This window comes from Dermacentor andersoni, chromosome 3 (assembly GCF_023375885.2).
Source record: "Dermacentor andersoni chromosome 3, qqDerAnde1_hic_scaffold, whole genome shotgun sequence".
Classification (NCBI taxonomy): domain Eukaryota; kingdom Metazoa; phylum Arthropoda; class Arachnida; order Ixodida; family Ixodidae; genus Dermacentor; species Dermacentor andersoni.
Window position 1 is genome coordinate 73,388,146 of NC_092816.1, and position 72,089 is coordinate 73,460,234.

Consider the following 72,089-nt stretch of genomic DNA (forward strand, 5'->3'; position numbering starts at 1 on the left):
TGCGCGGTTTGCGATTGTGTTCGTAGTTGTTCTTAAAGTGCGGGTGCGGTGGAATGCTTACGCTGCAGTCGGAACCGACCCGTTCCCCAGAAGAGCGTCAGCAGCTGGGCTATAGGTCTGTGGCCATCGCTCGTCACATGCAGTAAAGAAAAAAAAAAAATGTGCGCAACGGTGTAGATCTATTCGGCCCGTGTTTGTTGATGGGATGTTGGCTCTGCGTACCACTCGACATCTTACAAGGCTGTCCCTCTTCGCTGCTCAAATCGAACTCGCGCGCTGTACTGCAGTACTCACCGCGTCGTCATGTTAGTCGTCTCCAGTGCATTACATCGAGTAATCCGTGCGTGCAACCGTAACTTCCTTCCGCGCGAACGGAAGCGGAACTTTCGCTCTGATTCAATCGTACCGAGCGTGACGCACCGTGCGAACGCTCCATGTCGCGCGGCGGTGGCGACTCGCACGCCGACCGGCCTCCGCTGTCGACACTTGGCGATTTGCACGCTGTCAACAACGCGAAACAAAATAACGTGATGCGATTGTTTCGGCTACGTAGCCCTCGCTACAAAAAAATAATAATAATATAACAATGATGAAGCACGTGCCGCACGCACGCAGGTACGACCGATGTCGCGGCAAGGCGCTCGGTCACAAAGCAAACTGCGTGCAGGCGAATTACATCCGGCGTCCGCACCGGCTGCGCGCGTGCTGGAGCGATGCGGCCCTTGATCTACTTCGTGAGGTGAAAGTGGCACGCCTGAATGCATCCGTCTATTGCTCTTTGGCACTCGTTATTCCCCGCTCGTGCCCCCTCTATTACCCTCCCCCTCCCCTTCACTTTCGGTGCATTCGTTTTCTAAAACGTCTGTGTTTAGTTCTGTTATTCGCTATTCGTTCCGTTCCTCGTAAGATCAACTAGGCATCGCGCTTGAGCAGGTCGTCTTCGTTGTTTCACGTCGCCTACCAAACAGCGAACTGCGTTCGAGTCCGCATAGTTTAGTGGCGTCTATAACACGTCACCGTAGATGTCGAGTTTACGCGGTAAAAAAAACCTTCCTCTCGGGACGTGGATTCTCTGCGAGTTGCACTGAGGATGCGGATGTGGTTAGGTCAGGGCGAACGCCGCTGCGAATCGAACCTCTGCATGAGAAATATCGAATCGTGCACAGCCTCTCTCGAGGGCAGGAGCACCAGCGTTTGGAGGACGCGCTTTTCCGAAGTCACGCGTGCAAAAGGCGATGACGTTGGACGGGCAATACTGTGAGTTCTGTTGAATGATGTCCCAGATCTAGGTCACGTAATGTGCTGGCTGACTTAAAGCTGTTATGACCGTATAAATGAACAGAAAAGTGATAAAAGACGGCGTCATTCAGAGAAAAGAAATGGATTATTCATTAAAGTGTAATCGCGTTTATTGATTATTGAAGATTCTGACACGAAGCTCTGATTTGGAAAGCTATGAAAAGATTGTAAAAAAAATCATGTCATCTCTTTTTTTTTTTTTCACGATACTGTCTTCCTGTCGAAATGCGCTCAATTTTCGTTAATTCGCGGGCTGAATTTTTCTTCTTGCTAAGTGCAAACCAGAAGAGCGAAATATCAGATCGCACACAGAGAACGCTTTCGTATAGTAATGGCGAAGGAAACAATAGTGAGGCGATAAAAAAAAAAGAAAAAGAAAAAGGAATTAAGCCGAAGCGTTGGACGCGCTGAAATGTGCAACGTTGTTAGGTGGTTCCGCGAACAACAAAATAAACATTTTCATAAATTTATTTACTCTGTACCAATCATGTGACAATCGTTAATTGTTGATTACGGGCACATTAGTTGCTCCAGCGCATTCTAGTAGCTCTGCGCTGGCATTTAAAACAAAGAGTGAACGAAAGAAGAGCGGTTGTAAAGTCACACAGGCTTCTGTATTGCTACCTTGCAAGGGAGTATAGGAAAAAGGGGTATGAAGAGGAAAATGGGAGGAAAGCGAGCACTGTAATCTCGTTGGAGGATGTACAGCAGGACTTCATGCAGACGGCCGCTCAGGCCGGCGAACTCCAAAAAGTGCCGTGTAGCATGGCGAATGCCTGTTTACGCCAGCGACGGATGTCTGACACGGTCAGACAATCTTCGCCTCCGAAAACATTCGCGAGCTATAGCATAACGCGATCTGAAGAGACGAGCGATGGTTGTCATATCGGTGTCAATAGAGGCATTCTACGATTCCCGGCGCCCGCAACAGCAGTAGGCACGCACGTTGGTCTATCGGCCATTCTAATACAGACAGAATAGGCGTTTGTAAACACAGCCGTAAGGCGGCATACAGCAATGTTGCGCCGTACGTGGATGGTCTATAGTCGGTACTTGTAATCGCGCCCATCTGTTCAGGCTATACAGCCGACAATTGGACGCCCGGGGAGAACTCCAGAAAGCTGGCATCGCTGCGCGAGCAAGCAAATGAAGCCCACTTGCAGCATCCGTCCTCGTCAAATGACTCGGGAGTGTCTGGTTACTTTTATGTCGTGCACAATAACTTCACAATGCGTTGCAAAGTATGGTGCTGAATAAGACACGTACAGGGGGGAGGAGTACAGGGGGTAGGAGAATAAGACACGTTTTAGGGGGGAGGAGTCTTGCCGCGTTCAAGCTTCGTTGTCGCTTCTTTTTGTGCTTGTGCAATAAGCCGGTATCTCGCGCCATCTTCTATTAAAAACAAACAAACAAACAAACACGCAAACAAACAAACGAACAAACAAACAGGCAAACAAAGAAACAAACAAACATATTGTTACGTTGCAGAAGTCACACATAAAGAGTATTTACAATATTTACAAGAAAGACAACGAATCATAAACAAGATGATTCCACCTCTACACGTCAAGTCGTCGTCTTCTGACTGGCGTCACTCTAGGTTGCACCGTAACATAACCCCCGCCTCTAAAGGCGCCGTCTTGGCGCCAGCTATAAAGGAGGTGAAACCGCGGCAAAGTAACGCTTCAGCAGGGACACATGCACGACGTCCGTGGGGACACGCGAGTCCAGCGGAGCGATCATCGCCAAGCTAACGCAATATCGCGTAGGGTCCTGTGTAGCGCGGCAGCAGCTTTTCAGACAAGCCGACGTGGTGCCATGGTGTCCATAGGAGGACAATGGAACCAATATAGGAAATCGAACGCCCAGGTGTCCAAGAACGGTAATTTGACGACGTCCAAAGTGGACCTTGGATCAGTTCAATTGTAGGCCGGCGCGTCAGAAAACAGCAAGAATAGCCGATAGACCCGTTAGATGACTCGTGAATGTTGTTGAAAAGACTATGACATCTTCTAGGTAACAGAGACATTATAGCTTCGAAGTAAGGAGTCCATCATTCCTTTGAAGGTTGCCGGGACATTAAAAAAGCCGAACGGCATAACCTTGAATTGGTAGAGGCCGTCAGGTGTTACGAAAGCATTTTTCTCCCGGTTCATGTCATCCACCGAGATTTGCCAATAGCCTGATCGGAGGTCTATCGATGAAGAGTACTAGGCTCCGTGCAAGCAGTCCAAGGCGTCATCAATACACGGCAAGGGGTAGACATCCTTGCGTGTGATCTTGTTGAGGTGTCTGTAATACACACAAAAGCGCCAACTGCCGTCCTTTTTCTTGAAAAAGACAAGGGACGTCCACGGACTGCATGATGGCTCGATAACGCCTTTAGTCAACATTTTATCAACTTCTCGTTGTATCACTTGTCCTTCAGCCTGTGAAACACGGTACGGCCGGCGGCGTATCGGGTTCGCGTCTCCGCTATATATACGATGGGTGACCACCGATGTCTGTGCTAAAGGGGCTCCATCAAGGTAAAAAATGTCGCAGTAAGTTTCCAAGAGACGGTGCAGGTCAGCAGTTTGTGCTGTAAAAAGGTCAGGTGCAATCATCTTGCTAAGTTTGTCTGTGAGAGTAGGTGAATCGGAGGCTCTTGTAGAGGGCGACGGAATTTTCGCGCCAGGAGCCGATACCTCGCAATCGTTCACAGGCGAAATGTCGCCCAAATACATGCCTCTGGGAAGAACTTGAGTCGAGCAGTTAAAATTAAGGAGTGGTACTGAAGTCTGATTGCCTGTAGCAGTGAGCAAGGTATGAGGAACGGCCAAATTTTTTTCAAGCAGTATGTCCGCGGTGGGGCATAGTACATAGACGACGACAGGAACAGATGGAAACGAAGTAGATTGATGTACGTAGTGGCTTGAGGCGGCAGACGGATGTCTTCGGGAGAGCATAATCGTGGTTGTGTGACCGGTGGACTATAGCAGCCATGGGAAATTCAAGCTGAATGACACTAGACGCGCAATCAAAGAGGGCTGAATGGGACGATAAAAAGTCTAAGCCAAGTATAACGTCGCAAGGTCATTGTTCCAAAACGGCAAACGAAACAGTCCTTAGGCGCCCCGCGATGTCAATGCGTGCGGTGCACATACCAAGCGCGGTAGGCGTTCCTCCGTCGGCGACTCGGAGGGTGCGTGATGCAAAGGGTGTGAGAACTTTGTTCAGGCGTCGGCGCAACGGGCACTCATCACGGATACGTGCGCACCAGTGCCAATGAGCGCTGGGTCACTGACGCCATCGACAAAAACGCCCATCAAGTTCTGTTTCGTCGGCAAAGTGATCAGAGGGTTTTGCGGTGGAGTCGTCAACGTAGCGTCACCTCCGGGAGCTGCATCACTTAGACGGGCGTCGGGGCTGCATCGAGGACGTTAAGCGACGAGCCTGTGGTGACAGGGACGATGGTCGACAGCTGGTGGCGAACTGGACTGGCGACGTCGGAAGGACGACGAGGGGCTGTTCCGAGGAGCAAAAGCGTCATTGTTTGGCTTTTGTGGTACTAATGGAGGCTGGTAACAACGCTCGCTTTGTTCGGGGCGGTAATAACTGGTGAATGGTGGTCGCAGAGGGGAGGAGACAGTACGGTTGTTACAATGGCGAGCAACGTGGCCAATACGCCAGCAGGCAAAACAGATTGGCCGATCGCCTGCGGTTCGCCAATCGGCTAAATTTCGGTAGCGTGCAGGATACCGCGGACCAGTCGATGGACATGGAGTATGAGACAGCTATGAAGCTGCAACGGCACATACAGAATGAACTCAAAGATTAGCGAGTTCTTCGCGGTCTATTGCCTGCACAAATGGAGCTGTACGCAAGTTGTTCGGCTGGCTGGGGCGGGGAAAAAGAGCTGCAGGAGCCACGGCTTTAAGTTCTTGCCGAACTATCCGCGTCAGGCCATGTGATGATGATGGTTGCTGCACTCCTAGCCTGTCGTCACAAGAGGATGTCGCAGCTGTGTTCGGCAGACGTGCGAAAGGCATTGCAATGCGGCGACTGTTGGCCTGCTGAAAGCGTTGACACTCTTTTATGATGTCCTGTACTGTTTCGCAACTTTTGCACGTGAGTAGGTTGAAAGCATCGTCAGCGATTCCCTTCAGTACATGCCCAACCTTGCTTGACTCGGTCATATCGCTGTCGGCCTTACGGCAGAACCAGCACGTCCTGGATGTAAGAGATATGTGATACTGTGGACGTCTGGATGCGGGTCGCTAGTTCTTTCATAGCGGTGCTCTTGCGCCCGGTGGGACGGCCGAACAAGTCCCTGAACTTCTGTTTTCACGTGTCCCAGTCATTAAGCTCTTCCTCGTGGTTATCAAACCACACATTCGCCATGCCTTCTGGTAGGAGGCCAAGTTAGCCAACATAATCGTCGGATCGTATTTGTTGCTGGCACTTACACGCTCATACGTGGCGATCCCGTCTTCCATGTCGATGTGGCCGGTGCCACAGAACGTTCCTGGATCCTGCGGATGAGCCAGCACAACCTTCGGGGTTGTAGGCGTTGATGTGGGCCACGCCATCTCGGGTCCTGTTTCATCCATCATGTTGTCCAGTCCGAGGTGACGACCACTGCGGAACTCCGTTGTTCTTTCTCGTGGGTACCCCGCACCTGTCACCAATTTGTTACGTTGCAGAAGTCACATATAAAGATGTATTTACAATATTTACAAGAAAGACAACGATTCATGAACAAGATGACTGTCGAAACCGATTCCTCCTCTAACGTCAAATCGTCTTCTTATGACTTGCGCCACTCTTACTTGCCTCGTAACGATATTCTTGCAACGGAACCACACTTTATGACGTCACGAAGAGCATCTCGCGCGGCACACACTGGCATACCGCTTCGTACGTGTTAAGGAGTATCCTTTAAAGGAAGCATGCGATGATCGTCGATTTCCCGTTGATAACCCTCTCAGCTCTTTAGCGCAGGAAACCTTGGAATTGCGCACTAGAGCAGTATAAGTGTGATTCTGTGTTGCGCGTTTGCGGCTGACCCAAGCGAGAAGGTCGAGAATTAGAGCAGCGATAGCACTGTTAGCGTCAGGGCGAAGTGCGAGTATTTGAGTTCACTGCGAGCTCCTGCATGCTACCCTTATAAATTGCGTTAGCCTTGGTTAAGCTGCGCGTTCGCTTTCTCTCGTCTCATCTCAGCCTTGGCTAAGCTGCGCGTTCGCTTTCTCTCGTCTCATCTCATAAACAACAAAAGGTGACCAATTAAAGTCCTACTGCAATATTAGCGGTGCTTACGCGCTATATTTTGTCAGTGTGTTCCGGCGTCGCTTGTCGTAATACTTTCCTTCCCGTGTCCCTTTAATTATTACGTGGTGCACACGAAGCACGGAAGTTAAAACGTGAAATCTAGCGAGCGAGAGGACACAAAGGGGTAGGCCGCGACACCGCAACAATGATTACCGGGACAAAGTGACGGGAGGAAACGAACGCGTTTGCCGAGGTTGCACAGCGCGCCAGACAGATAGACAAGAGACACGCACACTCAGGAAGACAGGCGCGAGCACCACGTCCCAATTGTATTCCAATCGTCCCGAGGGGGTTCCCATATCCGACGGAGAGCGCTAACGCAGCCTTGCTCTGCGTGGGGCTAAACGTCGAGGGTTGCAAGGCCAGAGGTGCGGATTCCGGGCCGGCTGCGACGGCTCGCCGCGCTACGCGGTTGCCGCTGTGCATTTTCCCGTCGTCATCAGCCGCCTCGGTGCTGTCGAGACTGTTTTTGTTTCTCCTCGTGCAGCCAACAAAGGAGACGACCGCATTGGTTCAGCAGCTGCTAAAGCTGCTGCTGCTGCTGCTGCTGCTAGGGCTGGGAATCTACGAGCGAAAGCAATGACCGGCGATGGTGCGTGGGATGCCATTTTTCTCAGGCTCTTCGTCCTCTTCTCCGTGATTACTACAGGTGAGACCACGTGAAACAATAGAAAGGAAACATTGCAGTTGCACCTATGATGCGAAGCAGTAACGCGATAGCTGGCGCAATAGTATGCACAGTGGGCCTGCCTTGTGCTGTTCGCTCCGGCACCGAGTTGAGTAAACGTTCGCAGACTGCTTTCGGGAAGAAGAAAACTTTCTTCGATGTTGACTCTAGTCCGTTTCGTCTTCTTTTGTGGAGGTGGCGCTCCCACGTGGCTTTTTCTTCCTTCAATTTCGTATCCTGCTTTTCACTTCTTACCGTTGGCTTCGATTTGGTTCTTCGAGCCTTGGTGCTAGTTCATATGTCAATTGCAAAGCGTAATAGGTAGAAGCGCAATATTATGTGCAGTAAGTTCTGCACTGGTTCGTCTGGTGGCGGTTGGAGCGGCTAAGTAAACCTTCACAGGCGCGCGCGGAGATATCGCGGTGGGGTGGGAGGAAGGGGGGGGGGGGGCACGTTATATTTGATGCACACGCAAAATTTAGTCTACGGTTAATTTGGACCTTTACAGTGAAATAGCTATTGAAACGCTCGCGAGCGTTTACAAGCGTAATACGCGTATTAACGCGAAAGCGTTAAGGACCCCGTGCCGCAGAAAATCCGGCGTCGACCGTCTTGTTGGCAAAAAATAATTTCGAAGCACGCATGCGCAATCACTCTTTTATCACCTCAGTTGCTCATACCTTTCCTGTCGTTGTTCACAAAGTTATTACTTGGAATTTTGAGAATGAGAGCCCACAAACAAATGTAATCTAAAAAAAAAGAAAACACCGACAGCACATACCTTTTATGTTAGCTCTTCTAAGACTGAAATATTAAAGTGCGGAACAGTAACAGGAGATTGACCCAAGCAAGAAGCCGCGTTTCTACACTCTAAAAAAAGTTTGCACCCTTTGGGGTGTATATCTGCCATACAACAATAATCGTCATCTGCCTTGCTTGCGTTTCCTTTCTTGAAATCGCCGCGCCCGATACTTTCCTGTCGGGAATGCTATGTCATGCTGATAACGCGCATGCCGTTCGTTACTGAGAAGTACCGGGCTCGCAGCGTTAGAGAAAGGAAATGTGGACAAGACAGATGGCGTTTATTTTTTTGTGGCAAGATACGACTCAAAGTGTGTAAACTTTTCTTACACTCTAAAAAAAGTTTGCAGCCTTTGTGGTGTATATCTGCCACACAACGATAATTGTCATCTGCCTTGATGCGCTTCCTTTCTTTAACGCTGCGAGCCCGGTACTTTCCAGTAACGAACGGCATGCGCGTCATCAGTATGACATAGCATTCCCGACAGGAAAGTAGCGGGCGCGGCGTTTTCAAGAAAGGAAACGCAAGCAAGCTAGATGACCATTATCGTTGTGTGGCAGATATACACCCCAAAGGGTGCAAACTTTTTTTTTAGAGTGTCGAGTGTACCAGAAAGTTCGCCTTGCCTTCCTGCACAGCGGTCGGCGCAAGCGTTTCCCGGTAAACATTACGGTTACATTACGCTGCAGCTGCCGGGAAGCGTGAAAAGCAGTCAGGGATCTTTGATTGCTATCGCGTTCCACTCTTACAGGCGAAGCTTAAGCGTCATCCAACTTTTTTTTCCCCGATGTCCTGGGAGTACGAAATATACTACCGAGTTAAAATGTGCTGGAAGTGGGCGCCGCGTTGTGGATAATACAGGCAGGCAAAGTGTCTGGTCTTACTAAAGCCATTAGAACTTATTAGAACGGATAATAATAATAATAATAATAATAATAATAATAATAAGAATGACGATGATGATGACGGCGATGATGATGATGATGATGATGATGATGATGATGAAGGTAGCTTCTCTGGAAATTGGGCAATGACATTGCAAGGTCACATAATAAGTCTGCTGTGTATGTGTGTGTGTTTTCATGGTCGAGTAACAACGGTCGAGCTTAAGGAAAGAAAGCATTGAAAGAAAGCATGTGTGCGGACGTGCCGACAGAAGTAACCAACGGCTTTACTTTCTATAAAGCTGTCGTAAGTGTACCTACGGAAGAGAGTCAACACTCGGTGAACAACAGGATTTCTACGAGAGGTGATGACGAAATGCAAGCCACCGATAGCGGGAGAGTAGCCCTCACAGTTACAACCGATATCCTTACAGGAAATGCCGAAATATAGCAAGCGAGAGCTACCGAAAGCAGCCATTTGTGAAGGGTGCTTGTCAACAGCAAAAATCTAAACTTTCGTGAAAATAATAGTTGGCGCCAGAATATGCGAACTGATGTTTTCTTTCTTGTTGGACTATTGAGCAAGTTATTATTTGCGGGGAAGCGGGCGACAGAATAGTTTCGGACATTTCCCTTTACATGTTAATGCATCACTAATAAAAATCGACATGCCCTTTCTATTCCGCACGTGCCTGTGCGTCACAACAAAAAAAAAAAAAAAGCGGTTGGTGACTCCCGAGTTCGTTAACTTCCAAAAACGACACTGGAGCTACGGGAGACGCCGTATACAGTGGAGTGATCAGGATTAACTTGGACCGATTGGAAGTTATTTAAAATGCACATAAATCTAAGTCAGAAAAATTTTGAGCATTGACACATTCGTGCGTTGAGGTATTTTTTTTTTAAAACCTAGCATGTCTAATTTGGGTTACCTGCGGAGGTGACTGTTCCACATTTCTCAAAAGTGGTGATGCAACTTTTTGAGTTAAACTGCCCTATGGTTGAATATTTGTAAGGTCAGTTTGATTTATTTAACGAAATTACCACCTCCAGTACCACTGCTGTTCATGACACAAGTCGCCTCAATTCTTTTTTTCTCTCACCGACAGCTGCTAGCTAAGCTGCGTCGCCGCAAGTTAACACTCCGCCTATTGTTCATTCAGCCAAAATGACTATCAGTGTTAAATCGTAGATTTTGTAAAGCAAGGGACAGTCGGACTGATGGCCATTGAGACTCCGCACTTTGATAGTTAAGACCATGCGTGATACGATGGTAAAATGTAGGCGCCACATTGAGCCCTGTACAGTATAAACAGAAAAGAATAGAATAATAAAAAATGTGTATTTAATGCGCTCGACTATATCCGTTGGAATACAAAAAAAGCAGAAAAAATAAGAAGGAAGACATATTTAATGGCGTACATAAACGATACTGCTGAGTGCCTATGGTCTTCCTTCCACGATTAAGGCCACCTGCTCAACAGCCCCTGTACTTTTGCGCGGAGGTAAGCAGTACACGTGCACAGTTTCTTTCATTGCTCTTAGCCACTCACACCTCCACTTGTTGATGGCCAAAGCTGTGAGTCAAGTTTTTTCTTTCTTTTTTTTTGACAAATCACTACCGAAAGGACGTATGCGTAATGGTTGGGAAGGCCACACACACGCAACGGTAATTTCCTTTGTTAAATATACGCCACAAATACTCGGTACTTTCAGAGACATAAAAATAAGCACGCGACGTGCATTTTCACACATCGGCTACACGGAGGAGAGTGAGTGAGTGAGTGTCAACTTTATTATTAGAAGGGGTAAGGGATAAGGGTGGCTAAGCTACGTAGGCTTAGAATGACGTTTTAAACTGATGTCGTGTTATTTCTACAAGAAAATGGATTTAGCGAGTTTTCTTTCTTTCCGTGAACATATTTTAATGCGTGCATTATTTCCAGTTGTTTATGTTTTGCTCCGAATTTACCGCCAGCTGTAAGTCGTGCAAATGTCTTAAGCGAGGGGTTTTTAAGATTATTTAGTTTGCAAATAACGCTTGCCTTGAATTCCGTTAGGTAGAGGGGCTCCAAGCCCATATCTGGCGCAACCACATGTGGTCGTTCAAGCTACCGTGAACCCGGACGCCTCACTATACTTTGACCGTTCTTTAGATCTGCACAGTTAACCGATTAACACCTTTGCGAGTCCTGAAAAGTGTAAATTGGTCTATAACTCATGAGCTTACACGTTTACAAGTCTAAGAAAATGAGTTATAGGCGGAAAATACCCTTAATGATGTAAATCGGTTTACAGTGTATACGTAATTATATTATTTTTCGTTCTTTCTGCCTGCAACGAAGACGTTTTCAACCCGTTTCTACCCTCTGGGCTCTCATTTTTTGCTGGTACACATGTTTAAAACTAATTGAAGGCTGAGGGTGTTGTGTTAATTTTTGCCGGTAGTTCACAAGTCCGCGTGCTGTTTCTGTTGATCATCCGGAACACATTTGATCCTAAAGTGTGCTATAATTCCAACGGAAACTAATCCCCAGTCACACTTGCTAATATATAAGAAGGAAATCGCAATGAGCAATGAGAGCGCTATCTGCACTCTCAAATTAGTATGCTACTAAGCTGCGGGACAGCATAAGAGAGACCGCTATATCATTCGCAACAGTTCTTTACGCTTATACCTTTCAGCGTTACCGCTTTAGCCGAGTTCGGTGGCGGATATGTCGAACAACATAGAAACATCAGAGCTGATTGCGGCGGGTGAGCCTGTGTGGTAACCGGAACGCTCTAGTACGCTATTGTGCTTTGCGTTGTACTACTTGGCGAGCACGAGTGTATAGTTTGGACCTTCGAGCCGTGGCTAAATTATTTACGTCTCTTAACAATGAAACATAAAGTAGAGTCTAGCATCGGGTGCTCTGAGTTCCCCCTACGTCCTTCATATCTATTGCTACACTGGTAACCCCTCAATTATCGAAAATGCATAAACTTGTCGAAGTTCTTCAGACAATTAAACAAAAATGACAAACAGTTAGTTTAGACTCAGTGCTTGTAGTTCTAAAACGCGAGCAACTGTACGTAACTCTGCCGTGACTCTAAATGTAATGTCTCAAAGAATGCATTGCCGCAGAACAGGTGCATGATCTGGTGTAAGTAATTTCGCGTTTTCGCATTTTTTTCTCGAAAAATCCTTACATCAAAAGATAAGAGTACAAAACCGAGGGATGCAATAATTAAGAGTCTTAAGTGGTTTGATTGAGCCCACCACCGCAAGATATCACGACCAGCGCTGTTATACTTGGCTCCTTCCCCGGCATTTGACGAAACCTGGGGCGCTAAACTGTGTACTATGCAGCTAAAACTTTTTACTATTCCCTAACTTGCAAAGGTTTGAAGGTGTTCATTATTGTTACCGAAAAAGAGGGTTCACGAGGTGGTTAATTAAACTTAGCTGCGCATGACGCTTACAAATTTCACAAATAATTGACGCCGTATTGCTTTTGTGCCGAGCCGATGTATCTCCGGTGTCACTGTCTCAACTGTTCCAATCACCGTTCCATTCATTCTTGCTGCACGATCTGCCGTGTTACACACACAGGAATGCGTTTGGGACTAACTCGCAGCAAATTTACGCCGCACCACGCCACGTGACCTTTCACTGTTCAGAAGCAATACTACAAACAAATTATAGGCGCCCTCTCAAAGTAACCTTGCGAAAGCAGTGTTTTCTTTATGCTTCCGGCAGCGGCTTCCTGTCAACGCATTTGCGATGCATTCCACACACCACGCGTTCAAACGGCTTCCTGTTTTGGAAGCTTCACTAACTAAAACAAGATTGCCGCCGCTTTCTGTGCACTCCTCCGTGTGCGATAATCCCAAAGCCAAGCGCCGTTTGCACACCTCAATAGGGTCGCTCGCTAGTTGCGAGAGTAAGTGTAGGCGCTGCGAAAATGAAATTGGGAAGAGCGAATGAAAACGACACGAGGAAAACTAGTGACGACAAAGCTAGTGGCTTTTGTGTCATCCTTGTTTCTATGTCATGCGCCGTAGCGCCCGGTAAACATGAATTAAAATTAACCAGCTAGAACTCCCATATTTTCGCATTCAGATGCACGTGAAACGCAAAAGTGCCTAAATTTGCCAGACACTCGACTAATCTGAATGAAATTTGTTGCATTTGAAGCAAATAAAAGGTAATTTCTGGTCAGCGTTATAGAGCAAAACTCTTGTTTGCGGCCTCAAATAAAAAAAAGAATGTCGCAAATCAATAAATATATGTTTCAGTAAAGTAGTTACAAATACGTGATTCCACGTCAGAAGCATGTATCACATTTCCGAGACAGTCTCTATTAAAGCGTTATAAAAGAACAAATCCAAAATATTTACGCCATAATTCAAGCGCAATCATTACTTCTCCTACAGGAGTCCTAGAGAAAAGAAAATGTGTTGACAAATCATTATTATGCACTTCGAAGCAGTATGTATAGCGTATTAATTTTGGTGTTCGGCGGAAGCTTCTTTGGAGGAAGAGACGTGCCTGAAATAAAACATGTACTTGCCAAAAAAGAAAAAAGAAAAAAAGAAAAAGAAAGTCAGCAGACTTCAGCGATTCTTTCAGCTGTCAACTCACTGCCACAGAAACGTTCTTTCGCTATAAAAACCACCATTCATTATTTTCTTGCTTGCCGATTTTGTTTCAGGTAATGTGGGGGGAGTGGGCAGCCGGCGGTTATAAGGATCTTAGTTGAGTGGGGATGAATGCGGTAGTAGAATGACGTATTCAATTCAAACAACAATTAGCAAAAACTGAATATTTAAATATATCTTAAACGTTCGTTAAAGTTACGTGATATTAGAGAAGGAATATCGCTGTTCAGATAAGTAAAGTGTGTCTTTATTTTCTTTGTAACATACAAAACTGCCTTTCTGTATTTCATAGTAAAGCGTCTTGTGGAATTCGGAGTACATGGACAGACACTCTCAGACTCCCTATGTCTAAGTAGGTAAGATGCACTTAACGAAGATGTATGGCTTTATGAAACCTTAAATTTGTAGCTGTTTGGCAAATGGCTTATGCTTATTTTTTCTTGTTCAAGGCGGTCTAACATATTATATGAATATATTTCATGCAGTCAATTTCTTGGGCATCATGTTAATTTTCGTCTCTTTTGCGTGTTATCATGGCGAGGTTACCTTGTGGTACTTGTGGTCAGTGTAATGAGCTTCGAGGAGTTGCGTAAAACAGTTATATTTTCTGATTGCATCATTCAGTAGGACAACGTCCGGACACCTCTGCCAGTCCGACGTGTCGGTAGCGTGGCATTTCAGATTACTGTTGGATATGACGTTTCCTTACGCCATTTTTGAAATTCGATTGCTTGTGGAGGTAAATGTTTCAGCGGCAGGTGATGAAAAGAAAGGGGGGGGGGGGGAGGGTGCACTTACTGTGACAAAGGCTTCATGCTTTTCAGGCAAGATGGGTCATTTTGAAAGCTCGTGCTAAGGATAAGTCAGCCCAAAACTTCCACAACTGACGTCACGGGAGAAATGAGACAGTCATTTTTGACACAGTATTTCGACACTATATAACAGCATGAGCGCATTTAATAGAATTTCCAGATAATGCTGGCTGAATTCCTCCAAGTGGCGCCCTCACTAAACTTGCTGAAACACCTTGGTGCCGATTAGTTGTTTCAATTTCAACATAAGCTGAAACAGCGTGATTACAAGTGCGACACCATAGAAAAACTCGTTTCACAGGACGATCAAGCACTGACTGCCAATTGAATTTTCATTCAAAGAACGCCAGGCTATTATAGACTGCCAAAAACAAGCCTACGCACACTGATACAAGACAAGATCAGAATTTCTCTTGGAATAAAAATTCAGTTGGTAGTCACAGCTCGTTCTGCGGTACGTGTTTTCCGTTGGTGTCCTTGCTTCAGTAGCGATATTTCAGCTCATATTGTAGCTTAAGCAAGCACGCGCTCTTAAGACAGCTGGTTTAGTGTCCCTGGCGCCCTTCGGACGTATTAAACTGTTGTATCTATGTTCCTCCCCCGAATAAAGTCATTTGTAATAAAATGCAAATGAAAATAATATAGTGTAAAGCAAACTAGCACAATTGAATTGCCTATTTGCGAGTAGAAGAGCTAGCGATTTATAGAACTTCCTCCAAATACAAATAATCGGAAGTTTCCAAATTTCTTCATTCTCACGCTCGCATCATGTTTAGTGTAGGTAGTCGTTCATGAGGACGCAGACTCGGCCGCTCTCCCCTTTATCTCCCATTCACCAAATTTCTCAGGCGCCTGTCCAAGAATATATGCCTTTGTGTTTTCTATCTGGTTGGTGAATGTATCGATAACTTCACGGATACACATAATTCATCTCGCAATTATTTGCGATGATTTCATAAACGCTGTCTGCAATGTAATTATATTTAATCTTGCCCGAAGGCAAACCGGGCAGACCTCCTGTGACGGCACGTCTCAGAACCAACAGTGTTAGGAGGCTGCGCGGAGTGACGCTTGATGCTCGCTTAACTGAATGACACTCCACTTTGGTCAATGCCAAGAGAACGGGCTCCAGAATGTAGTAATAAAGATATTTTGAGAAAGCGACAGAAATAAAATGTCCGTAATCACACCGTGCTTCCCCTTCAAAGGTTTCCCACGTGATAGAATCGCGTTATTACCCCCCTCCCCCCGTCGCCTTTTTCTTTCTATTTCTCTTTTTTTTTAAATAGGGAGAACTGCCTCTGCATCGTATATCGAACAGGGGGCGTAAAACTAAACTAAACGAACCAGAAAATCTCTGCGTATAAATAGTACACAGTCCCGGAACAAAAGCATCGCGGGCCGCTGGTCAAAGAGATGCATTCGGTACAAAAGCGTGCCGCTTGCGACCAGGCGGCTATTGCGTTTTCCCTCACGACGCCCTCATCCTGCCGCTGCTAAACGCGAAAGCGCTTTACAATGCACGCCCGCACTACCGCCGCCACAACCACCAGCGGCGAGCCATCGGTCGCGAGCTGTGCTAGCCGGCAGTGAGCTAGGCTTTCGGTCGATTGTCTGAGTGCTTGCAGGGTGCGCTTAAAATAACTGCCGCGGGAGAAAAAGAGAGCGTGACCTCCGCGAAAGGCGTGCGCACACACGGGGCGCGTATTCCGGTATGCGAAGAAAGGCACGAAAAATTCGGACGGTGCTTAGATCGTTGCATCGTGTCTCAAGAAGGCCACTCGCTCTCTGTGCCACTGGGGCCCGTGCACGGTGTGCCGCTCCACCGAAGCTCGCGAAGGCGTTATATGGGAGGGCAGAGGAGTCAGGCGGAAGAAGCGAAAGCTCCCTCTGGGCGGTCGGTCGCAGGCGTCTGCTCGCTTCCTTGCTTCCTTCCGGCGAGCGACCTTCTTCCTTCCTTCCTGTAGGGCACTTATTGAGGCGATATACATGCACCTCGCAGAGTAAGCCCCACGTTTCGAGTTTACACAGCCTATGGGGTGGCCGGCGATTAAGTTGATCGCATATCCGGCGAAGAAGGCGCAGTTGGAACTACGGATTCTCCGTATCGACCACGATCACTCGTAGGCTGCTTGCTGTGCGTTACAATAGATCCGTTGCACGCATGCATACCCACACCTTGTAGACCGTACGCGCGCACGAGCATGTTCATCGACAGTGCGGCGTTTTACAACTACTCGAAGTATGGGCGTTGGGGAAGGAGCGCAGGGGTCAGAGGATCTGCACAGCGTGTGCTTTATTCAGCACGACCCTATATGGGACGCACGGAAAACGCTGCCGTCAGCTTCGTTGCCTTTCACGCGCACACAACACAAACACACGCACGCACGCACGCACGCACGCACGCACGCACGCACGCACACACACACACACACACACACACACACACACACACACACGCGCACACACACACACACACACACACACACACACACACACACACACACACACACACACACGCACGCACACGCACGCACGCACGCACGCACGCACGCATGCACATACGCACACGCGCACCTGCACACGCGCACCTGCACACGCACACACGCCCACACGCACACACACACGCACGCACAAAAGCGCCACGTGAATAATCTAGTCTTTTTCTGACCCGTTAAAAAGAAGAAAGTGTCGATGATATTCCAGAGGAAGCGTCGTTGTATATACGCATCGGTACGGGCGCACCTGCTGAACGACGCAATGCGCAGCAAAACAGCATATTTCGCGCGTGACCGGAATACACTGCGTCTTTCTGTTATTCTCGGCGACTGTTGCACCTGCTATACGTGTGTGTTTCATGCGCCGGAGAGAATGGACCGCGGCGCCTCTCACATGTCGTTGACGTTTAAATTAGTGGTAACGCCAGCAAGTGGGGTTTCTGGCTTAATGGAGGAGCGCGTGATTTCAGGCTTGTTAGTAAACGCAAACAAGAGAGCGTGGAGTGTGAGCGTTTGATACGTCTTCAAGAGTGCAGGGCTTGATTATACAACTGCCGGCGCTTTCCTCGAATCAATGTTGTCAGAGGTGGAACACATGCAGCTGCCCGATGCCACCGGCAGATGAAGTGTACTGTGCCTAAATTTAAATGACAACGAGCGAAGAGTGATATGTTAAGGTTTTCATCTCTATGAAGTCATTTGAGCGTACTTGCACAGCGCAAACAAGGCCAGAAGAACGGCAAACGTTGAAGCGGGGTTTTAAAAGTGCGTGGGTTACCGTGGACCGTATTAAATGCTTGGTGCCGTGCTGTTCATGAAAACAGACAGACGTATGGTGAGAAATACATTGCCGATATTCTTAGATGACCAAGAAGTACCAGCAAAGCTTTACAAAACAACTGTAGCACCGACGACAACAACGACTTTCGACTGATGGCTGCAAGGACAAGCGAATTTTTTTTCTTTTCGTACTACGAAGATCTTTGTCATGCAAGGAAGCTCTGCAAGAGCGTACAATATGCAATGTGAGCATAACCGTTGCGGGCTTCGGCAACCATGTTCATCCGAACACTGCTTTCGTCCTTCATCTTCATCGATTTTAGCCGCTGTGCATCAATGCGCCGTTGCATGTCTTTATCTATATCAGCTTCGTCAATACGGTAATTTATTGTTTCATTATAAAGGCAGGCCAAGATCTAATTTTTTTTTCACTTGTAGTTTTTGGGCGGCGGCGTGAGACGGAGAACATGTACGCCGGGCAACCCCACCAGACATCGTCTATCGTCAGACCAAGAAAGAATGATACAAAGCAAATACCAAAGCACTCTAGAACATTACAAAAAGAACAGAAGGGAATATATCCGCGCCTACACTGCAAGCTTAACACTAATGTACTTACCATGTCCAGAAATAAAGGGTGAACAATTGTGTTTTTGCTTCAAGTGTAATCGCGTTTATCATTCGTGTCTCACACCGCCACACTGGAGTTTGCACTGGCGCTGTTCAACTGCGACAGAGGAGGGCAGAACCGGTTCTTCGTAGCTGTTTGTGTAGAAGAAATATGCTCAAGTAAACCTCTTGCTTGGGCTAGTTGGTTCAGGCTTGAAGCAGTAAAGGCAAGGCGCAGAAGACCAGGACTCAAGAAGAAGAACACAAACGACAGGACCGGCGCCGACAGGACTGACAGGGGCGCCGGTCCTGTCGTTTGTGTTCTTCTTCTTGAGTCCTGGTCTTCTGTACCTTGCCTTCACTACTTCAAGCATGAACCAACTAGCCCAAGCAAGAGTTTTACTTGAGTGGCGCCGGTCCTGTCGTTTGTGTTCTTCTTCTTGAGTCCTGGTCTTCTGCGCCTTGCCTTTACTTCTTCGTAGCTGTTAAGTCACACGATGTATGTGCGGTGAAGACCACTACCGTGACGTCGTTGTGTAGGCACTGTCAAGCTCTGGATGGCATTGGACCATTATTTGTTGGAGTGTACCGAACTCCATACACAACTCAAATTGTTCACAGATAAACTCAAACGTAGAATGGCTCCGCACACAAGCGCAAGCGACATTTTGTTTCCGCAAGAACATATTTTACTAAGGAGGGAGGTGTTTCGGTGCTCCTCCTTAAGTTCCTCAGGTTGATACGCGCAACCGGAGAGTCAGTGGTGATGAGTGTGGACTGGCTATAGCAGGGCGAAGTGGGATGGCTGGCTCGCAGCGTGATGCGTCCTGGTTGAAACTCATCGTCGACGCTGTAGTCTTTTCGTGTATGCATCCTGACTGGCATCGAATCAATTGGCGGCGGCTTCTGCAGTACGAGCTGCGCCTGCAGCAAGCAATACTACGCCTCCTTTTACTCCTTCTTAATGCTTTGTGGAGTCAAACAAACAAACAAATAAATAAATAAATAAATAAATAAATAAATAAATAAATAAATAAATTAACAGAAACCTCATTTGCAGGGAGACTTCGGGAAGTGTGGGAATGGGAAACCTAGAACATCGCCTGCTTCTTAAAGGAACGAACAAGATAAATGCTAAGTTAAGCTGCGCTACTAACTCGCGCCACTCACCTACTAGAATGACCACTTATGCACTTAGCGCAGTCTTGGTGAGCCAGGATAGACGCGACAACGAGAGACTGGTGGCGGCGCCACACTCAAGGTTCCGCGCCAGTTCGTCGTGACGAAAGGCGCTGTAAATCTAAAATAGTTTTTCGAATTCGACGCCAGATCCTTAATGACTTCCGGAGGAGTGTTAGAAATGCATTATAAATATTATCTGTCGTTGACGTATGAGTTCTTCAGATTGGCATATACATCTGCGAAGATTCGTTTTTTTTTTCTCGTCTCGAGGGACAGCTTGGGTCACAGGCACTGTTCTAGAACGTCAGGCCAATTTGACGACGAATATTTTATGCGCGTCGTTTAATTTTATTGTTTCTCTCTCTCTCTTTCGTTTTGTTACATCAGGTATAACAACGTTGCAGTCAGTAACGTTAAATGCACCTGCGCGGTAAAGCCTTTGCACCTTAGAAGGGCCCATCACGCACAGCAGAATTTGCAGGGTCATTTGTAATTTTCTCGTAGGCGCAATGCTCACGCTGAGTCATAATCTACTAACTGGATGCTTAATATTTATTCAGTGTCTGTGCTACCGCTTTAGTGTTTGCCAAGGTAATCGCTAGTTGTTACAATTTCACCTGCCGTAGGGCCGGCTATGGGCGCGAGGCCCCGATGCCATCCCCGCTGCTGGTGGCCACATTGCGATTGGGTGGAAGGCAGAAGAGTCCTCGTGTGCCGACCAACGGGTGCACATAAAACAGCCTTCTTGGAACAAATTTCACTACAGACGCATCGCAAACAAAGAAACAAACAAACAAGCAAAGAACCGCGTAATCAAAACTAATCCGGTAGACTGCCCACATGCATAAGGATACATAATTTCGCCGCACATGGTGCTAGCGAAAAAAGTACTTTACTGAAAATGAAGAAACTACAAGAATTGCGAAGCCCTTTTTTTAAATAAGACACTTATACCCCTGTCACACGGACACGGCTAAAGTCCTTTTAACTCCCTTCAACCAAGAACTTCTTTATCTCCAGGGAGATGCGCGCCGTGTCATACGGCAGTCCTTTAGCAAAGGAAGTTTAAGGAAGTTCCTAGCGAAAGGAGATGGAAGATCTCCCTTGCTGGTTGAAGGGAGTACTCTTGTTCCCAGCGTGCTTGAATTTCGAGTCAAGAAATCACACTCATTTTTATCAATTTTACTTATACCAGCAATTATAGCTGTTTTATTGCATATAATATAGATTTTGAGCACTGGCAAAGATATTTGAGTTGAGCAGCTACATTCGACTCTTGAACCGGGCGTTCTCGGAATGGCTGCTGCGTTTGCCCTGACTGTGTATCAATGAATCGCTGTGTATGAATCGCTGTTGCACACTTCCTATACAAAAGCCTAAATTTACCCGCCATGTCACCTGTAAATATTAGTATCAGGTCCACTCGGACATTTCATATTTATTTTTATCCTCTTTTTCTCCCACTCTCTTCTGGAATCTTTTAATCCCATTCCCCATCCCTATACAGAGTAGAATGCCAGCGGTTATATACGCGCCGGCAAAATTCTCTGTTTTTCTAATAAGGAGCCCTCTCTCTCTCTCTCCCCCGCTGCGTATGAGGTACATGCTATGTTGAGCACATGCTCGTTTTTTTTTTGTCTTTAAGATAGATGACATTTTTAAAATGCAATTCATAAATAATTGTATTTTGTAAGAAAAGACAAGTAACCAAAACTTTTTAGCAATATAAAACGTGTTTCTTTCATGACTGAGTACGAGGACAGCAGCGCCTAATGGGCCCCCAGCGGCAGCTTTCAAAAGCTCGCTTATAGGCCGTGTGACACGGAGCTAACTCTTTTGAGGTGAAACTCCCCTGCGGTCCTTTAAGGGAAGGAAGTTTGAAAGAGATCCGAGTTGCCCGTGTGACACGGGTATTAATTACACTATTGGCGGTGCGCTGTGCTGCTATTTGAAGAATCTAATTGCATGAATGAAATGGGAACTGATATTTATTTGAAAACTACAGGAAAACTTGGCGCTAGACGTGGTGCCTTGCAGGGCAGTAAAGACAAGGACAGCTCCTCTCTCGCGTTAACATCATACATATCCAAATACCTACGTGCCCGCGATTTTTGAGTGGGTTTTCGGTTTTTCAAATCATAGGCACGCGGCCTCCAGGATTGACAATGTAGTGCCCGTCACGACATGCAACCAGTACGCATTACGTCATTTCTAAGATACCTCTAAAACAAGCCGACCACTTAGTGGACTAGCCCATAATATTCAATGGCTTCTTTGATTTGCATAGTTTTCTTATACTCGCACTTTCACTTCTTGAGCCACTGCATGCATGCAGTGGCATCTATCTATCTATCTATCTATCTATCTATCTATCTATCTATCTATCTATCTATCTATCTATCTATCTATCTATCTATCTATCTATCTATCTATCTATCTATCTATCTATCTATCTATCTATCTATCTATCTATCTATCTATCTATCTATCTATCTATCTATCTATCTATCTATCTATCTATCTATCTATCTATCTATCTATCTATCTATCTATCTATCTATCTGTCCGTCCGTCCGTCCGTCCGTCCGACCAACCGTCCGTCCGTCTGAAGCCCTTAGATAATTGGTTGTCCTCGTACAAAGAAAAGTACGTTTAAAATAATGTATGCAAAAATAAGTTAATACTAAATTTCTTTAATTTCTTTATGCACTATACAGTAACTAGATGCGTTTTGTATAAGTGCGCGCTCCCACCTCCTGTTCTTCTTTTTTTTTCTTTCATTGGGCTTCTACTAAGATATCAAGGCCATAGTTCTCAAGCATAAACAGGATTACGAAGGAAGAAACGAGCGTACAAATAAGTTATCTTGTTAGGTGTGATGAACATCCTCATTCTTCCCTTCAAGGATACGGCTTTCTCGAAGCAGACGCTGTCAGAAGAAAACAGATCGGCCTGTACCAAACTGCGTGTCCGTTGCATGATCATTTGTTCGCGACGTCAAGCAGCCGGTCTTCCTACGAGGGCTACTTCTTTAAGAAGCAATATCAGGAGTAGGAGTTATGAGTGAGTGCACGCATCCGTCTTGGATAATTAACATTCAGCATATTAAACGCAGCTGTAGCACATCCCTTTTATCTTACTTCATCTTATTATTCAGACGTGCTGCACTCGTCAATGCTGTCGCTGCGCTGACCTCAAGTTTAAAGAACTATGTCAGTTTCTCGCATATCGCGTTTCAAGATGTATCGAATTGTGTAGATAATCAATATTTGCCCTTTTATGGCTTAGGTAATACGAGGCAGTCTCTTATATCCAATATTTGCAAACAAAATGACGGGGAAAATATGCTTTAGCCGATGAAATGCAGGACAGAATGGAAGCGTAAAGCCTCACTACTACTTCATTAAGTCGAGCCGAACGTTTCGTAATATAAGTATGAACTTAAAGCGCGGGTTGCCCCCCCCCCCCCTCCTTCTTCTTTCACGTCTATAATAGCCCATGCAATCGGTGCTTTGGGACGGTAAATCTCATATTATAGCTGCGTTTGCTATTTCTACACACAGTATACAATTATGCGCACACCAGTAAGCGACTTTAATTGCTTTACTTTGTATTTGTACTTGTGTTTGTCATCTTCCCATTGGCCATCCAAGATTGTTCTAAACCGCTCCTGAGCATTTTATTACTGTGTGAAAGATAAACGCCATTGAATTTGTCACCGTCCTTCTCTCAAATTATTCCGTGGTGCTCTACGGAGCATCTACTATAACGTTTATGCGGCGATCTCTCTCAAGAACATGCGGTCGGACTTGTTTTTATACATGGTGCCATTTTCCAGGGCAGAGACGAGAATACAGAACGACCCAGCCCTGTCGTAATTGTCTGTTCTGTTGTCTCATCATTGTGCTGGAAATAGCACAATGTCTGCCTCGCAGAGTAGAAAGCTGTGTTCGCATTTAAGAAAAAGGGCCGAACCTTGCGGCTGTTTCCACAAGCGGAACCACACTCCTTCCCGAAAAAAAGGGAGAAAAGAAGTCTACCGGCTCTTTCAGTATGCTCGATTATGTTATGTATGGTTCACAGCTTTGTCAAGCGATTGCCGAGGTTGTAGTGTAATAGACTTCGCATTCCGTCTTCCATGCGGACCTTGAAAAGCGTGCGCCCTTCAGGAATCTGGGACAACTGCGGTGCGGCTGACTAAGCGATTGTCAGTTTTTAAGACCGCGATCGAACTCCGCGTGGCCTCTGCTATTCTTTAGCAGCCCTGCTTATACGTCACTAAGACAGATAAGGGAGGAAGCCGAGGGGTATAGCAAACTGCCGCACAAAAGCTCTGTGGAGCTCACATGAAGTATACATGGAATGTTTTCAGCATGCATAATATATAACACAACCTATAAGTGGGCGCCCTTCTATAAAAGGCGAGCAGCCAGGACGGTGGAGCCAAGAGTGTGGTTTCTATGCCAGTCGAGCAAAAAAAAATTAAAAAAAAAATAAAAGATGGCCGAGACCGAGTCACTCTATTCTTGCTCAGCGCACACATCTGGCTTCTCTGCGAAGGTGCTTACTCGTGTTATCGAAAATTGTGCAAGAGTCTGAATAGTCGCACCGGAAACGTCGCTCATAAGTTGCCGTCATGGCAGACGCACCACATTGAGAAATGTCTCAGAGCACGCTGCACTGTGGCCAACAGTCGGTTGACTGGGCTAGCGACTGGCGAAAATTCGAGAAAGAAAACCAAGGTTTGCAGGTACGGCTTTCTGACAACCTTATATAGGAACGAAGGAAACATTGTTAACACGTATTTTAATGGCGAGAATTGGAATGCGAGCGCACTGGTTTCTTAAAGGCAACTTCCAGTGCGATAATGACATTTGTTCCCTTATACAAATTATGGGTGCTATTCGGTAGCTTTTCTATATGAACTTTAATGAAGGGTGTGGAAGCTCAGCAGGAGAGAGAGAAAGGATGCATAAAAAGGCAGGGAGGTTAACCAGTTGTAGTTCCGATTGGCTAACCTGCACGGGGGGAAGGAGTAGGGAGAGAAAAAGAGAAGGACAGTGGAAGGGAGAGAGGGAGCTTTAGAATGTCTACAAGAATTGTTGAGAGGCAATTGGTTTTAAGCCGAATACTGAACGGCCTGCCGCCTTCACAGATACTAATGTCCAACATTGCGAATTGTTATTTCTTCTTACGAGCAGTTGCCGCGTAAGAACTTTATGCAAATCATGGATCCTGTTTTTATGTTTTCACGCTGCCTTTCAGGGAACGTTTTTAACGTTGAAACGCATGTTAAAGAAACATATTTACTGCTGCACTACTTTCACGCCAGCTACGGCTGGCTTTCGCGATCGCGAGGACAGACAGACATACAAACATACCGCAAACTGCGGTAAGTTCCCAAAGAAAGCTAATCACATTTAAAGAACACTGCTGACATGTGTCGACATTGCACGCTTGGTAGGTGAAAAACGAAGCAACGAAGCAAGGGAACACAGAAGAATTGGTCGTTCTGCAGCAAAGTTGTCCGAATGTTTCCGGCCTGCGGATAAAGTATACGCAAACACGCACACCGATTCAGCAGAAAGAACTTTAATGCATGACGGAAATATAAATCGAAAACATTTCACCTAAGCGATTATAATGCTTTCGCATTCCAATACGTAAGCGAACTTAAGTGTCTGAACTTTTTTAAGTTTACACCCTTCATTACACCCATTCAGCACTAGTTTTACTCCCAATCCCACACAGTAGGGTCGTGTGTTGGAACATCACAGTAACACCCATCGCCATCAACCCGCTTTTAGCACCCTATTCGCAGGGCGTTTATGTGCACCCTATACGAAAGGTGTTCTCACATACACTAACGTTTTCACTGCTGTCGAAATGTTCCCTTGCAGCTATAACCGTGTCAAACAGGTTTCATGCGTAACTTCGGTTTTTTTGGGTGATGCAACATGGAGTATCATTCGAGGTTTCTCATCAAATGAAGCAGATAGAGTTTCTGGACAAAATTACTTATATGCAAGATGACAATGCTTGAAGACCTCTAATGTGGCTGGCGAGTGGGGAAGTGGATATAGTGTCCGACTTCCACGTGCAGTTCCTAGCTTCGAACCCACCTCCGTGTATTTCTTCCACAACATATTTATGGATAAATTATTTGATCTGAGATTAAAACCGTGGAATGTTGAACGAGCTCAAGACGTTGTCTTTCTTTCATTTATAAAGGGAAAATCAGACATCCACCCGTTCGTAGCGATTGCTACAAAGGAAACCATTTCGCTCCTAGTTCGGCCGAACATCCTTCCTTAAGGCTATTGTTAAGCCGTTGTTGTGCACTCAATACTAGGCACAGATACCCCAGAAGGCTACAAATCACGATGCTGCACGTTCGTTCTTGTCGACCTGCGACACTATATTTCCGCTGCTAACATTGTAATGCTCGTATACATACATACACTGCCTGTATCTATTTCCCAATATCTGTTTTCCCAACAGACAATATGTTGGCAGTCAGCGCTCGTGCTATCATGGTGTTATTCTGTCCTTGTTTTCGAAGCTGTCTTGTGCCATGGGTTGCTGCCAACTTACCCAGGTAATCATTTTCTTTTGTGCTTTTGGTATGGTCCCGTGCAGGGCAGTTGCAGGGCCCGACCCCAGCGTCATCTCCTGCTGCCTCGCTATCAGCGGTATCTGATTCTGAGGTGTGCGCCCAAAGCTATCCTGGGCAACAGGGGTATCCACTCGGGAGGACAGCCCATATCACCGGAAAGGTTCGTGGTGGCTGAAGAGCACATTATTAGCATCAGCGTAGTGATCATTATTATTCTTGTAAAGCTCCAGAGGGGCCAACTGCCGCGCGTCGGGCACATGCTACTCCACTTGTGGCGAAACTTCGCTTGGCAAGCGTGGTCGTGAATCGGCGTTAGAAAAAATCAGAGGCGACAACGGGTGCGCATGCGTAAAGCTCATACTGCAGGATTATCATTGCGTTAATCAATTTTTATTACATTTACAGCCAACAGTTTCAGTAAGCCATTTGAATCTACAAAACAACATGAAGTGACTCTTTCCAGAGAACTGTCTTGCTAAAAAACATTGTAAAGCCTCGCACTATGCACACGAACACAAATGTGGTAGCTGAAAAATGCGCTGCTTATCAAGACATTATCTGCATATGTTCTCTTAGTCCCTAAGAATGTTGCTCCGACTTTTTGAACATGTATTTGTACGCCTTTTTCGTGCGTCAGGTGGTGTATTATTTACGCATATGTGTTTCGGCGAGCGGCTGGTGTGAGCACTGTAAGCGGAGCCTTTATAAAAGCGCCGATGACGAATGCCAAATTCTTGTGGGAGGTCATGGGGCAGCATCCCAACGTTTCATGGTCATCGGAGTGCCCTGTGCAAGGTAAGCATACGGAGCCATTATAGGAGAAGCTGATGACAATGCTGCTCACACTTCTGGAATTTGTTACGTGTTACGCCCTGTCACAGAGCCACAATGAAAGATCTCTAAAATTTTAGAGGTGTATGTATGTATGTATGTATGTATGTATGTATGTATGTATGTATGTATGTATGTATGTATGTATGTATGTATGTATGTATGTATGTATGTATGTATGTATGTATGTATTGTAAGGAACAGAGAAGGCAGGCAGAGAGCCGGAGATCTGCTCTTGTGCATCTCTTTCATTCCACTCGGCCACGACTGCGTATGCTGTTCATCTAAAAGAAAGCACAGCTTGCCAGAGCATGTCAATTCTGCCGACGAACCAACTTCTTCAATTGAGACACTTGTACCACAACACTGTTCGGCTTTCGTCCATGCGCGCGTGCTTCAGAAGGCGGGCAGCCGACTCTCCCAAGTGCTGTCACCTAGGCCTTCAGTGACGACGAAAGGTGCCTACTATTTTAAAGATATCTTAAATTATGGGGTTTTACGTGCCAAAACCACTTTATGATTATGAAGCACGCCCTACTGGAGGACTCCAGAAATTTCGGCCACCTGGGGTTCTTTAACGTGCACCTAAAGCTAAGTACACGGGTGTTTTCGCATTTCGCCCCCATCGAAATGCGGCCGCCATGCCTAGTATTTCGCAAGTAACTTCTGGGTCGATAACTGGCGGCCTCGCTTTATCTAGACCATCTCCGGTCCTGTACTGCGGTGCTAGATGGTGGCAGCGGTTGCAGTAACGCTTTTGTGCCTGTTGCGCATGAGCAACTCTATTGCGTGTCCCTTTTCGGATGCTGTAACAGACTGTTTGTGATAGGCAACATTTTCGGATGTTGTGACAGACAACAGCTGTGCACTCCAGTTCGTTGTAGTGATAATGGCGCTCCGCGGTCGAGAGTTTGCGGATGGTGTGAGCGACGGCATCCTCGCTTCCATCTGGTTCGCGCTGAATTAAAGCTGCCCCGACACCAACCTGGCGTGCATCGGTGTGGACTTCTGTAACCCAATGTTCCTCGAAGTGGCATAGAACGGGGCTATGCGTCAGCTGCTGCTTGAGTGTCCGGAACGCGTGGTTCTGCCGCAGTCCCCGTTCAAAATGGGCTCCCTTTTTAAGCAGATTTGTGAGCGAGCTGCAGTTGACCCGAAGTTCGGGACAAACTCGCGCAAGTACGACGCGGTTTCTAGAAATGCTTGCAGCTGCTTAATACAAATTGCCGTGGGTTGGATACGGCTTCTATCCTTTCGGGAAGGGGCTGTAAGCCGTTCTTGAATATGGTATACTCTAGATAGGATATAGTTGTTAACCCAAACTGACATTTCTCGCTGTTGATCCGGAACCCAGTGTCATGGAACCTTTCTAGTACTTTGTCGAAATTTCGTTTTGTGTTTCAGGGACCACTAGGATGTAGTCAAGGCGCAACTCAGCCTTGGTCGTTCAGCGGGCCCACTACGGTGTTCACGGGGCGCTGAAATGTACTTGAGGCGACAGGTGCAGCCCACGGACTATATGAAGGTCTGATGAAGTTAGCGGCTAACATTTATGGCATTTGTTTGGTAACAACGGCCCGCTCTCGTTCGGCGCATCGTCGCAACGGTGTAGCACCACATGTGAGCTTGTGGCGTTGCTCGCTTCGGCGCAGTAATAGCAGAACGCCGACTGGCAGCATCCTGCAACTCCGCCGCCTTCCGGATGAAAGTCAGGCAGGTTCTGTCGGCTGCCCAGTCAATATAGCAGCATGAGTTGGATCGCAAATGCCATAGTTAACGTACTGTCTGGCTGCCGGGGCAGTCCGGGCAAGGCTGCAAGTTTCCAAGAGCAGCAGCTTTTCATATATGTAGACAACGATGCCCTCGTTGTCTGCTTGCCTGCGCGACTGCATTTTCATGAAGCGAACGTCATAGGTGCTCGGGAGGGTCGAGAACGTAGATAATAGGGCTGCACTCCATGTTGTCCGGGTGGAATACTTGCGCCCTTCGAGTTCCTCTCATGCTTTAGCTGCTTCTCTAAGGCGCCATTCCGCGACAAATTTATAGTCGTTTTCTGACAAAGAGCGGTAGATGGCCACCGAACAATGTAAGAACCTAGGGGCCAGGATCGTCCTTGAAACCGCGGAACTACGGAAGCGCTGCGTCGGCTGTAGTTGAAATTGCGGCCCAACCAATGTACTGAAGTGAAGCAACTTGCCACTTCTTGCAGTTCCTCTGACAGCGCGGAAAAGGGCGGAGTCATATCGCAGGCGTTTCCTTGCCCAGAAGCCGCCTCGGAGGCATGGGAGCCATCCCCGGATGTTGCGGCAGTGCATACGGCAGTGGCTGCGAGTCGGAAACCAGATGATCACTTCGGAAGATCCTGGTGGTGGGGAAGTGGTCCTTTGAACTTTCTCTATTGTGAGACGGCGCCATTTTAACGGAAGAGAGCGCCGGTCCCGTTGAGTTTGGTTTGGTTTTCCTTCTATGATGGCTTTGAGCGGCTTTTCTGATTCCTCGTCATTTCCTCTAGCGCTGGTCAAACTGGCGCGCCTCTTTCGTTACAGAATGTATGTACACACGCGAGAAAAAGTGTACGGACCACAGGGTCCCTGAAGAAACTAAATTTCTTTGTAAATAGCATGCATAAACTGAAACTGACGAGCCCACTGCAACGTTTGCAATTCCAAGTTAGGACTGCAGTCCTCAATTTCAAGTTGCATTCACATGGAGAAGGAAAAATCGGCTTTAATGCGCAGTCCCTGGTCCGTTTTCTTTTGCTCACGAGTGTACGTGCGTATGTATGTATGTATGTATGTATGTATGTATGTATGTATGTATGTATGTATGTATGTATGTATGTATGTATGTATGTATGTATGTATGTATGTATGTATGTATGTATGTATGTATGTATGTATGTATGTATGTATGTATGTATGTATGTATGTATGTACGTATGTATGTATGTAGGTATCGACAATGTGTCACCAGAAAATGGCTGATGCGACTCAATACTCAGTAGTTCCCATACCACACGCATTGATGGCGGTGCGCACGTTTCCCCTCGTTTACAGGCTTCCGCACATTGAAACGAGTTCGCGCGTGGTTCGCACGCGCTTTTCGATCTACATCTCCGGATGCATTCACGTGCAGCCTTCAGCCGTCCTTCGCCCGCCAGTACCTCAGAAGTCATACGTGACCTGCGCATCGAGGACGGTCTTGAGAAGTTCGGTTGCCGCAACGTTGGTGTCAGGCGCGGTGCGCATGCGAAGAGGAATCGGTGTCGTATATATGCAAACACTGCTACTCGTTGTGTTTGGCGAGACTCTCGCGCTTTCACGTTTATCCAACGCCAAGGCATGTGCGCTGCTGAGAGACGCGCAAGGCCGTCGAGCCAAGACGTGAAAACTTTCCAGCGGCAACTTCCCTCGGTGAGCGCGAGCGCTAGTTGTTCTGCAGGACAGCGCAAATTGACTTTTTGTGTTATTGCGTTCTCGGCCGTGTACCGTCACTGGGAGCCGCGACGGCTATGTGTAACAAGACCGGAGATATGTCGAATGCTTACGAAACTTTTTGGAAGGCGAAAACTTAAAAAAAAAAGAAAAGGAAACAGCTCTCCCTGAAATCATCGTACAATCACAAAGAGGGTTGTGGCATTCTTTCGGAACATTGTCTTTGTGTATTCCGTAGTAAATATCTTAACCTCGTGGTGACCTTAGGACGATCGCACGATTAGTGTATGAAACCTTTGGGGTAGAACTGCAGATGCACATACGGTGACATTGATAACGACCACCAAGAACATCGTTTAAGGTGAAACGAAGAGGCCATATGAGATATCGACGAACGAGAGAAAAAAAAAACAAGCTATATTTAATTGTTACCTGTGACCTGTGACACTGTCACACCTGTACTTAAGTCACATTCTGGTGTATAACGACATGCCTCAGTCCCTGGCTGCAGCTTTAGGTAATATAAAATGTAGACATCATGGTTCTTCCTTTCTGTGCCAAGGATAGAAATGTTTTTAATTCTTTTTTGCAGACGCTCCTGCGGTGCCGAAGGAGACGTTTGTAGAGCGACACGAAGGATTAATTGTAGTGACCCGTCGCCGTTTCCATGAGGCTTTCTCTCGCACGAACTGTTTTTCATTAAGCAGATTACTTCCCTAATATAGTTTTAGCTATCGCAGTTGGTTGACACCGGTTCATACAAGCAGCTCTAGTGCAAAAGCTTATTTATTTTTTGATAGATGTATAGTTGATAAATGAACAACTAGTTTGTTCGACCGACCGACCGACCGACCGACCGACCGACCGACCGACCGACCGACCGACCGACCGACCGACCGACCGACCGACCTACCCACCGACCGACCGACCGACCGACCGACCGACTGGCTGGCTGGCTGGCTGGCTGACTGACTGACTGACTGACTTTTTATTTATTTAGTTATTTCTCATCACATCGAATGATTGATTAACTGAAGTTATTGGGCTTACGTCCGCAAGCTACGCGGGCCATAGCCTGCGTAGAGAGACGAGCTCAGCAGTAGATCACCACACATCTACTGAGAGAGAGAGAGAGAGAGAGAGAGAGAGGAGTGAATGAAAGAAAGGCAGGGAGTTTAACTAGGCTTTGTTCAGTTTTACTACGCTACACGTGGAGAGGATTTGCGAACCTGCAGCCTTACGGTTTGTTGTCATAAGGCCAGCTTTGACTCGATAATAGAAAGCTTCAGGCGGGTAGTAGCGCATTGTGTCTGCATGTGACGGAAGAAAAATTTTAGGACTATTTGATTTCTCAACAAAAGCAGGTTACCGCAGAAGCTGCGGGCGCTGATTGCTCTAGGAACAGTGAACGTAGTCATAAATAGGTTTGCGAGTACATGACATTGAAATTTTTATGAGCGCGTGGTCGGCCGATCTGCATAGTTTGAGTCATTAGCCAGGTTATAGTGTTTTTTGCTCATTTGGAATGTCCTACAGGTTTGTCACTCCTACGCTTTCTCTGGCGGTGCAACCTATAGAGCACTCCTGTGAATTCCTTGCCGTCGATGCAGCCATCGTTCACGACTTAAGCATGAAGGGTTGTCGCGCATGTCACTGAAGCTTAAGAATTGGCCACGAGAACTTCACGCATGTAGGGTGTGCTAAGGATTCGTGAAATATATACAAAACTGATTTGACGTGTTCAAGCACTGACGCACTAACTGGAGCCTATAGGTTTATCTATACCACCTGAACCAAGTCCAATCAAAATCAATAGCAAGTGCGTGCCGGCTTAAAAGATTGTGACCTCTCTGCAATGGGACAGCGACGGCATCTGTCACTGCGCTGTGTGTGTTGCCGTGTTACTCATTTTCTCTCTCTCTCTCTCTCTTTCTTTTTTTGCTGTGGTGACAGATAGCGTCGCCATTACATTGCAGCGACATTGCCACTTGCATGTGCGGGACCATAGGCGAGGCCCTCATCCCTCAATATCGAAAACAAGTCTCAAGAAGACCGGAGAGATAATGCTAGAACTTTGCAACCGAAGTGAGGTAAAGCGTACCGAAAGTCTACATCATCACTGAAGCGGGCCGAATTCCGCCATGTCAGGCAATGACGTAATTTTCGTTGCATCCGAAAGTCCGCGGCAAACCTCAAGAAAAAACTACTCCTGTGGTTTTCAAAGTCGAAAATTTGATGCCAGACTGCCACGGCGCCACTCCGTCGAGAAATATTGGTGACATTCAACACACACTGCTTAAGCGGTGCCGCAGAGTATGGGATTAGGCTAAATTGTGTTCCATGGTACCACAAATCACTGCGCGCCACCGGACAGGAACGACAAAGGACGAAGACAAACGCTGGTACAGCCGCAGCACGTCGTTGTCTCTCCTTCTCGTCCCTGTTAGGTTGTACCTCGTGATATTTGCCCTATATTGTATCAAGCTATGTGGCAGTGCCGTTTCTATCATTCATTCCCCTTTCTGCCCGAACTTTTGCCCGCTTTTTCCCTCTAGCTATAAGCACTTACAAAAATGCAACTCGGTGGCTCTTGCTTTTCAGTTGGGCCTAAACACCTTCGCAGCCAACTTCGGCAACCCTAATCCGTGCGTGGTCCAGTGCCGGACGCCGTCGGGTAACGTCTGGACGGCGGCCAAGCCTTGGGGCACGCCCTGCATCTTGCATGGAGAGCAGGTATACACTTCGCATAAGCTCGTGCATGAGCTTTAAAGTTGGGATGTAACTGGTTTTGAATGCTTTTTCTAGGACACTGAAGCGACGAATGTTGGAGGCAATAGGGCAAGCGTTCAACTTTCAAGTCCATCCTACCTGCACATGACAAACTGCGCGTAAAGTGAAGAGCGATAATAATGCACATAATGCACATTGTTATACGCAAGAAAGCGACACTTCCGAGACGCTAGGCGCCTTGTTCTCGTGTATTTTTCAGTCTTGGGAATGTTGATCATATATAGAAATGCCATTACGCGCAAGCGTAAAAGTGAGACCAGGCTTACAGCCACACAATGAGGTGACAGTAAAGCTCGTAAGCGCCATTCGATTATGCAGGGAACAAAAGTAAAGCGTTGTACGAATGGCGAGAATGGCAGTTTCCATGAATCTGCCTCTGAATAATTCATAACCCGACGCATAAATCCCATAATGTCAGTGTCGTAAGTGGTTCGAACTTTAATGCACTTCAAATTACTGCCATTTCAAAAGCGAGAGAGAGAGAGAGAGAGTTAACATACAAAGTAAAACAGGTCAGTCCTAGGCATTGCATTTGCTACCCGACACAAGGTAGTAAAAGAAAGAAAGGGACCATGACTGCGAAAAAACCCAATTATAATAATGGAATTACAGAGCAAGGAAACTTTAGGCGAAGTGTCTAAGCAGGTAACAACTACTTTAATAGGATCAGCAGAGGCAAGGCACTCCATAGAGTAGAATTTCATGCTGCAGGGATACAGTACTTCAGTAAGTGAAGTAGGCTCGCACTCCAGTATTTGATGTTGAGCGTCACGATGACACTGCTAGTTTTCTGTGTGGATCTAAAAAAAAGATACGGGGAGAAGCGACGGTGACAAAAAATTACGCGCTTTACCTTTTATTTTTGTCATCAAATTAGAGCACTTACCTATAGAGCTAGAGCAGACATTTCAAAAAATGCTCAGTCGCTTCGCACTTTACTGCGTGACACCTTTATTTGTCTTAATGCGTGACACATTTGCTGCATTAATTGCTACATTGCTTAATGCTTGACACATGTGGCATCAGTATACTGGTCTCCCCTTATCTCACGCCCCGTTTCGCAGGAATTCTCTGAAACTGCATTGAGTCTTGGAAAGTCTTTTGACTACGCTGATAAATGGTCACTCTCTCCAAATAGAAGAAATGGGCGAAATTGTGTTGAGTGCTGTGCCCTGAGAGTTACAGGGACAGGTCCACTACAGCTGCTACAAACTGAGAGCTCTTAACTCTGAAGGAAAACATTTGTTGCATTCCAAGCTAGATTAGAAGGCAAATTTATTCTTCTGAGGCCCATGTGTTACACTGGTATGTATCTAAACAGGTGTATATAACGATTATGACGTATTGTACATGCAACCCTACACATGTGATGTGAACGAAGCAGAAGCTAAAAGAGAAGTTCATTAATACAAAACTAGATGCCCAGGAATTTTGTACGAAAGCCCCTTCAGCAATCTGTTGATCTTCGCTGCAATACACCAGCGCAACTCAATGGGCAGCGTTTTCACTAAAAAAGTTATATTTCAAAAGATGGGCCGAGTTAGAATAAGTTTAAAGTAGCAACGTCGACAGGGTATTTCCTATTAATAACATGCGCATTTACGGCACTCAAAAAAAATTAAATTATGGGGTTTAACGTGCCAAAACCACTTCCTGATTATGAGGCACGCCGTAGTGGAGGACTCCGGAAATTTCGACCACCTGGGGATCTTTAACGTGCACCTAATCTAAGTACACGGGTGTTTTCGCATTTCGCCCCCATCGAAATGCGGCCGCCATGGCCGGGATTCGATCTCAGCAGCCCAACACCATAGCCACTGAGCAACCACGGCGGGTTTACGGCACCCAGTAGGCCCTTTGTGCTGCGTTATATCAATGTAGTGGTGAGAAACGAAACATTGCTATAACGCAGCACTAAGTGTCAAATAAGCGTCGCAATAAGCGTTGTTTTAAGAAGAAAATACCCTCTCGACGTTATTAATGAAATCCTGTTGAAACTCGGCCGATCTTTTCATATATATATATACATATATATATATATATATATATATATATATATATATATATATATATATATATATATATATATATATATATATACATATTTTAAATGTTACCCGTTAGAATAGAAGAGCACTGGCTGGGGCTATATGGTAACAATTCATGATTAATGTTATTTACGCACCACTTGAAACGAAGACTAGCAAACGACATACACAAGCGCAAACATTCAACTGGTCTTACTGGTAGGGAGCCGAGTGGTTTTGTACATACATAAATAAGTATGGCGTAACATGAAAGGCATAATAAAATATGCGTCTGTCACCAACAGACCAAACTTGCAGACGTGCATTCGCAATAGCAAGATAGCCAGTTAAATTCTGAACAATAAGTACCAGACCCAAGACACGCATGACGGTGGCGTACGCATCTTTCGCTCAGCTTTCGCAAACCTCGGTCCCGTTACGATAACTAAGTCCTTTCTATAGTCCCAACGAAGCCACACACTGACGCAGATTTTCTCAAGGCGAAAAAATTTCTGCCGCTTCAATTATCTCTCGTGTCGTCTGATTATTGTGCATGGCTACAACCTTGCAGTCACTGAACAACGGCATACAACCGTGATCCCGACAATACACACCCAGATGACTTTGCACCGCCCTATACATAGTATTGTTACGTTCCCGAAGCCTATCGTTCAGGCATCTGCCCGTTTGGCCTTTCGCACTTTGTAAGGTAAAGGGGCAAAGCAGAACAAGTACGAAGACAAGCACAAAGAGCCACAGGAATCAGTGTGAGGAACGCGCAGAAAAAGTGGCATATGCGATCCTGCTTGAATGCAGAAAAAAGCACATAGGCCTTCTCTATAAGACCGTACATATGAGCTCTTTCTTATTTTCTTACGTTTTCGATGCTGGTGCTCAAGGAAAACTTCCATGTAACCTGTCGCGTGGAGCAACAAACTAATCGAGAGGCGAAGACGCTCACAAAAGCACAGAAAAAGAAAACGAAGTCTTTCAAATTTTCTCTCTTTGATCGCAATTGCCTTGAAACCCTCGCATATAATACCTTTCTTTCATGATTTTTGCACGTTTGATTTCCTTCTAGAAATATGCTCGGGTTAGAATGTACCGAGCGTTTTCAGTAATGGATGAATTTAAACGAACAAAAGGAACACGGTATTTTTGGTCGTTTAATAAGGAAATGAAACATTTCTTTTTCCCTTTTTCGTCGCACCAAAAGTAACCTTCGTGCTGTATTCGAACTGGTATGGTGTGTTGCACTTCATAAAGTAACCACTTGCTCCCTGCATTGGACCGGTCATAAAATATTAGGCGAACAATGAACCAGTACGGTATCATTACAAGTTGAACATTCAATCGCTCGAAGCACGCGCGAACTCTGCCTACTGATATGACAATGATTTCACTTGTAATGTTACAGCGGTACTGCGGTGCCAACGCATGCGTACTGAAGAACGACTCGTACATCGACTACTGCCGTCAGAACTTCCAGACGGAAAACGCAGTCATTGCGTTGGTGAGTGTCAATGCTGCGTCATCTCTTTTCAGAGACCCGTATGAAACTGCAATGTGACCGCCCAATTTTCTATGCAGACAAACGTAATACAACGTTTGGTATGCACAGCTCGCCTCGCGGAAGCCTTATTGCTTTCATACGCACAAATAAGCAAATATAAAGTTTAGAACCATTAAGAGAAAGAATAAATTAGTCATGCTCTGCCTTTTGTCACTGATGAATAGATAAACAGTTAAAAGCCCCATCAGAATTGCTGTGACAAAATTATGGCCCTTTCGGCCACGCCATGACCATGCCATGGCCATGACCAGAGCGAATTAGAACTGGTGCGAAATTGAACTTAAGGGTGTCCTCCTTTTTGTGCTTCCTGGCTTAGTGGCAATCAATTCAGGTGTTTATTATTGATATTGATATTGAGTTGAGAATGTTGTTCGGGACGTGTGAGACAAGGGGCCTTGAATGGTAATGAAGTGAAGGGCGGTTTTTTGAATATCTGAGTATGTATTCAACTTTTCAATCAAGCTCTCGAATATGTGGTAATTCTCAGTCACACGTAAACAAACAAGACATGAATGGGTCCAGATATGCAATGTCCTGAGACTCCGTGATGACAGCCTCGTACTTCCGTGTCTTTGCCAAGTGCGCGAGACTGCGTGCTATACTACGCCATCATCGTCAACGCCGGCTGCAATGTTTTGTTTTTACGGCGACCTCTTCTTGCAGACTCCGTACATGTGCACACTCGAGTGTATAGACACCATCACTGGAATTGTCCTCAAGGTGAAGATGACGGACGGTAGCCCGTGCCAGGCTAATGTAAGTCCTGGAATATACACAATCCACACCTCCTTCTCGTTTAACTTGTTTAATATCTCATGTTACTGGGGACAGGAAATAGAGACAGTGCTTTTTCACACATTTAGCCACGACGGACCTGTTGACCCGCTCGAGAGTCGTTAAGGGGCCCCTCCGCCATTTGCAATTGCGCGCAAACGTACGAGCACAAACCAGACATTAAGTTTCACACGCTATGTGTAAATGTATGTTGCGCTTGCACACGCCGGGATTGTGTTTTAAGCTCTTCCTTTATCTCTCGGATTATTCATAACACGAGGAAGGTAACGAAGCCTACCGTGAAAGTTATGTGACCGACATGTGCTATAGAAGACAGCCCCCAAAATAGCAAGTTGCACTCACCAGCAACTCTTTCTTGCTGCAAACTTGACCTTGGCCGATGTGGACAATACAGCTACACGCAGGCATGCCACTTCAAGTGTCTTTCAAAGATAGATGACGTGACCCAAAAGTGGGTGACGAATGATAAGCGAACAAAGGGGGGGGGGGGGGCGCTACCACGACTTAGATAGCAAGTACACTTCAGCGCAATAATAATAATAATATATGTGCGGCCTACATCGTCACGTATGATACTCGCGAAAAAAATATGCTGAAAATCCATTTTTTTGTTGACATGGAGAACAAACGGTGGGTTAGCTTGCTCTCATTCTTAGTGTGACCAATAGACCGATGTACGACTATAGATGTGGCTACGGCTAGAAGTGGCCTTTACGAAGTCTTTCAGTTTTCACGCTTTAATGGTCGAGAACGCTACATGAGATAACTGCGGTTTCGCGGACACCCTTGATCGCGTTCTGTGTGACTGTCCTCGCTACAGCGAAGAATGACGATCGCTCGTCACTGCTCTAGTTCCCGTTGAACACATATAAACGTCAGAACAAACCATCAAAAAATATGGCAATGAAGCACTTAAAAAATTTTTAGAAGCAAGAAACCTGTACAAATGGCTTTAGCTTTAAGTGATGTTGTTTGTATTTCGCGTGATCCTATGCAGCGATCGTCTGCGATGATCGTGACCAGCCGTGATCCTATGCCCCCCCCCCCCTCCCCTCTCTCATTACGTTCTTAGTGTAAGTCAGCAAACAGGATTTTCTGTTCTTGTTAACCTATCTGCCTTCCTCCTTTCTGTCGTCTTTCTCCCTCCCTCTTTCTCTCTCGCTATGTCTGTTTGCGTAGAATCTCGGTCAAATGATATTATTATTTTTATCTCGATTCCATTCGAATCTAATCATTCTCTTCTCCGACCTGCTGGTCCTGGCAATAACATATGCGGAGCAAGGCCTAAACCAGTTACTAAAGGTGCTTAGCTTGGACAGAATTAAAGTATAATCATTGAATAGTTGCAGTTCAAATCTACTTCCGTAGCTGCAGAGTGTGCTGCCATGCTCCAAAATAAAATCGGCACGAGACCTTTTTTAACGATATAAAGACAGCGCCCGGTCATCATATTGACCAGAACACTCAACAAATTTTGTGGAAAAGAATATTTTCTTCTTACAATGGTGAATGATATATCGCGCCGGTAACGTTTACGATACTGACACGACAGGCGCTACATTTTTCTGGCTAATATTTTGTTTCGTCAAGCAAAATATGCAGAAGGTTGGGGGACAGAAGCCAATCAGGCTCCGTCCTCGTCTCGCGTTCTTATGAAACCTGTGCTTACGTTTTTCGAACTTCTTTCTGCATATTATTGCGGGTCACTTCAGCTATGGAAATAATTATGGTGAAGGGTAGACCACAGCACGGCAATTATGTTTCGAGTAGTGGTTGCCTGCTGTGTTGAGACGGCTGATTTACGACAAGGGGCTGACGAGTTTTGTAGGTATGTGCTGTATTTCATTATCCAGTATAGGCAGGGCAGTGCTGTAATATCTATTTAATTTATACCAGTTTGGTATACGAAGATCGGTGCTGCAAGGGGGCTTTTCCTGCATGTTTCTTACACCTCGAAAATATATTTCGAAGAAACCTTGGGCAGCATTTATAGGAACTTGACAGGGCCTTTTTGGGTATCTAACGAGTTGGGAAAACAGGCATTGCCAGGAAACAGGCTCGCGGCTTGTAACCAGTTCGCCAAAACTGGTGTCCACTGCTGAAAGACACACTGCTCGCACTGGTATGCACGTTGTCGATATTTTACTCCTTTAGCCAAGATACCTTAAAGAGAACTCAGGCGCTAAGCTACTGTAGGCGCAGCCGTTTATACGTCAAAAATGCTTTCAAAGCTTTTCTTGTAGCCATGCCGCACTTTAAGAGAAAGCACGCTGCATCGCCCCAGACTCCATAACTTTTAGTGCATGCAAGATGCGATGTTGTTACGTTTCTTCATGGTGAAATTTATTTGCATGCAAAACACTAAACATTAAGAACAAGTAGTCCCGAGGTGCGTCTACCCTATTTCGTGCTTAGCGTTTCCTTTGCCGCTAAAGCTTGATTCACACGACGGACAGCGTCACTGTTTTCAGTCTCGAGGCGGTCGTGATGCGACTTAGTTGCAATAGATCGTGCCGTTTAGCTCGTCTGTGGCGCCGTCGTGTTGGGCGTGATTCGACCGCACCATGTCACGTCAGGTTCGTCCGCGGAATCGGGTCCGTCACGCGAATCCAAATTTAGAGAGAGTGAAACACGGACTAGGTCAGTCCACGCACGAAGGTGATGGGGATTTGGATAACTGAAATGAATAGATGAGTCATATTTATTTATTTATTTATTTATTTATTTATTTATTTATTTATTTCACAAAAGAAAGTTACTCCAGACAAAAAGAAACGCTACCCTACAATTAAAGTTGAACGTCCAAGCCACATTTGTGTCTTTTTTTTTTGTCTATTTATTGTAGCAACAGAAATTCTTATCTAGTACTCCCCCACATAGTTATAGATGTCTTAGGTGAGACACTCAAAACAATGTTATCGCACGTCATTTCCTCTTCTATGTTGTTTTGGCCTCCGTACATTATTGAGCGACTCGCAACTTAGTCGACATAAATCTATCCCACCAAGAAAAGGCCGAAGCGGAGAAAAATACGCCAATTTTGGTTTATACAGATCTCTGATGATCTCGTCTTATGGCTTGCTTGTTTGTTTTTGCACAGACTGGCCGGGGCTATGAGACGGGGTTCTGCTACAGCGGCGCCTGCACTGTCACCGTGGTGCCCTATGTGCGACGGCTCATCCCGGGTTACAACAGGCTCGGCCTGCTGTTCGGATGACGACACCGCCTCCGCGACTTGGTGTTTCTCCAGACGTGTCAGCTCGAGTTTCTTCGCCGTGGACTGCGTGTTGTCAGTAAGAAAAAAAAAAGGAAGAAAAAAAAAAAACGAGATCGTGTCGTGATGCGTTTGCGTTACTCGCTTGCTTCGTGCGTAGCCGTACTGTAGCCGTGATTTCCAGCCCGGCCTGACACTCGATGACCTAGCAAAAGGACACGCAGCTTGGAAAGCGTATCCGAGTGGCACCGCTCGAAGTATGACGCCACTGGTTCGCTAAACCACGACGTATGCATGCTCACAACCTAGCCTTATTGTTATTGGATGTCAAGGGTGTACGATCACGTGAGTGGTCAGCGGCTGCATTTTAGAGTCGCGGTGGTTTTTTCCGCTCACATCGAGCAGTGTGAACACGCTGTCACCTGCAAAAGCATGCATGTTCTCTGTCTTTCAGGCAGGATGAAGCATGTCGCGATCTGGTGCCTCATGGCAGGAGAATTTACACTCGCTCTCAAGTTGCAGTTGTGCATCATTTAGTGAGCCTCCTCGTTCCGTTTCCTACGTGTTTTGCGACGTGAATATTTATTGCGTGTCTTACGGCGTCCACGGCCTAACATTCCATGTCATGGATACGAATTTTTCGGTGACAGATAGGGAGCCATCAGTACTCTGTCATTCTCCGGTTGTCTTCCTTCCAAGGACCGACCGAGCCCATTTTTCACTTGAGCTTAGGTAATCAGACGAGAACCGGCGTATTTCTCGGCATGGCAAATAATCTTCTGGAAAACCGTACAAATGTGAGTGCAAGCAAATAGTATGCACAAAGAATACCGTAGACGCAGCGGAGGCTTTCTTTTCTTCTCACATGTCTCTGAATTCCAGTCGTGCCTTGTTTTGAATCTGTTTAGCAATGTTACATCGGATGCTGCTTGCATACACATCGAAGCTGCCAGTCTTCCTGCTCCCGCCAAAAGCATTTGACATGACCATCACAAAGACCAGAGTATCTCTCAAATGATTAAGCTGCTCCCCTGTAGGAACGGTTGAATAAAGCACGTTTCCTGCTTCAAACTACTTGTCTGCCTTGTATTGGCCGCAGCTACAGCTGACTGAATACATCCATGAAGCTACAAGTTTTCTTCGCCGACATCTACTGGGAAACATTCCTTACATACAACATTTCGTACCTCAACGCGAGTAAGTATTTTTGCTCTTTGATCACTTCTATACAGCAAAGTCCAGAAGTTTAAAAATAGCTTAAAAAATAAAAAAAAGTACAGCTAACATTTACGAAACGTGTATAGGCGTTAATATATTTTCCTTGTAAGACTCGGTTCGCAGAAATTAGTCAAGAACAAGACTTGCGGAAGTTTTGACCTACGTTGCAGCTTGGTCACACCGACTCGCAAGCGTCCTCTCCGAATAACCATTAAAGTAACCAAATTTCGCAGAGAGCATCATCACTAAGCAGTGACCTTCATTTTGTCGTCAGTCGTTACCCGCGGTTGAGGAACCGGGAAAGCCTCAGACGCCCACGCGCATAAATCGTTACAAGCACAAGCTTTTTAGCGCGGTCGAAGCTCGCGCATATTAAGTAAACTCAGAATTAAAAGTCTGCTCCTTGCTTCGCGCGGTTGCAAAAGCTTAGCGTGACCGGCGTTCTGTGTCTGAAGCCTCGATCCTGCGTCGAATAACTGAGCGGACAGGCGATAGCGCTAAGTCGCCCGCGTTCTACGGTGACTGTCATTGACCACGCCTCCGAATAAAAAAAAAAAAAGGTAATGACAACGCGGGCGTGTGTCTACGCTCGAAGAGAGAATCGGCCGCGGCATCGAAGGCAGGACGCGATAGCGAAGAGAAATAAAAAAATTACAGATAAATAAAAATATTACCGACGATTACGTTACTTCCTAATGCGAAATTTGAGCGCAGCAAATAAGCTGTTTCACCGTTTGCGAGCCTTTGTTTGCGTTTGGCCTCGGCCTCGGCCGCGCGAACGGTAGAGTCTTCTCTGCGACGGCGATGAGCTTCTGCTTCAGCCTCGCTTACTGCTGGTTGCTCTCGACGGCGTCGATGAGCCTCCGCTTCGGCGGTGCGAACGGCAGGGTCTTCTCGGCGGCGGCGATGAGCTTCTGCTTCAGCCTCGCTTACTGCTGGTTGCTCTCGACGGCGGCGATGAGCCTCCGCTTCGGCGGCGCGAACTGCAGGGTCTTCTCGGCGGCGGCGATGAGCTTCTGCTTCAGCCTCGCTTACTGCTGGTTGCTCTCGACGGCGGCGATGAGCCTCCGCTTCGGCGGCGCGAACGGCAGGGTCTTCTCGGCGGCGGCGCTTAGCCTCTGCTTCGGCGACGCGTACTCCTGGATCATCTCGACGGCGGCGACGGTAAGCTTCTGCTTCGGCGGCACGCACCTCTGGATTCTGACGGCGACGGCGCTGGGCCTCTGCTCTGGCAGCTCGTTTAGCAGCAGCAGCAGCAGCAGCAGCAGCAGACGGAGGACTTCCATCGGTCGTCTCGCTCATGGCTCAGAAAGAACTGGCAGATAATTTCGCAGTGGCGAACGGCAGCGGCAATTTCGGCTCGGGCGGTGCACATATACAGATCCGCCGCCACCGATCTGGCTCTCTGATTGCCACCGCACAGGGCGAACGGCAGCGGCAATTTCGGCTCGGGCGGTGCACATATACAGATCCGCCGCCACCGATCTGGCTCTCTGATTGCCACCGCACAGGGGTTGCATTGGAGGAGGAGCGAAGAAAGGAATTAAGTTCGAGCCGGCGCTTTGACAACCGGAGACTCGCAGGAAGAGGGGGGAGGGGGGCGGCGTGTACACCCAGCGGCAAACGATGGGGGCAGAAGCGCGCGCAGCAAGCGGACAACACGATAAAGGGAGGAGGGAAGAGATAGCAGCGACTGACTGATGCCGCTGGCGCCGATAGTGAGTCAACCCCAGCTGCGGAGTTGGTTTCAGGGACAACGCCGCCGATGCCGACACAAACAATATGATACCCTCGCTTCCGCAGCGCTAAGAAGCAGGTCTAGCCGTGGGAAGGTGGTCACGTATTCGTCGACGTGCCGGGGCCTACGTGAAATAACCGGCGCGTCGGCAACTGAAGAGCACCCTATCCGCCACACAAGAACAGGGGGGGGGGGACTCTTTCCTCCTCTTTCTGCATGGCGGCGACGGTGTTCTATGCAGTCACGTTATCTTGACTCTCTAGCGGCGTCAGCGGCATCCAGCGGTATCAGTCGGTCGCTGCTAGCGCTGGGGGGATGAAAGGGGGGCGGAGCTGGTTACGAGGCCGACGACAACGCCGACGACGACGCGAAACCCAGGAACGGACGCCAAAGAGCTGCGCTCTAAAAGAACCATCTGGCGACAAATATTGAGAAAGGAGCAGTTTCGTTAGATATTCGAGCCTCCCGCAACTTATCGCGTGAGCGTCACGCAAAGAGCGAAATACGTGCCCTATCGACCACTGCTTTATTCTATGAGACTGTGGCCCTATGAGAGAGAGAGAGAGAGAGAGAGAGCAATCAAAACTGGAGAGGTTTACCTGGCGTGCGGCTAGGCAAACCACGCGAATGCAAACTCTATGCGAATGCGACGATGATACGTGAAATCATACGCACAGGACGTAAGACGGACGCATAAAACACGCAAAGCGTACGTGAAACATAAAGACTTAAGCTATGTTGTCGAGATCAGTGTCTCAAAGAACAGCTAAAAGCACCTTCGTCGCACGAGAAGCACTGACGACACAAGTTCATTGTTCAAGCAGATACATGCAGTTCTAGGTGCGATGTCTGAGGTGCGTTCAGTGCGCACATTGGGACGGTGTACTTGAGAGTGTAAAGAGGTTGCAAAATCAGATTACGTGAGTTATGTCCTCTCGTGCATTGCATGCGGAGCAGAATGGCAATCCTATCCGCAAAATTTTACGCAAGAAGTGTATTTTATATTGGCAAATAACGTTCAGAGGAATGTGGTGCCGACAGGGAGAGTTGGAATTGAGAGCTAGGGCGAGTGTAACACAACGACGCGGAGTGTGTCACGTAGCTATGCACAGCATGTTCCAGGATTCGGCGCAACTTATTCAATAAATAAATGCGTCTTGAATGTATTACATCTCGCTGCAGTTAATCCGCTGGCGAGACGGATTCTTGTTGCTGGATGAGAAGTGTATAACATCGTTTCTCCCACTCTGGACAGCCTAATTTGCATTTTAGTGTCCTTGAAGCTTAGTCTACGTTTATTACCTCAGTGAACCACGATAAGTAACCGCCGCTAAAGCTATAAACATAGTCGTAAAAGGAACTGCGCCAGCGAATAACAACGTCGACTGAAAACTTATAGCTCTCGGTGATGAAGTTTCATACTGCAACACTTTAATGGCGTTTTACGCTTCGTAGACATTATTTCTCAAGACTTATCAGCTGTTTTCCGGCTCAAAAGTTACAGCGTTGTGTAGGAGTTTCATGAGATGAGAAAGCGCAGTTAAACTCGTGGTTGCTTTTTGTAAAAGGGTGAGAAAATGCATTGTCCACGTGCCTTTAGTTCAATGACGTATTACTCACGCGTCCTTGGAACAATATTCTGATAGGGTTTCTTTACAAGCACGCACGCCCCCCTTGCCGCACACGCACATGCACGCACATGCACGCACCCACGGGCGCGCACATACACACAACACATATGCATGTATGCACGCAAGCACCCGCGCCCGTGCGCACCCATACACACGCATGCGCACACCCACGCGCTCACTCGCGCACGCACCCACGCACGCGCACACACAGCCACACATATACGCACATACACATCCATAGACACACGCACCCACGCACACACACACAACCACATACATACGCACATACACAAACACATTTATACACACGCGCACCTACGCACACACGCACGCACGCACAAATACACACACAACACACACGCATGTACGCACACACGCGCATACACGCACATACACACACACGCATGCACACGCCTGTGCCGCCCTTTTTAAATGCGAAGCATTTCTTAGTGAACATTGACACTTTGACAGTATCTATCTAGCCGCCTACGTCTTGGTGCTCTCATGGTCGTTTCGTTAATATGGTATGTGCTGAACTGGCACGGTATGACAAGAGTGTACGAAGAACATAAATGATTGGTCATGACATGAATATCCTGACATGTGTGTCATGTCGGTCATGAAGCAGCAGCCCACTTCTTGGCGCTGTCATGGTCGTTTCGTTAATTTGGTATGTACCAAAATTGGCATAGTATGACAAGAGTGTACGACGAATATACATAATAGGCCATGACGCGTGTGTCATGTAGGTCATGAAATAGACGCCTACCTGTTGGTGCTCTCATGGTCGTTTTGTTAACTTGGTAGGCAGGTAGGCACAGTGCTTGGCTTAACATCGATGCCCACAGGGCGTGGGATCTGCCGCCTTTTTTTAATGTGCGGTAATTTGCAATGTTGACAGACAAACCAGTTACACGAAAAGTGTTTCAAAGCGCTTTCCACAATTTAAAAAAAAAAAACGAATGCGGGCGCGAAGCGCACAATTTAAAAATGAAGAAGTAAGGTTTCTCTGTGTGAAAACTATCCACCACACCACTGACACGCACACCGCAAGGATTATTACAGCACCCCAACATTATAATATATTGAAATTGACTGTATCGATTAAGCTATACGACTGTACACCTCACCTAAATTAGAGCTATACGGCTGAAAAAGAAATATCCGAGCACTAATAAGCACTTCTTATTCGTAGTGGATGCGAAAGAGCGGTGCTTCGAGTTATCGATTGCTCGCGGTCAAGCGAGCGCGTTGAGATACTTGGCTGTTTAGCTCAGTGGGTAAGATACTCGGCGTTTGTGCATTTGTGTGCCCTTTTATTGTGCTTTTTTAGAGGTCTTTCTGCCGCCCCTTACCCCTTCCCCAGTGCGGGGTAGCAAACTGGACACCTATTTTCCGGTTAACCTCCCTGCCTTTCTCGTTTCTTTTATCTCTCTTTCAGTGCATGCAACCGTGGGTCCGAAACTCGCTACCGCCAACGTTTTCCTTTCGAATTTATTCTGTCTTTTTTATATATGAATTTCGGTATAGCGATTACCGAGGCGAAGTTAGAATGCAGGCCAGGGCTTGCGCGGACAAAGATCACGCGGGTCACACAGGCCTCCGAGAGCGAGGGTGACGTGGCGTTGCAGGCTGCCCTCTCCCCTCCCGCAACACTTGGCGCGCCAGCGCGCGTCAGCAAGTGTTCCCTTTCGCCCGCTTTGCTCCGTCGAGGCGCGCACGTGACGTGGCCGTCGCAGCCAATGGGAATTTAGGCGCCTTTTAGCTGCTACAGACGCCGGCTTTATCGCTCAATGAGCCATCTGATGGTCCCGCATCAATAACGCAAGCACGTGGCGCAAGGCAGGTCATTCAACAACATGAGCGCGAACCAATTAGCGTTGAACATTGAAGGAAAACCCCGCCAGCTGTGCCGCAAGCTTTAGAAATGAAGTACGTGGAAAAAAAATGCAATACTATGTTTTTACAAGATGCTCCGATGAGGGGCGTATCGCTCCCGTGCATGCTAATTCGAATGAAATAAAACTATAGACGCGGTCATTGAGACGCAATTTGTGCGCAAGAAAGCGCAAGCGTGCCGATGAAAAGACGAGCTCCAGATTTAGGATGGAGGTGCTATTGCAAACACGCTCGCGTTTAGTATGCGACGTATGTGGCAGTGTTCGCGCCCGCACAGCATGCGACCGCGAGCGCTTTCATGCTTGGAAATTAGCCTCGCGAATTTTCTGCGCACTTAGGCAAATATTACGCCAATATATATATATATACATGTCGTTTATAGGAAAAACGTTCGCAGACGTGCGTGTTGTTTAAAGCGCGCAATTCATATCCAACAAAGTTCAAGTGTGGCCTCGGGAAGGGTTTAACAGAGGAGGAGAGGCGGGCTCGCCCAGTTGTATATGCAACACACGAGCACGTTCGCGCCCACACATCAGCGAACTGCGAGCGCTCCAATTCTCGCAATTTTCCTTAAAAACTTAGCGAACTTTAAATGGAATTCTCGCGAATCATGCACGAACCTAGGTATACATTGTCGAGCAAAAGTTAGTTTAAGACGCGGCATATTGCGCTTATACAGAACAATTAGGGCTCGAGAAAGTGGCCTTGTATGGCCTCGGGAAAAGAGCTACGCGATAGCAGGGAGACTGCTTCGCAGAGATCTTCCCACTTAGTATGCGACACCGGAAAGGGGTGGGGGGGGGGGGGGCTGTACTGACGCTTGCAAAGCGTGCAACCGCGATCGCGCCCGTTTCTCGGGAACGAGCACCAAATGCAACGGGCGCACGCGCTGCAAATGAGATAATATAAACGCGTGTGTGGACCGACGGGCCGTTGGCCTCTCGCGAGAAAACGAAACGACGCAAAAACGCCAATTTCTCTCGCTCTCTCTCGACTGTCCCGTAGAAGAAGCAGAAGAAATACCAGCTCTTCAGAGGCGCGCGCGCGCTGCTCCCTCGCGAGGACTTGCGTCCGGCGGTGCCTTCGCATGCGTGCCTCGCGGGCTTAGTCACACGTACGATCCAGCTATCAGCTGTATAGGCAAGTGTGGCGAGCGTGCGTGGGGCGGCGGTCAGGAGACTAACGAGGCCAGTCGACCCTCTGCAGTAGCGGAGGAAACGGGCGCGATTCTACGCCCCGCTCAGCCTGCCAAGGACGCCGCGGCGCGCTCCTCGACAACGTCGTCCGCGGCCACCCCCGAGAATTAATCACCGTCCTTCCCATAATTTGCCGTGACGGCACTGAGTTCGCGGTCTGTAGCTACCGCTTCTTGGCCCTGATTTCTTCGCCTCTACCGTTGTGGATGTGGCTGTTAAGGGAGGAGGCATTAGCGAAAGAAAAGCACTAAAATGAAGTTCTGGCGTCTTCAACAGAGACTTCAGAAATACACAACCGCAGTTTACGAGGACGTGGCGGCGCCCCTAAACGTTATTGTGGTGCTTATAACCGGCTCCGTTTGCAAAGACGGATCCGGCTTTGGTCATGGGGCGTCCTATCTAATAAAGAACAGATGTGTCCGTTAGTGTTTAAAGGATGTGGCACATATCTCCTGTAGTGCATATGAAACTGCTTAAATCACTACCGAACGAAAAGTGTAGAAGAGCCTTCATGCTAACGCTTACCATTGATATTCAACTACGGCGAACGCCTGCCCTCTACACAGACGTTCAACTTTAAAATTTTCGCGCACTGCGCAGGCAATGGCTCCATAAGTGGCGTCACTGGAACTGCCAGCGCTAGAATCACGAGTGCGATGTGCATTTAGTGCGTAAAACAAAAGCATGAATGATAGCAACATTGGGCCTGGTGTAACACACACTTGTCTAATAACAGCAATAACCGACGCTTGTGTTGCTTACTGACGCCCACAATGAACGCGTCTTGCTATAATGACGAGCCAATATATTTTAGTACGCGATTTTAGGAATTATAGACATGGTGTCCATCTGTGAGTCTCCTGGTGAAACTTGTCCGTATGCCCGAAAACTGGTGTGGTAAGTGGAATTTATCCCTGTTGGCATCAGCGACATCATTATAGGCTCGAGATGTGTAAAAAAGAGCAGGAAGGCTTGTTTACTTAGAAACGAATTTACTAGAAAGTGCTGGAAACGAATGCCATCCTCAGAATTTGCTCCAAATGGATATGCCTTATGAAGTCAGGGGCTCCAATTTGTAAAATGCATTATGTGCCTTGAAGCAGTTTGCTAGACATTTAATAAGTAAAAATTGTTAGTCAATTGATCATGCGTTTCGACTTATCATCCAGATAATGTCCACCTCTTCAATTAATCGAACTCAAGGAGTAGAGCTACAGAATGTCACATGAAAACTTGAAGAAAAAAATTAACATAGCTGACATATTAAATGACCAATTAGATGGATGACATATTTTGCAGCATTCACAGGCGCCCTTTCTACACGACTGCCGTGCGAAACAGTATGTGTCAACTGTTTGTCTGTCGCCTCTCACGTCGGACAAGATAGTTGAAAAAAAGAAAGAGAATATGAAGACAGCAGCGATGTAATTTACCAAATAAATTGTTCCCGCATGAGTTGGAAGCATGGCACGCAGTCTTGATTGTGAATACACATAAGGAGCATTCTCTCGTTTGGGTACAATTGGAATATACTATATACATCCCATGTCTTTGAAGACCTCGTGGCTAAGTGCTTTTAGCGAAATGCAGCACAGGGGTCGTTTCTGATTTTCTGAAAGAGAGTAAGATAGCGAGAAACAAGAAAAGACTTAAAGGTTACCTAGACGGGCGTCCGGTTGGCTACCCTGCCGAGAGGAGAGGTGATGATGGATTGAAAGGAAAAAGCCAAACGCAAAGTGAGATAAAAGTTTATGTGCACAGAAGAAGGCACAGAGTGTCTAGAAACAACATCTTTTCAGGTACGTTCGTTTTTTAGAAAAGTCACTAGAGGTCACGTAGGTTTCGGTGTTGATGATAAATGAGGCCAAGCAGCCAGTACATTTGTCTTCGTAAAGGGTCCACCTTCCAGTTGGATGAACGCGCTCCGAAGAGACATGTTGTACGACGAAGCGAGTGTAGTAGCACAGGAGGTGTTCGATAGTCTATTCGCAGTTCCAGGGATCGCATATTGGGGAATCAACCATTCCAATGGCGAATGAATATGGATTTGCGAGGGCACACCCAGTCTTGGGCGGCACAGCAGCGCCGTGTCACAGCGGGAGAAGGCTGATGTTTATTCGCCGCTGCAGTGACCGATCAAGCCTAAACGAACGACGGTTTGAGTACTCTGGAGTCCTCTAAAGAGCCAGCGTAATTCCACGACTGATTTGCCGAAGTTTCTGAGCTACGCTCGCTATTGTAGTGGTATGAGCATGCGTTGTCCGTGCATTATCATGGGCAGATCGGGCAGCGGCATCAGCAAAATGGTCGCCGAAAATGCCGCAATGACCAGTCAGCCACTGGGAAATGACACGCACGGTCCTCCAGGCAAGCTTTCCGCTGTTGCTCTCAATAAACCTTCTTTCTTTCTATTGTCCTGTTTCCGCCGAAGATTTTCGTCACGCATTCACGGTCGTTTATGGCACAGGAAATCAGTTACGCCGACGCTGACTCGACACCTGCTCCCCGCGCTGACTGATGGCTTGGAGACAGGTTACAAAAGAGAGAGTCGACGAACGCTTCCAGGAGCATTTTGTTGATATGGAAAGAGAACGCGTGTATTTTAAAAGGTCATCTGCATTTTAGGATGAGGTAGTAGTGCTAGAAGTATAATATAGATATTGCGTGAGCATTTGCGTGGAACACACAGCGAAACAACCTCGTCCCAATGAAAACAATAGTGGAGGCGCCGAGCACTTCTCTGTAAGCAAATGTGATGTCCGGAATCTCATCAGAAATGGACAGGATTATCCTCTACTCCGAGGAGGGGATGGGGCAGAAGAGGGCTGCCTATAACCTTTGGTCGCCTGAATGTGGTGTATGCTTTCTATCACCACTCCAGATCTTTTCTCGCCCGGCGTGAGAAGACCCCGGAGACGACCGCGCGTAAATGTGCGCGACCCCGCCAGAGCCTCACTGCGCGTGCGTACCACGATGCGGCCACGATCAAACTCGGGGGGGATGGGGGAGGTGGCAGCAAACACACAGCAGCAACTTGCCGTCGTGAAACGCAGCTCGCAGCAGAGCGAGCCTACGCGGCTGCAGATATCAGGACGGGATCGACGATTGCCCAACACATCGTCGCACTTTCTTCGACGACGGCGGTATACAGAGGATCAGGGGGACGCACGCGGTAAAAGAAGCGGGAAGGCTGCCGACCAGAAACCTTTCGCGGTTCTCGCTTACCGCAGATCGTTCCCTTTCTGCAGGAATGCTTCTTTTCAGACCGTGCGCCTGCGCGTATACGTCGTACGTACGAAAACGCGATCGCTGTTCGAGAGACGCGTCGGGGGCCTTCGCGACGTGTTGCGATTCCGATCGCGCTCTCCGCCGTTTGCACGTCTCTCGCTTGCGGCCACTCAATTCGCCTCGTGGCAGTGTCACCGGGTCACAAGAGCGGTGGTCGGCTGCTCTATGCGTGCTTGGACAACCACGACGATGCTAGGATTCGCCCAGTGCGGCAAGGCTGCTGCGCGAAGATGGGGAAAAGCGCCGTAAAGGTGTCTCAGGGGAAGGCGTTCGACCTGCTTTTAACGCCCATTCCTCGGGCGCTCTGCAAAAACGAGCCCGCTCAGTAAAGCACGTACTTGGACGCCCGCGCTGCCACGCCGAGAGCTTTCTCTTGTCCCGCAAGAGATAAGCGGAGTCTTGGAGGGTGGTAAAGGTTATAGACCTCCGTTAAAGGTGCATTAGAGACACCCATGCTGTTCCTCTCTTCGGAGACGATGTACTACAGTTTTCGCAATGGTTCGAATTGAACGTGTGGCTTCTAGCACTTGTAGGAGGCTTGGACTTGGAAGGTATCGTGGTATCACGGTCAAAGATACGTTCGCAAATAGTTATTCAAAGGGGAGAGATTCTTCGCTATTTGCCTTATCGATTACAGTGTCTTGTTGCGTGTGCGGTATTCGAAACATAGCGCATTGAATCCGGTCATAGCACGTAGCCTTTGAGCATGTTGAACAGAGAAAGAGAAGGAAATCGGAGCTCCCCACCCAAAATAAGATTTGCAGAGGTCTGCCTAGCAAGTCGTCTAGCGGGCTATCCTAGAAGATAGCGATGACGTATGATATCACGCAAGCACACATAACGTGCACGCAATGGAACAACTACAAATACTTGCAGCGCTATAACAAAACGAGCGGTCGAGGTCGGGGTTTCGATAAAAAGTCATGAGCGAGCTCGTAGCGCGTGACGTGCAGTTGACGCTGCTACAGTATTGAGATACTTGTACAGACAAAAAAAAAACGTGGCATAGCTAATCTCACGGTGACGGTCGAAGGTAATGCGAATGGCAGTCCGGCGAGGTTTGCGACAGACCACGTTCCTGAAGTCATGCTTATTTAACGCGTGTAGCGGTAATTCTGAGACCTCCGTTGCTTCGGCTATATGCCACATACTCCGATATCATCCCACTTTGCTATGGCTTGCCAAGATAGCCAATGAGGATGGAGGCATGGCGACGACTGTATGACACCGATGCAGTGACGATGGAATGATGAAGAAGGAATGGTATCGATCGAACGACAAAGGCGCATAACGACGGTGGCATGACGATAATGAAATATCGGTTCTTAAATTATGACGATCGTATAACGACGAAACGTGACGACGACATCATGAGAGCAATGAGATGACGACGACTGTATGATGACGATAGCGTTACAACGACGGTCTGACGACGACATGATGAAAAAGTGGCAATGACGACAATGACGGCGATGACTAGACCAAGACGGCATGACGACGACGGTATGACAACGGGTCTAAGATAGCCTGTTTGTGACAACCATGCAATGAGGACGATGGCACGACACTGGTGGCATAATCACGATCCAATGACGTCAGCACGATTACGACAGAATGAAGAACAAGGAACAACGTCGAAGGATCGCCTAAGGTGGTATTACAGCGCTGGCATGATGAAAATGAGATGACGATACGGACGTTATGACGACGGTGAACCGACTGCGTGACGGCGATGGCATGACGACGATGGCATGACGAGAGTCGGATGCCAAAGTTACAGCAATGACGATGCAACGACCACGACGGCATCCCGAAGACGCGATGACAAAGAATGTATGACGGCGACTGTATGGGGACGGCGCAGTGAGGACGATGGCGAGACAATGGCGTAATGACAATGGGGTGATTACTAAAGTGATGACAATGACAAAACGACAGCGTGACGACGACGGCACGACGACGACTGTGTCCCGACGAAGGACTGAGGACGACAGCATGGCGAAAGTCGGATGACAAAGATGGAATGACGACGATGCAACGGCCACGATGGCACGACGACTCCGAACACATACCTAGTGACGACCCAAGCTTTTAGACTAATAGGACCACTGGGTCTGAGTAGGAGGCGTGACGACGGCAGCATGACGAGAGTGAGATCACGAAGCTGGAATGATCATGATTGAACGACCACGACGACATCACTATGGTGGTGTGACAACGAATGTATGACTACTGCATGCCGACGATGGTGTGATGATGGCGGAATGACAAGTGTAAGATGGCAAAGCTGGAATGACCACGATGCAACGGCCACGAGGACATCCGAACTACGAGCGCATACCTAGTGGCCCAAGCTATTAGACAACTTGGGCCACTAGGTTGGGGTAGAAAGCGTGACAACGACGGCGTCACGAGAGTAAGATATCACAATGGTAGAATTACGACAATGGAACGACCATGATGACATCAAAACCAAGAGCATACACTACCTACCTAGTATATGTACCTAGTTGCCCAAGCAGATAGACAACTTGCGTCTCGAGTCAGCGTAAGAAGATTAGATAGATAGATAGATAGATAGATAGATAGATAGATAGATAGATAGATAGATAGATAGATAGATAGATAGATAGATAGATAGATAGATAGATAGATAGATAGATAGATAGATAGATAGATAGATAGATAGGCAGGCAGGCAGGCAGGCAGGCAGGCAGGCAGGCAGGCAGGCGGGCTCAAAACGGCTGAAGTATGCAAAGAATGCTATCCACATGAAAAAGAAAAGATTGACTAATAGTGCTGAAAAGGAACCGGGGAAATAGCCAGGTATGTAAATGATGCTAACGGCGTGGATAGCGGCGGATAAAATGGTGTTAAATGTAACGTAAAGGTTGAGCTAGGTGCAGAAACAGCAAGCTGGGTATAGCGATGGAACGAAAGCCAAGGATCAAAAGATATCGAACAAAGAATGAAATCGGAAGGGATAATATTTATAATAATTGAAAGGCCAGTGCCTTACTGTTCCAAGAGAAACGGAAACTTTCAACGAATTTCAGTTTGAGTCGTCGCTGTCGGAGTTCAGTCCCCGCGGTTGTGGGGATGAGCCCCAGTTGTGTCCACACCTTAGCGCATTTCATTTTGGCCACCAGCCGGGGACATAGTGTAGGCAGTAGCTACTGCAGAAGGAGCGGTCCAGCGCAGGGAAGGGAGGATGGGGCGAAGCGAGTTAAAATGTGTTGAAAAGATAGTGCTCCGAGGAATTTCCAGTAAGTTTGCAATATGTTCGGGCATTCGTCATATACCTGATACAGCAATACGCCGGTTTGCCCCGTCGTTTCTCAAGGTGAATTTGGATAGCATTGTTGGGTAGTGCCCGATGGTAAAGTACAGCGCCCTCCCTAATGTGTATTTATGATAGGGATGGTAAGGTAAGTCTGCTGTTTCTGGATTCCTCGAGCCGATTGCGGCGTTGTTTTCGATGTTCGGCTCTGACAGCTCTGGGGCGATAGGCCTCTATCTGGCCACTCCATAGGGTTGCTCAGTGTTATTTGATATTGAGATGAGGCACGAGACAGAGGCCGAAAAAGAATAAAAGGCTAGGAGACCAACTACGGTATAGTGTCCGTCTGGCTACCCTTCACGCGGGGAAGGAGAAAGGTGATAAAATAATAAGAAGGAAGAGAGAGATAAAAAAAAAATATTTGAAGTCCCTGCTGGGTTCGAATGAGTCAGTGTGCGCACCACCGCAGATGGACGTTTCACACTCGTATAATGACAGGGGCCTGTTTAGCCAAGTTCCCTTCAAAAACAGCATCAACGCTTTGGTGACATCGTGCCAACTAGAGCTCTTTGGCCAAGCTCCCAGAATCTTGACGTATTTCCGAGAACGGTTTGTTGTCTAAGCGGCTGAGGCTAGTACTAAGATCGTATTGGAGAAGGCTGTACAGTGGCACATAATGTGCTCTGTAGTTTCGTCCCAACCGCACGGCGCGGTGCTGTTGCTGCGGTGCGCACGCGGTTCTTTTGGTCATTGCAATGATGGATGAATAAGCTTTCGTAAACGCGACGCCCAGCCGCATGGGATGTACAAAAGTAGTTCCAAGAGGTGGGAATTCGGGCGGAAGGCGAAGCCTGCAGTCACGGTCTTGTGAATACACTCGGCAGTCGGAAAATTTCGGTGAATTTGATGGTCAATGCGTGACGCAAGAAGCAAGTGGATAAAGTTGTTAGATTCGATTCTGGGGTCTTACGTGTTAAAACCCCGGTTTGTTCATGAGGCGCGCCGTATAAGGGAGGGTTCCGGATCAGTTTTGATCACCTGGGGATCTATAACGTGCGCCCAATGCCCGGCACGTGGGCGTTTTTTCATTTCAGCCCCCATCGAAATGTAACCACTGCGGCCGGGATTTGATCACGCGACCTCGTGCTTATAGCGGCGCAACGCCGTAGCCGCTGAGCCACCACGGCGGGTGGCTAAGGTTGTCGTGCTGCATCTTTTCGCGACCGCTGCATAAGCATGATCTCGTTCATTGCCCTCTATTCACTTGTGACCTACGACCCACTTCAGAAGAACCTGAAAATGGAGGGTGTTTCTGCATACATATGCGGCGTGTGTAGTACGGATATGGCACGGGAGACTACTTTTCGTAAAGGAACGTAACGCTTACTCAGTATCTTAGCGTATTGTGATAATGTCAGTGTCGTGCGCGTGCATGCAAACGGCTTTTGTAATGGTCTGAATCTCTGTAGGATATAGTGCTGCTTCGTGACAAGGGATGACCTGGTTTTGTGGTCCCCCCCCTGCTGTGTTAGTGTTATCCCGGGCTACGAGTTGCTCCGAGCTAGGTCAGGGTGCGTGGAAAAATCTTCCGGTGACGATTGCTCATACGTATACCATATGGAAATCATACAGAAATCATTGAGCACGTTTTGTTAGCAAGTTGTAGTATCGACCCATGGAGATGGATGAGTGAATACTGAACAGCCTGCCCGAGATAACTGCCTCTTCAGGATAGTGTACGGTAAAATTGAATGAAAGCGCGGTCGAGTGAAATGAAAGACGTCTACAATTTAGCGGAGCAAACATTAGAAAAACAAACATCCAGAATCAAAAGAACACGACTCCTTAAAGTCAAAACGTTTTAGAGTTCAACGGTCTGTAAGCACGAAGCGTAGCAGATAGGTAAAAATAACCAGCTTGCCATCAAACTGGTCATTATTATCCCTACACCGTTTTAAAAGGGATGCTCATAAAATGCATCTGTCGATCAATTGATACAACGTGAGTTAATTGTAGCTAAAGCTGTTATCCACGGCGTATATTTAAAGCAGGGATTCATTGTTTAGCTATTCACGGCTGTACTAACATTTCCCTGCCTAGGGTAGCAAATCAGATTGCTTCTCTAGTTAACGTCCCCAAACTTACTCTTTGCGCTTTACTTTTTTTTGTGTAGCCCAGGAGGATGCTGAAAGTTATACGTATAACGTTTTCCGCGAGATATTTGCAGCATAACGTGAAAAGAAAGAAAGAACGATCGGTGGGTATTTGCATGTATTCGAGTGCGCGAACTGTTGCAGTAAGTAAAACGAAAAAGTAAATTCGTTAATACAGACGAAGCAAGGCACAGCCGTCCGAAAAAAGAACAAACATTAACAAATAACTATAATTGTCTTCCTGAAAAAAAAAGTTCCATGAATCAACACAGTTGTTCATCTGTTATATTATTATTTAGACATGAGAGAGGACCTTGACACGGTCAATTTTTTTTCCATTCTTTTCGCCTTTCGTCGTCGTTTCGTTCGTGGTACGGATGCTCCTGAGTCGACGCTCTTACTGGGATCGACCACTCAGCGTGACGAATGATAAAGAAAAAAAAAAGAACGGAAAACAATAATGAATCGTACAAAATACAAGCTCCGGTTGCCCAAGTTTTCGCAGCTCTCCCTGCTTCCTGTCATCTGTTTCAATCATTCCATCTTCGCCCCTACGACTAGTTGCGCGTCCCCTCCTGCCTTCTCGTGTTCAGTTCTTTTTCTTCCCCGCATAGCAATGCTATGTTTCATCGCACGACAACTTTTCAGAATTTACAGATTAAGTTCGCAATCAATTTGGAAAGTTGACAGCCACGTAATGGTTGCAGCAACAGACCGGTATCCATCGACTTGTCGTCGCTATAAACAGAGAAAGCTTAAGCACCTTAAAAGGCACAAAAGACAAATATAAGGTTAGCATAGACAGCTATGTCGCGCCTCTGTTATATCAAATATGTCTTTGTTGTGTAGAGGTGGTGATGCCAGCCGCAAATACAAACATCAGTTTCCCGTTACGTCAAAGATATTGATATCGACTACATATGTTTAGTCATTAGTCAACTGGTGTAGAGGAACGTTGACGGTGTTTACTTTTACTTGCCTTTGAACGTAAGCAAGTACTCAACTCAGGAAAACCACGTGGTACCTTCTTCTGCAAACAAACGGCCGGAATACGTGAACATACTGCGAAATCAGCGACGTGACAATGTCGTCGTTGCATCGCCGGTTCTGGCGTGACATAAATATATATATATATATATATATATATATATATATATATATATATATATATATATATATATAGAGAGAGAGAGAGAGAGAGAGAGAGAAAGATTGCTCATACCTTTTTTCCTTTTTTTTTCAGATGATATTCAGGGTTCCTCTGGGAAAGAATCAGAAACACAATTCCTTAAGCATACTCAACGAGTCCAGACCGATTTCCGGAATCTCTTTAGCGTCTCTTGGCGTCTGTAGCTAGGTCGATATATTTGGATCTGCAATGTACAATCACAAGAGCTTTAATTTTCTGGCACGAAGCAAATAAATAGCTTCAACGTAATAGTGAAAGGAAATCATATTCAAACCTAGTACCAGTCCCTGGGCACCTATAGGCTCCGCTTATGAGAAACGCGCATTTCCTTCTCATGACACTATTCAATCGATTCGTCACCAACCATGCTGCGCCGTTCCGTGAATATTACCTTACTCGCAATTCGGTTGATTGCATTTGCACGTATAAGTTATTGTATGAAAAGATTCCATTGACATTTAAGGTATGCAAGGCATGCCAAGAAACAACCCCCCCCCCCCCTCCAAAACGAAAAAGGAAGAAACAAAAGGAACGGATGCGGCTCTTTCTTACCTGATATATATGTTCCGAAAGCCTTAAGCATAACACAACATCCTCTGCTAACAAAAATCGTGCTGAACAAAAAGAAGAAGAGTATTGATGAGTGTTCGGGTGCTGAAGATTTCGATTTTCTTGCCCGTTTGTGCGCCCGTATAATCATTCCGCGCACGTATACGTGGCGTGCTTTGCGCGCATGCTCAACGAGGGGCATGGAACAGGATCCGCCGTATCGCGGGCTCCTGCAGTGTGCTTCAGCGCCGACATTGCCGTGTTGCCCAATGCTTCCAGTGTTCCTGCTCGCCTCGTACAAAAAAAGAAAAGATAAAGGAAACGCGCCAGCAAAGTTTTGTAGCTTGCACGCGCAGCTTCGTTACACGGTTGCGCACGCGCCGTACGCGAGCGGCGGTCTGTGGCGGCGCTTTCAGTTAAGATCGAAATGCAGCCATCGCCCTCGAAGATCAAGCGCGCCGGTCGCCTATACAGCCTTCAAGAAGCCGGTGTAGAGCGCGCGCTTTCGAATACATACAAGCCAGACGCGGGAAGGGGCCGTTCGATTTAGTCGAGTCTCCTGCTGTTAAATATGGAGAGAAGGAGCCGGAATTTCAGCGTGATGGAAGGTAAAGGATGTCGGCATTTGCAACGCTGCGCGTCTGGGAATGTGGCGTGGAATAAAAGCATCTGATCGCGAGCGGGCGTTCGGCGCTGGATAAAGTGGGCTGGCTGGTATACGAGGCGTCGTCGTCACCTTGAAAGGCGCGCGCTGAAAACACCCCCTGCACTGACTTTCGTTTGTGAGAGGAGGAAAAAAAAAGCGAAGTGTACATGGCAAGGTGCGCGCGGCCTTCATGCACCAGATGTCGTGAAACATGCAAGCGACGCGGATTCTTGAATGGCGCTTTCGACGTTGGCCAACAACAGATAGCACTGACCGCATGGTTCCATCATCATCATCATCATCATCAGCCTGGTTACGCCCACTGCAGTGCAAAGGCCTCTCCCATACTTTTCCAACTACCCCGCTCATGTGCTTATTGTGGCCATGTCGTCCCTGCAAACGTCTTAATCTCATCCGCCCACCTAACCTTCTGCCGCCCCTTGCTACACTTCTCTTCCCTTGGAATCCAGTCCCTAACCCTTAATGACCATTGGTAATCTTCCCTCCTCATTACATGTCCTGCCCATGCCCATTTCTTTTTCTTGATTTCAACTAAGATGTCATTAACTCGCGTTTGTTCCCTCACCCAATCCCTCTTTTCTTATTTCTTAACGTTACACCGATCATTCTTCTTTCCATAGCTCGTTGTGTCGTCCTCAATTTAAGTAGAACGATTTTCGTAAGTCTCCAGGTTTCTGCCCCGTACGTGAGTACTGGTAAGACACAGCTGTTATACCCTTTTCTCTTGAGGGATAAGGCAACCTGCTGTTCATGATCTGAGAATGCCTGCCAAACGCACCCAGCCCATTCTTATTCTTCTGATTATTTCCGTCTCATGATCCGGATCCGCGGTCACGACCTGTCCTAAGTAGATGTATTCGTTAACTACTTCCAGTGCCTCGCTACCTATCGTAAACTGCTGTTCTCTTCCCAGACTGTTAAACATTACTTTAGTTTTCTGCAGATTAATTTTAGACCCACCCTTCTGCTTTGCCTTTCGAGGTCAGTGAGCATGCATTGCAATTGGTCCCCTGAGAGAGAGCAAATGATAAATGAAAGGTAGGGAGGTTAACCAGGACTGAGCCCGGTTGGCTACCCTACACTGGGGAAAGGGAAACGGGGACGGAAAGATTAAAGAAAGAAGAGAAAGTCCACCGGGGATATCGTTCAGTCACTCAGTCCGGATCACAGACGCTGACTCAACCCTGTATCTTTCAAATATCGCAGCAGTGCTTTTGTGGCCTTTTGTAGCTGCGATATGCGAGGCCATGGTCCCAAGATCTTGTTCAAGGTGAACGGTTTTCTATCTAACTGGTTGAGAGCTGTGCAGAGTTCTTGTCTTTCATTTTCAAATGATGGGCAGTAGCACAGTAGATGGTCTATAGTTTCTTCGACACCGCAGGCATTGCACTCGGCGCTATCAGCCATTCCAATTAAAAACGTATATGCATTCGTGAATGCGACGCCCAAGCGTAAGCGGCACAGCATTGTTTCCTCATTACGCGGAAGCCCTGGTAACAGCCGCAGTTGCATAGATGGATCGAGGGAATGCAATCGATGTTGAGTGAAATCAGGTGTGTGCCACTTCTCCAATGTCATACGGTGCGCTAGCTTGCCTAAGTGTTGGGCTGCGTCAGTCCGCGATAAAGGTATAGAAACAAGGGTTGCTCCTTCATGTGCTTTCTTAGCAGCTTCGTCAGCGACGTCGTTGCCGGAGATACCGCAATGGCCAGGCAGCCACTGAAACACGACGTCGTGTCCTTTCGCTATGATACCATGGTGCATTTCTCGTATCTCCGACACTAGTTGTTCATAGGACCCGCGACGAAGAGATGACAGAAGACATTGTAAGGCCGCCTTTGAATCACAGAATATTGCCCACCGATTAGCCGGTTGGTTGTTAATATAATCTACGGCACCTCGGAGGGCAACAAGCTCCGAACCGGTCGATGTTGTCAAGTGAGAAATCTTGTATCGGATGCTTACTGGTCGTGATGGTATAACCGCTGCCCCGGTGGAGCTGGTCTGGGTGGAAGAGCCATCCGTATATATGTGGACGCGGTCAAAGTAGAAAGTGTGCAAACAATCCAGAGCTGCTTGCTTCAAGGCCAAGGTAGGCAGGTCGGTCTTCTTTCTTATCCCTGGAACCGTAAGACGCACTTGAGGTTGTTTTAAACACCACAAAGCTGAGGTTGAACGTGCTGATGGTGTGAAGCCCGATGGTAGGGAGGCACGATGCTTGCTGACCTCGTTGGAGAAGGATGCCTGTGGTCGTCGTTCTGGCAGACAGGCAAGAAAGCTTGATTGAATCCGTGAAATATGACGAACATGGGCCCTAAGCGAGTCGGTGCTGATGTAAGTCGTGATTGGATGGTCTTGAGCCATTATAATGGTTCCTGCTGTTGAGGTGCTCCGCGGAAGTCCTAGGCAAACACGTAGTGCCTGTGCTTGCACGCTCTGAAGTTCTCGAAGATTTGACTTGCATGTTTTAGCAAGCACGGGAGAACTATAGCGTAGAAATCCGATAAAGAGTGCTCGATATAACTGTAGCATGGAGCCCACTGACGATCCCCATGTTTTGCCGGCGATGAACTTTAAGATGTGAACAATAGATGTGAGCCTCTTCTTCAAGTGGGCAACCTGAGGGCTCCAAGAGAGGTCCCGGTCAACAATGACACCCAAAAACCGATGATTTTTCTTGTAGCAGATAGGCTGGCCATTGATGTACACTGGATAACCAGACATCGCTTTTCGCGTAAAAGCGACTAAGGCACATTTTTCTGTTGAGATGGTAAGCCCTTGTGTCCGAAGATAGTCAGATGCCTGTGTTGCTGCTTGCTGTAACCTTGCGCGAACCTGCAGGCGAGTGACCGCTGATGTCCAGATGCAGATGTCGTCGGCGTATATTGAAACACTCACTGTTTCCGGTAGGGATTCAGCCAGCCCAAGAAGCGCGAGGTTGAAAAGAACAGGGCTTAGAACACCGCCTTGGGGAACGCCTCGGCATGTGTAGTGGTCGGTAGTCGGACCATCTTCCGTACGCACGAACAAGGACCCTTGTGTCAAGTAGTTTCTGATCCATCGATATACTCGCCCTGCTAGTTCAACTGTCAGAAGTGCGTCTAGAATGGTTTGATGGGAAACATTGTCGTAGGCGCCTTTCACGTCAAGAAAGAGTGCTGCTGATAATCGCTTCCGAGATTTTTGTTGTTCTACAGATGATACCAGATCGATGACACTATCAATCGATGAACGGCCTCGTCGAAATCCCGCCATTGAGTCAGGGTAAATTTTGTTGTGTTCAAGGTACCATTCGAGACGCATGAGGATCATACGTTCCATGAGTTTCCCGACGCAGCTGGCAAGTGCTATCGGCCGATACGATGCCAGTTCGAGCGGTGACTTTCCAGTTTTTAGTAGCGGTACCAGGCGGCTTCGTTTCCATTCCTGTGGGACGACACCATCTCGCCATGAGCTGTTAAAAAGGCTGAGGAGTTCTCTTCGTGCTTCTTGACCTAGGTGGCGCAAAGCACTATATGTTATCCCATCGGGCCCTGGTGAAGATGAACACCTACAGAGCGCCATAGCAGCTTCTAACTCTTCCATAGAGAATGGAACGTCCATACTTGTATCTCGTGGACCGGGGATGTCACCTAAAGTCATGTCAAAGACTAAATTTGTGCCGCCGGCGACTTTCGCACAAAAATCCTCCGCAACTTCTATCTCGCGGCGGTTTTCATAGAGAGCAAGGGCGTTGAAAGGGCGTCGTTGCTGGGGGCTTGAGCTAAGACCCCGTAGGGTACGCCACACACGGGATAATGGCTTGCGGGGGTCTAGTGAGTCGCAAAAACATTTCCATCTTTGATCCGCTAGCTTATCCATTCGGCGTTTGATCTTCTTTTGCATGCGCCGAGCTTCTCTGAGGTCAAGAATTGACTTCGTGCGCCTGTACCTCCTTTCAGCTCGGCGACGTAGTGCACGAAGCCTTTCCAACTCAATGTCATTCTCTGTACGCTTTGATGAATGTGTGAAGCAACGCGTGCAATCTTGCATTGCGTCAGCAATTATTTCTTCTAATTTGCGTGCAATACGTTTCTTGCATGTGTCTTCTACACGAGCTTGAAAGACTGACCAGTCGATTTGGCGAGATACAACCGGTAATGCGGCGTCTAATCCATCGATTCTCACATAGGTCGGAATGTGATCACTTCCATGGGTTTCAATATCGGTGAACCACTGCACGCTCGAAGTCAGGCAACGTGACACAAAAGTCAAGTCAAGGCAGCTGCTGTACGTTGTTCCTCGCAGAAATGTCGGGCTTCCGTCGTTTAGAAGACATAGGTTGTGGCCAGATGCAAAAGATATTAGTGACCTGCCCCTCGAGTTTATCCTGGAGCTTCCCCATATATGGTGGTGAGCGTTTAAATCCCCTGTTATTATCCAAGGACCGGGAGTAGCAGTCATGATATCTTCTAGTCTTTTGCTATCAAACTGACTGGTTGGGGATAGGTAGACGCCAATAAGAGTAAAAGACAGCCTCTTCTTTTTCACAGTAACACAGACATATTGGTTACCGTCGTGTGGCGCTACGGGTTGGGAAAAATACGTAAGGTCTTTGCGGATGTAAACCAAAACCTTACTACTTCGGACACACGTGGTTGAAACAAAAGGTTCATACCCTGATAGTCTTATGGAGGCTGATAAGTTCGGTTCACAGATAACCAGTATAGGGAAGTGGTTGTCAAACACGAACTGCCGCAAATCCGAAATACGTGACCTCAAGCCTCTCGCATTCCATTGGAATATGGAGGCACTTCTGACATAATCCCAGAACGATCGCTGTTGTTGTCGATGAGCCGTGGTTCCGCTGTAGAAGCCCTCAAGCACTGGACTTCTGAAGGCTCTCAAGAACCGGATTGATGGCATCCAGCACTTGCAACGCACTTCGAGCTGTTGGTGTCTGTAGCTTGTCCAGGAGAACACGAATAGCACTCATCAGAGAGCTTATCATGACAACAACTTGTTGATCCTGGTCTGACAATTTATCAGGAACAGATGAGGTATCCCTTGCTGTAGAGCTCTGATTTCGCTCAGTAGGGGCATGTAGCCGCGGGAGCGCAGGCCAAGCGTCAGCAGCCGTGCTGTTCGATGCACCTGTGTCCTTTGAGCTGACTGCGTTTGGCCGGGGCGGAAGAGCGGGTGGTAATGTCCGCGGCTGGCGTTCTGCAGAGGCTTTGGAGGTTCTTGATCGACGTCGGCGACGTGATCGTCGTCGCTTAATAGATGCTGCTGCTTCTCGGTGAGACGAGTGGTCTCTAACCATTTTTTTCAATATTGCCATTTCCTTTCGTATCAAAGGGCATTCCTTCGAGGATGCATCGTGAGGGCCGCTACAGTTTGTGCACTTCAGCACATTGGCCTTGCACGTGTTAGTTGTGTGGGGCCCAGTGCAGCGAGAACAGACGGTAGTGTTCTTGCACACACTACTCACGTGTCCAAATTTCATGCATTTCCAACACTGCAGCGGTTTTGGTATAAATGGGCGAACTGCGTGTCGAAAGTGGCCCACTTTTACATGCGATGGGAGGGATTCGCCCTTAAATATGATCTTCACACACCGTGACGTGCCGAGACGAAACGCGTTTGTGATGACGGTGTTTTCGGTAGCCGGCTTGATTAAGATCGACAGATCGGAGTCGACAATGGTCTCGTCAACATCGTAAATTACGCCAGTACTGACTTGTTTGCCCAGCGGAATATGAGGGCGGACTTTCATCCCGTCAAGTTCCGTGACATTGCGCAAAGAATCCAACGCAGCTGCGTGTTCTACGTCAATCGCAAGGACGTTCTTACGGGTGTTCACTCTGATGTCTTTGATTTCATTCGGAACTAGCGCCTCTAGATGTGAAGACATGGCTTGCCTGTTGAGGCGTCTCAGGTTGTCAGTGGCGAGAACTGGCGCGAACAGGATGGTGAGCTCCTCGGTATTGCGCGAAGATCTCACGGTGGACTCACTCGAATTCGATGATGCGCTGAGAAATCTTCGCTTTGCTTTACGACTCCGCACCAGCTCGAAGGTGTCGTCACAAGAATCTTCACCGCTGACATAGTACTGCATCGTGTCGTCGCTGTCAGTGTCGCTCTCGGTGCCGTTGCGCTTCCTGGAGGCAGCCGTCGCGGACACTGCCGAGTCCGGCGGACGCGCGTGAGACTCCATCTCCGTCGCAGTTAAGGAGGAAACAGCAGTTCAAGGCAGAGTCCAAGAAATTCACAAAATGAGTAGAGCTGGAAGACTCGGCGTTCTGCCTGAAAGGCACTTCAATTGGTCCCCTGAGTTACTAAGCAAGGCAATATCATCAGCGAATCGCAAGTTACTAAGGTATTCTCCATTAACCCTTATCCCCAATTCTTCCCAATCCAGGTCTCTGAATACCTCCTGTAAACACGCTGTGAATAGCATTGGAGAGATCGTATCTCCATGCCTGACGCCTTTCTTTATTGGGATTTTGTTGCTTTCTTTATGGAGGACTACGGTGGCGGTGAAGACACTATAGCTATATTTCAGTATTTTTACATACGGCTCGTCTACACCCATGACTGCTGAGGTTTCGACTGAATCGAACGCTTTCCCGTAATCAATGAAAGCTATATATAAGGGTTGGTTATATTCCGCACATTTCTTTATCACCTGATTGATAGTGTGAATATGGTCTATTGTTGAGTAGCCTTTACGGAATCCTGCCTGGTCCTTTGGTTGACAGAAGTCTAAGGTGTTCCAGATTATTTGCAATTACCTTAGTAAATACTTTGTAGGCAACAGACAGTAAGCTGAGCGGTCTATAGTTTTTCCAGTCTTTGGCATCCCCTTTCTTATGGATTAGGATTATGTTAGCGTTCTTCCAAGATTCCGGTACGCTCGAAGTCATGAGGCATTGCGTATACAGGGTGGCCAGTTTTTTTAGAACAATCTGCCCACCATCCTTCAACAAATCTGCTGTTACCTGATCCTCCCCAGCTGCCTTCCCCTTTTGCATAGCTCCCAAGGCTTTCTTTATTTCTTCCGGTGTTACTTGTGGGATTTCAAATTCCTCTAGACTATTCTCTCTGCCATTATCGTCGTGGGTGCCACTGGTACTGTATAATTCTCTATAGAACTCCTCAGCCACTTGAACAATGTCATCCATTTTAGTAATGATATTGCCGGCTTTGTCTTTTAACGCATACCTCTGATTATTTCCTATTCCTAGTTTCTTCTTCACTGCTTTTAGGATTCCTCCGTTCCTGAGAGCATGTTCAATTCTATCCATATTATACTTCCTTATGTCAGCTGTCTTACGCCTGTTTATTAACTTCGAAGGTTCTGCCAGTTCTATTCTAGCTGTAGGGTTAGAGGCTTTCATACATTCGCGTTTCTTGATGAGATATTTCGCCTCCTGCGACAGCTTACTGGCATCCTGTCTAACGGAGTTACCACCGACTTCTCCTGCGCACACCTTAATGATGCCCATAAGATCGTCGTTCATATCTTTAACACTAAGGTCCTCTTCCTGTGTTAAAGCCGAATACCTGTCCTGCAGCTTGATCCGGAATTCCTCTATTTTCCCTCTTACCACTAACTCATTGATCGGCTTCTTATGTGTGCCAGTTTCTTCCGTTCCCTCCTCAAGTCTAGGCTAATTCGAGTTCTAACCATCCTATGGTCACTGCAGCGGACCTTGCCGAGCACTTCAACATCTTGTATGCTGCCAGGGTTAGCGCAGAGTATAAGGTCTATTTCATTTATTGTCTCGCCCTTCGGGCTCCTCCACGTCCACTTTCGCCTGTCCCGCTTGTAGAAGAAGGTATTCATTATCCGCATATTCTTATGTTCTGCAAGCTCTACTAATAACTGTCCCCTGCTATTCCTAGATCCAATGCCATATTCCCCCACTGACTTGTCTCCTGCCTGCTTCTTGCCTACCCTGGCATTGAAGTCACCCATCAGTATTGCGTATTTTGTTTTGAAGTTACCCATCGCCGATTCCACGTCTTCATAGAAGCGTTCGACTTCCTGGTCATCATAAATGGATGTAGGGGCGTAGACCTATACGACCTTCAATTTGTACCTCTTATTAAGTTTCACAACGAGATCTGCCACCCTCTCGTTAATGCTATAGAATTCCTGTATGTTACCGGCTATATCCTTATTTATCAGGAATCCGACTCCTAGTTCTCGTCTCTCCGCTAAGCCCCGGTAGCACAGGACGTGCCCGCTTTTTAGAACTGTATATGCTTCTTTTGTCCTCCTAACTTCACTGAGCCCTCTTTTATCCCATTTACTGCCCTCTAATTCCTCCAATAGCACTGCTAGACTCGCCTCACTAGATAACGTTCTAACGTTGAACGTTACCAGGTTCAGATTCCAATGGCGGCCTGACCGGAACCAGGGATTCTTAGCACCCTCTGCTGCGTCGCAGGCCTGACCGCCGCCGTGGTCAGTTGCTTCGCAGCTGCTGGGGACAGAGGGCCGGGGTTTGATTGTTGTATTCATATAGGAGGTTGTGGCGAAGTACTGCACCAGGGTGGCCAATCCTGCTCTGGTGAGGGAGTGCGTTACCGGTTCTGGTCACCGGGATCAGGCCGCACTCCAGGCCTGTTTATGCAATTTTATCAACACGCGGATTTTTTTTTAATGCGGTGGAAAATTGCGCGACACCAGTATTCGAACCACGGTCCTCTTGCACGCGAGGTGGATGCTCTACCTCTACGCCACCGCTGCGTATGGTTCCAACAGCGCCTATATAGCCGTGTTGAAGTTGAAACCGCAGAGGCATCGATGCAGCCGCTGTTCATCAGTTTTGCTTTACACATTTATGACGCCCAATGAATGCGCGCGAGGATGGGACTTCATGCTTGGCATACGAAGATAATAAAAGTTCAGTTTTCAGAAGGATCTATTTCTTTCAAATTTAGGACAGTATTTTGTAGAGTTCGCGCTTTGAACTTCTTCTCTTTTATAGGTTACCCTGGCACTCCGTGTACAGAGTAGCCAACCGGAGATAACCTTTGGTTAGTCTCCCTGCCTTTCCTTTGCCTTTCTGTCTGTCTCTCTCTCTGGTTTGTTACTATGCAGCCTAGTTTTGCCATTTTGTTCGAACAATGATTAAAAAAAAGCGCTGGAATAACTCGCCTTAGGGGATATAAGCTATTTCAATTGATTGTACGGGTGTATAAAAGCAAATAGAGAGAGAGGGAGGAAGAGAGAGAGAGAGATTTGATTCTCCCCTGTCTGCGTTGACACATAAACACAACTAAGCGTCTTATGACCTTGGACCTAGAGTGTCGGTCGGGATTGCTTTTTATGTAGCTCAAGAAGTTACTTAGGCAGGAGCAATTACATCAAGATTGTTCGCTAAGTAGCTTCAGCTACTTGCTGTAATAACCTCGATGTATTGACTTGTGATGTACGTTTGCAGTATATCGTATTTACAAGGCATTTGCTTTTATTTTCCCATCACTGACCAAAGAACATTCAGAAGGGCTTCGATGGGACCTATGGTTAGTATGGCATGTCCTTATGGTGTAAGTTGCGCTGCTTAGGTGGCGCACACACACACACACACACACACCGGGTTACTGAAGCGTAAATGATCTGTGGCCGTTTCGTGCTTCACTGTGTCCATGTGTGCCGTCTAAGCAGCGCAACTTACACCATAGCATCATGACAAAAAAAAAAGAACACGATATAAAATCAAACTCGGAGACGTGCCATGTTCCCAATGCAACCACCCGTTTGACGGAGGCGTGCGTGCTCCACACTCGCGACCTTACCTGACGGACAGGCCTGAACACGTCTCGACGGGCTCCGTATTAAACGGTTGCATATTTTCTGTGACATTAGCCTTGACTAGCGCATCCTTGCGGCCCGGGTGAATTGTGCGTGAGACCGACATCGTGTATATCCGACGTTGCCTGAATACTTTCTTTCTTCTTTTTTCTTGGCTGCTGTCACCGGCAAATTTCTCTCCGCAGACGACGGAGTGAATCTGAAACTCAAGCAGAAATAACAGAGGCGCGCGACTTCCGCGTTTGAGAAGAGAGAGATAAAGAGAAGGAGGCCTTGCGTTGTCGTTGTGACGAGCTCGAGACAACGCTTTCGCCCTTGGTCCGCTCTCTCGCGTCTCCTCTCCAGTCGAGTAGGCTTGTTTCTTTCCTCTTTCGTTTTAGCAGTTGTAGCGCAGTGAAGCGAAGGTGTACGCACAGTCACCGATGCCGAAGTTGGACGAAAGAAGCCCCGCAAGGGGGAAGGGCGGAAGGGTGAGCTTACGAAAACTAAGCCTGCAGGAAGTGTCACGGGCCACTGGAGGCCAGCCCGATTCGGCTCCCGTCGCGCATGGCTACTGGCGGCCTCCCGTTCCTTCGCTGGCGACGGAGAAATACGCAGATTGACTTAGTTATCTTCGCTGAACGAGCCGGAGTTCAGAGAGTGTGTTTTTTTTCCTTGGTCGAAGCAATCTTATGAACGCCACAAGCGTGTTAAACGACGCGTGGTCTTGGCACCATATTAGCGATCCATAAATTTTACAGTGACTCTTCTTTCCTGTACATCTAGGCAACGTTCAAGTGAAGATATTATTGGCTATCATGAAAAAGCTTGTCGAGACAGGACACGATCAAATGCGAGAGAAACACGCTGTGAGGAAGTGTTAAGGCACAATGGAGCAATAACACTTGAAAGGTGACTAAGTCAACGGTAATTAAGAAGGATCGCGGAATGCGCTACTGCCATGCAGTAAAAAAGAAACAGCTTTCTCCCTTCTGCCGCATCTGGCACCCGGACGCTCTGCGAAGGAGAGGTAACAATCCACCATCGAACCTTTGTTATTCAGCCTTGGGGACACATGTCGCACGCCTTCTTTGTTCTGTGTTTTGTAGCGACGTCGATAGAAACACTTCCAAATAAAAAGTGCACAGACAAACGAGAAGTCTTAGTGCGATATCTTCGATTCGATTCAGGGGAGCGATTCAAGAAACGCAGGTGGCCCAAATTAAACCGCGGCGAACCTGCATAGCGCTATTGCTCTTTTGAAACATTACGTAACGTCAGACCATCAGACCCTGCGCAAGCTTTCCGTGAGTGCTACCAGGAGGCTGTCTCTACAGTCAGCTATACCTACGCTTGAAGAGCTCACATACATGTAAATGCTCCATTGGGTGTCGTTCAATTCAATTATTTGCCTCTGTATTTACATCTTACATTAGCCCCTCCCCTCTGCAATGTACAACTGTATCTTTAGGGTATAATAAATAAATAATAGATAAATAGGTTCAACTCTTTATTATATATACATTCATATGCACATTATGCAGACAGTATTGTCTGGATTCCTAGCCAGCGGCAAGTTTTGGATTTGTGAAGAAATTAACTTGGGAAAACGGTGGTTTGCCTCACGTATGTATTGACTACAATAAGACAGAGACAAAAAAATCACAGCACCATTGTACATACCTTTTGGTAAAGTAGCAACACAAGTAACAGGGTACTACGTCAACCATGAAAACTGCTCACGTGCATTTATACCAGCATACTCATAGAAATATATTCTATGAAACAACATAAACAGTTATTACCCCCTTGATTGTGTGCGGGACCCGTGCGGAACCGTGCGGGACCCGCCGTGGTTGCTCAGTGGTTATGGTGTTAGACTGCTGAGCACGAGGTCGCGGGATCAGACCCCGACCACGGCGGCCGCATTTCGATGGGGGCGAAATGCGAAAACACCCGTGTACTTAGAATTAGGTGCACGTTAAAGAACCCCAGGTGGTCGAAATTTTCGGAGTCCTCCACTACGGCGTGCATAATCAGAAAGTGGTTTTGTCACGTACAACCCCATAAATTAAATTTTAATTTAACTCCTACGGGGACGGTAGAGTATCCGTCTCCAGTGCAAGAGGACCGTGATTCAAATCCCGGTGCCGCGCTATTCTCCACCGGAAAATACAAAAAAAAAACCGTGTGTTGAGAAAATTGCACAAACAGGCCTGGAGTGCGGCCTGATCCCGGTGACCAGAACCGGTAACGCACTCTCTCACCAGAGCAGGATTGGCCACCCTGGTGCAGTACTTGGCCACAACCTCCTATATGAATACAACAATCGAACCCCGGCCCTCAGTCCCCAGCAGCCGCGAAGCAACTGACCACGGCGGCGGTCAGATCTGTGACGCTGCAGAGGGTGCTAAGAATACCTGGCTCCGGACAGGCCGCCATTGGAATCTGAACCTGGCAACGTTTAACGTTAGAACGCTATCTAGTGAGGCGAGTCTAGCAGTGTTATTGGAGGAATTAGAGGGTAGTAAATGGGATATAATAGGGCTCAGTGAGGTTAGGAGGACAAAAGAAGCATATACAGTGCTAAAAAGCGGGCATGTACTGTGTTACCGGGGCTTAGCGGAGAGACGAGAACTAGGAGTCGGATTCCTGATTAATAAGGAAATAGCTGGTAACATACAGGAATTCTATAGCATTAACGAGAGGGTGGCATGTCTTGTTGTG

The 72,089-nt window shown here is 47.2% G+C and overlaps 1 protein-coding gene across 1 annotated transcript; it reads left to right on the forward strand.

Moving 5' to 3' along the window:
• The first annotated feature begins 6,878 nt into the window (after positions 1-6,878).
• On the forward strand, positions 6,879-41,841 carry LOC126545269 (uncharacterized). Its single transcript, XM_050193060.3, has 6 exons — positions 6,879-7,261; positions 26,130-26,266; positions 32,973-33,104; positions 36,606-36,701; positions 37,425-37,517; positions 40,657-41,841. Exons 1-6 carry the CDS (start codon positions 7,192-7,194, stop codon positions 40,771-40,773), a joined length of 645 nt encoding a protein of 214 aa, XP_050049017.2. The 5' UTR covers positions 6,879-7,191; the 3' UTR covers positions 40,774-41,841.
• The last annotated feature ends 30,248 nt before the right edge of the window (positions 41,842-72,089 follow it).

What these genes read in the sequence shown, in the direction of transcription:
- LOC126545269 (XM_050193060.3), top strand. Translation starts at nt 7,192, where the DNA reads ATGACCGGCGATGGTGCGTGGGATGCCATTTTTCTCAGGCTCTTCGTC. An exon ending in CTTCTCCGTGATTACTACAG is followed by an intron (nt 7,262 to 26,129) that starts GTGAGACCACGT and finishes GGTCCCGTGCAG; the next exon opens with GGCAGTTGCAGGGCCCGACC. An exon ending in AAAACGCAGTCATTGCGTTG is followed by an intron (nt 36,702 to 37,424) that starts GTGAGTGTCAAT and finishes CTCTTCTTGCAG; the next exon opens with ACTCCGTACATGTGCACACT.